Here is a 72,089-nt window from a genome sequence, read left to right as displayed (position 1 = left end):
TCCTTCCTTTTTTTCTTGAAATAATATAAACAGATAAAAATATTTCCATTTCTAAAGAACAGAAATGATATGAGAGTTGTATATGGATGGGCTCAATAATTTCGGGCATTGGTTTTTCAATATTTGCCTCTAAGATTGCAATAAAGCAGGAGAGTTTTAAATTCATTAAAAGTTAATGAGTTAGCAGAAGTTAATAATTTGACTAGTATTCTTTTCTCCCAGTAAAGCTAGTAATAAAGGAACTCAAGCAGAGTTATTTTTTAATAATTTTTTTGAAAACCTAGCAGGATTAGCAATTTTTCATTAATTAAAGGTGGTTTATTTTTAAAGGAATTTAGAAGATTGATGAGAGCTTCCAGTTAAAAGTCTATTACCCCCACATTTTTTTTTTTATTAACTCCGCACTTAAAAAGAATTCTCTCAAGCGTACATATACTAATAAACTCAACCAGCTCAGTTCCTGATACTTTAGTACTCAAGTTCGAGTCTAAGATAATATTTAGGATATATTTGAAAACTTAAATCTATGAGAAGTCCTAGAAGGCTGAAATCTCACTGAAATAAAAATCAATAAATCAATAAAATGAACTGAAGCACTTAAGTGTATAAAACAAAATATAACAGATATCTAAAAATGTTAATGCCACAAGAGTAACTCCTAACAAAAAGAGATGTTAAGTTGTTGATTTAAAATATCGAGTGACCAAAATGAAAAAGTTATTTTTAGACTTAAGTGTATAGAAAAGCATATCAATTTTTAAAAACATGGTATGTACACATTAAATATTAACTATGGTTATCATTCAAAGATCCTCATTCAACTTCTATTTTTAAGTGATGGGCATTGAGTCTCACAGCGACAAACCAGAAAGGAGATGACTAGCAAGTTATTTAAACTCCTTAGCATTCTGTTTCCTCATGTTTATTTTAAATGAATTTGACTGGAGTATCTCCATCATTTGTTTTAATCTGAGAGTCTAGGATTCTTTTTAAAAAAAGTCTAAAAGGTGTTTCTCTGCATGGTATGATTGTTTTATTCTATAGATGGGTTTTTCCTTAATGCCAACATTTTAATATAGTCTGCATCCTAGGAAAAAAAATGCTTCCTTGTTTAACCAAAACAACTGACAATGTTGAAGAGGTTTGGGCAAAGTTACAAAGGGATCTTTCTTACATAAAAGACAGCAGGTCATTCTAACATTAACTCTTCCTTGTTTGACAGAGTAAATACTGCACTCTCTCAAATCCCTGGGGTCTTTCCTACTTCTCTTTGCCTCAAGTCTCCTCCAAGACACCAAAATCCTTCAAGCCTCAGCACAAGTTTTATTGACCCTGGAAAGTCTTTGCTGACTTACACAGGACGACTCCTAAGTCTCTTTCAGGTTTCCATTGTTCCTTGGAATGGAACAATGTATGTCTTTGTGGCCAAAAGTCACTGTCTGCATCTGTAATTCCTGTGTCTTTCTACTGGATGTTTCCCCAGCACGAGTTCTAGGGACACAGGAAAGAGACCAGGTCTCTATCCTGCCTTCATGGTACCTAGCTGACCTTGCATTTAATTGGTGTTAGGAAGGGTTTTCTTGTGGTTGTTGTTGTTTTATAAGAACTGAGTGAATAACACATGTGTCTTTAAAGACATGGGTTTGAGACTCCACTTGGAAACACTTTTTTCACAATCTAAACATGGCTTTAATAAGATATGTGTTACTCACCAGGAGAAGTAGTTAGAAAAGTGTGGCTAGCTCTAATCAGTTACTGCTTGTGTAGAAATCCATCAGAACTTGACATATTCATGCTAAAACATAACTATATAATAACATCACATATAACATCAGTACACACTTTAATATGATAAATGAGATGTTCAGGAACATATAAAAATACAATTTTTAAGTCCCATCAAGGGATGGCAGGTAATCTCACAGCTCATTAGAAACTTTCTTCAGAAATCTTATCACAGGTGCAGTCGCTAGGGCAATTGCTTAATAAAAGCAGTCAAATGATATGAAGACATGGAAACAGCAATGGTCACTTAGTGTGGAGTTATTCTGTGCCAGGTGCTGGGCTAGGTGCTTTATATCTCTCCCATTTAATCCTTCCTCTGTGGTAAATATTACTGTTACCCCAATTTTACAGGTAAGGAAGTTAAAAATTAGAGAGATTAAGTTGCTATTGTTCCCAGGGCCACTGAGCTAGTTAGTGGCAGGGCTGGAACTTAATCCCATGACTATCCGACCCCATTCTAAGCTTACAGTTGCTTTACTAAATGCTGAAATCCGCTTTCCAGGAATAATATACTACTGGAACAATTATTTCATGATCAGATTTGTAAGGAACATAGGGAATTTTCTCATCTGGTTCTATTTGTTAGACATTTGTTTCCTCATTGTTCCAAAAAAGTATTCAATTTCTATGTAGCATCCAATGAGGTATATAACTGGTGGACATAACACTCACTGAAAACAATGATCTCACTGGCAACATTGAAACATACATTCACTGTATCTCTTTTTGTAGAAGTTGATAGCTAAAGACTAAAAGAGCTCACTTTTTTGGTCTTTAAATAACTAAACGTGAAATTTTATAGCATCCTTTCTATACGTACAATACCACCAAGACCTGTGGTCTTGTCCTATTGTAATCAAAATATACAGTATCCTTAACAGGAAAGAAAGATATTTGTTTCCCTTATCTTTAGCCTAATCACTTGAGCATTGTTTCTTTGGAGTGGGAGGCTTACTTGGGAAGACAGTGTAGCAGAATGATTGCAGGAGTGTCTTCAGTGAACATCCTCTACTAAATCTAATCAAAGTCTAATTAGTCATTATACTATGCCAGAATATGTGTGTGTGCATGTGTGTGTGCTGGGGGGGAGGTGCTCACAGGGCATCGGTAGGTTGAAAACATTTCTTAGATGATCTCCACATCATCCTCCATCAAACTGTCTTCCAGAATCACTGTTTCAGAAATCCAAGTGTCAAAAAAAATTTTTTTAAAGGGGAGAGGAGGGATTTTTTTCCAAACTGGACCTAATACATTGGATAGCTACTAAAAAAGAATGGTCAACTTGGCTATAGTGGTTATAATTACACATTATATATTAGTACTATCGGTCATTACTCCAAAATTTTGACAGCATTATTGAATGCGTCCCTGTTTGTGTTCTCTTTCTGACCCATGCTCTCCCCGTTCCCATACCAACACCACTCATCATGTGTTTGCAACGACCTTCAGAGGAAAGCACTCAGGAAAATAGGGCACTGGCAATTAAACCAACCAGTGGGCAAAGAAAGCTGCTACCATGTCTGAATGGGATTGTTCTCCTGTTTCTAAATAAGAAAAAAGAAGCTTTCAATGGGCATCCTGTAAACAGCTCCAATACAGATAAATTACGATAACTGGTTTTGTCAGCAATGGGCCAGGTGGGCCAATGCCCACCAACTCTAAAACATCTTCATTTGTGGAATGTGTTTCTGGGTGCATATCAAAATATACTGCCACCTCTTATCACATTTGTATCCATAAATGTAATGTTTCAAAAAATTTCACTATTTTAAATAGTGAGGTTTTCATCACTCCCCTCACTGCTGCCTTGAAGAGAGCACTAAGGTGTACTTTTATTGGATAAGACCAATTCCGGAAAGCAAATATTTTAGAAAGAATCTTAAAAGTTCAGTTTTTGCAAATCTCATCCTTGCTGATCTTCACTTCCTGGCGACCTTGATTTCTGTGACTTTTCACAAGCATGTCACAGTTATTCAATGCCCTATAGAGAAACCAGGAATTTTATAAGGGAGCAACAGTCCCAGGCCACTTCAAAATAATTAGCCTACTTCTCAGAGCCTGGGACCTAATGAAGATTAGCAAAGTTGCATCTTAGAGTACTGAGATAAACAGTACTAAGCCACTGCTCCTGATTCCTCCCATTAAGCTGGGAAAATAGTCACTGGGTAAAAGGCACAAGTTATTTTTTAAACACTGACCTGCTTTGTCCTGGGAATCATCAAATTCCACATTGAAAGAGTGACCGTTGTTGAGGATCCTCCGAGAAACCGCTTGCTCGTAGGAAGGACACAAAGACTTCAGGGCAGGGTCATGAAGGGCTGCTTTGGTGTCAATGTCAACAGGGGACTGGCGCTCTCCCTTGGCAATGGGGAAGTCCTTATGCCAGTTCTCCGGTCCTAGCGTTCAGAAGAGACCTGTGAATCCCCCAGTGTTGGGAAGGGCACACCCAGCACCTAGAAAGGGGCAGTGATTCTGGAGCCAATCTGCTCCGTTCCAATTTTGGTGGCACCACTTAGCTGAATACCTCTGGCAAAGCCCTTAATTCGTGCCTCAGTTTCGTCATTTGTATTATGGGGTAATAACATCTGTATCGTAGAAGTTGTGAGAATTGGAATCAATACATGAAAGGTCATTGAACAAAGACTGAGTGCCGTATAAATATTACCTTTGTTTACCCTCATTTTATTGAATTCAGCGACTGAAATTGCGCACACACTGCCGTCAGGGCTTGTGGGTAGCATTTAGGATATTCAAGCTCATTTAAGATTAGAGCAGGTTGGGATTTCTCCCTAGTGTCCTACTGAATGTAAAGGCCGAGTCACTGCTCAGGCCCAGGCACCTCTCTTGTAATCATCAGGATCCTCACTACCTGGGAAGCCCCACGCCACCCCCAGACACGCAAGGTGCTCCAGACGCATCTTTCTCTTGCGTCGGTTGGCTCTGGAGAACCCAGATCGGTAGCCATGATAAAGCCGGGTTTCTGGTGACCCCCTAACATTAGGAGATAAGAGATGATGGGGAAACTCAGAAATCACCGCAATGGATTCAAACCAGCCCACGAAAATGCCCCGGGACAGTTCGTGTTGAGCGCCTTAGCCACAGGTGGTGCTGAGAATGAAGTGTGTAGGGGGGAGGGGGCCCACTAATTTTTCTGCAAGCAACAACTAAAATTTTCCCGTTACAAGCCTTCCTCGCTTCCTCCTAGGTCGGGTCAGGATAGTCTCCGGCTCGGGGCCCGGGGGCAACTGTCCTCCAGCCCCGACGCTGAGGCTGCGCTCCTCCTCCCTCGGGCCCTGCGCGCCACCGCTGGAGGCGGGGATTCCTCGACAGTGACCTCGGGGGCTGGGGCAACGGGGGCATCCCAGGGCCGGGGAGCGGCGGGCGGCGCAGGCTCGGGCGCCCACCTTGTCTCGGGTGCTTCGACTAGCCGCGGTCAACAGCAGGTGCGGGCGTTGCGGGGCCGGGGCCGAGATCGGGGCCCCGGGCGCCGCCGCCGCGCCGCCCTGCGCCTGCACTCACCGTTGTGCTTGCCGTATCCCCAGTGATGGGCCATGGTCGCGCCGCTGGTCGAGGCAGGGCAGGAGTTGGCGCCGTTCTAGCGGCGGCGGCTCGGGCGCCTGCACCGTGTGTCCGCGGGTCGCGCCGTCACCGGCTTTTATAGGCTCCCGCCAACTTCGTGTTCGGGGGCGGCCCGGGGGAGGGAGCCCCGGGTGGACCTGGATGAGGGGAGGAGGAGGTGACGGGCGGAGGTGATCTCCCAGTGCTTGGGGAGGGTCAGGCGGGCGAGGCACCGGGGGCGGGGAGAACGCCCTCTCGGGCGGGCGCTCCGCTGGGCTCAGGACCTCCTCTCCTGCCCCCCGGCTCCCCTCGGCCCCGCGGTCCGGGCCGCAAGTCCCTGGGCTGGCAACGAGGCTACAACCGCTCGGCGCGCGTGGTGGCGGCGGCGGCGGCTCCCGGGCTCCTGGGTGGGACTGGGGCCGGCAAGCGTCCAGGAGCACCCCATCCCCCTCCTGGGCGCGGAGTCTGGCGGCCGCGCTGACTGCTCGGGACCCGGGCCCCTGGTGCCTTTCATCCGTCGTCCGCATTGTCATCGCATCCCTGGCCTCAGAGCCCTCCCGCCCCACCCTATTGGCCCCACCCGCGCCGGGGTCTCCAGCCCCGCGGGCTTACTCCCTGGTGTCCCCGGCCCGGGACTGGCAAGCTAGGTTAGGAGCTATGACCTTGGGGCAAATAGGGATACGGTCCCTGAGGCTCTGGGGAGCTAGCAGCTTCGGCTACTGAGAGCCACGCGCCCCCTGCTGGACGGCCGTGGAATAAAGCGCGCAAGACGAGCGAGAGTCTGTTCTACCCTTAGTCCACACTGAGGCGAGCATGGGAGATTGCATTTCCTTGCATGCTGTCAGGGTATCATATGAAGTGCTCATCTCCTCCTACCTTCCTCCTTCTCTTTAAAAAATTAACTTTGGGGAGAGACTTCCTCGCTGAATACATATTAATTTAAAACTTGTTCCCCAAAACTTCTAAAACAAATTACTTTTCTCAGAGAAATTAGGTAAAAGAAAGTATTTCTTGCAAAGGGTGAGAACTTTCCCTGGCTGAGAAAGGAAACTTGGCATCTGGGATACGTAAGAAATAATACCAAAAAAAAAAAAAAACAATTGAGAGGACTTTGTGGGGCAAAATGGGCCCCCTTCTTCATATACATACACACATATATTTATGGTTGTATTGATATGAAGATTAATATTTTAACATTATATATTTCAACATTTTCTTTGACTTTTTTTTTTTTTACCTTCTGACTTGAAAAGAAAACATTTCTATTGACATCCTAAAGTGCTTTGGGCTTGAAGCACTGTCCTTACTGTACCCAATAGATAAGTCAGGACTGTTTTTAGGTGGGGACAGAAGTCATTTGCTTCAAGGGACTTTGCCACAAAAATGGGAGGAGGATTTTCTGTCTTGTGGATCTCTGTGATCTTTGAGAGCTTGTATTAAAGTTAAAATTGAAGAAGCAGAAACAGTTTTATACAATTCTATCAGCCTTGACTTCATATTACTTTTATAGATAAAGGAATAAATTATAACATTAGTATAAATTTCTGTAATGTTGATCTCAAAATCTTTATTTACTATATATTTCAGTCACAAATATGATTCATGTTTAGATTTATTTGTTTTTGTCCTAAGATTCTAGAAAAGTGTGTACCTCTGGTTTTGGGAGGAAGGGAGGTCTTTTCATTATGTCACAGTGAATTCTTAGGCAAAAGGAACAATGAACTATTTTTGGTTTCTAGGACCATCACAAAATGTAGTTTGTAGTTAAGAAAAACTTTTTATTTGTGCCTCTCTAACTACATAGTCTTTTATGGGGCTCAGTGAAATAATTTTGATTCTTTGCACAATTTCAGGATATCTATTTAACTCAAAAGGAGAGGGCTTGGCAGTTGCTATGAGACTCTTCTCTAGATGTACAATTGACAAGTACCAGGAGTTGAGAGTTGAGTAAAGTGAGTTCTAAAGATTCTGTGAAGGTATCCAGGCTATTAGATAGGCTGGCATCCTTGCCTCTCAGTTTCTGCAAAGCTGGATTGTGGCTTTACTAACAGAGAGGTAATAGGAGCATATTTTGATTATTAATACCTCCAAAACTTCAAACACCACCAAATTGCAGTTAACCAAATAGAGTCTTAGTATTCAAGTTTCCCCTTTCTCTTTCACTTCTAGAGAATGAACTAATTTTCAATGGAGCAGGCCCTCCCCACAGAGCTGCTACTGGGGAGAATGTCACGCTCACTGCAGGGCAAAAAGTGGCTCACCTTTGTATACTCAGCAGAGATCTAAAAAATGTTTTTTAATATTTTTTGTGTTACAGTGATTGTGTTAGCATTTATTTCTATCAGTTTTTTACTATCTTTCTTTATTTGTATTTATTTTATGATGATGATGGCTTTATGCCTTCGTGTAGATCATTCAGAATCTAACTTTATTTTACTGAGAGCATTCTTAGAAGACAGTTGTGATTTAGTAACATGTAAAAAGACTACTCTAATACTGGATTTTTAAAACAAAATTAATAATTATCTTATACACCCACATTTCTACTAGAGGGAAGGACTGGTTCATTTAAGAATAATTCTAAGTAAACCGTATAGTACTTGAATAAAGGTGCTTTTTTTCCACCCCAGGAGGAAAAAAAAAAAATGGCAGGCTGTATATCAGGAAAATATAATACAAAAATCTTTAAGTCTGCATTCCAATTATTATAATAAAAAAGCTTCTAATATATTAATCTTGGTAAACATATAAAATAAAATGGAAAAGTGCTTTTCCCTCCAAAAGTAAAGATATTGTTAATATATTCTAACAAAGTGAGATATGCATGGTTTATTAATGTTTAACCATAAAACCAATAAGATAATAAAGAGCCAGATAGTCTCATGTTTGTTACAATTATAGTATCAAAGTGAATATGGAGGCTAAGAGCCACTCCCTTCTTGGGGCTCTTATAGGTCTTTACACACACATCCCTCTATCTTAGTATTTGTGACACAGCATTCTAATTGGACACTGTATCGTAATCACCAAGTTGTAATCCACCACCCCAATGAGCTGTTGGCTGCTCATTTGTAAAGCAGAAATGATGACACCCACCCAGCTCAGAGTTGTTGGGAGCATTCAGTTAGTGACTACTATAAATTACCTGCTACATGAAGGCATTCAGTAACTAACTGGTGGCTATGCAGTTCCTCCCAGACAGTGCTAAACTGTTAGAATATAATGTAATGAATGTAGAATTAAATACCTGGGCAAGGTTCAAGGGAATAACTAAGGAGAATGATCTTCCAGAGATACAAGTGTTTTTGTTGGGGGGTTGGAAGAGTGCTTGGGTCATGGAGACGTCCACACTAGCACACTTGCATTTTTTTTTTTTTTAAATTAAACTGAGCACCCTGAGGTTGGGAACTGTATCCCATTATTCACTTCTGGATCCTAGGTACCTACCATGTTTTTGTAACCTGAGCCCCAGGACACAAGTAGTAACTACCCAAGAATTCTCTTTGAAATTATGTAGTCATTAATCCAAATGGAGGTAATTTCAGTTTCTCTTTGCAGAAATCGGTCACTTAACAAATAATGTTGTGCTGAAATTATACTTGCTTTTGAATCTGGGCTAATTCACTAGTCCTCTGACCTCGGGCCAATTGCTTGGTCTTGCAGAGATTCCATTTCCTCATGTGTAAAGCTAGGATATTAATAATGTCTACCTCATAAAGGTGTGGTGAAGACTATAGGAGATAATTCATATAAAGGATTTAGCACAGTGCCAATAATTAGAGATTGATAAACGTTGGTTATCATTATTACTATTAAACATTTCTGAGCTCCAATTACGTGCTTAACATTTTTAGGTACTACATAAGCTGTAAAAGCTTTAGTCATCTATCCATTCATTCATTCAACAAATCTATGAAGTACTATAATGTGCCAGGCATCAGCCCAGGGGGTATAGCCATGAACCAGATCAATAGGATCCTTGCCCTCGTGGAGCTTACATAGGGATGGATGGGGGTAGTATACAATAAATAAATAAGCAACAAAAAAGTTAATTTCCAACAGTGGTAATTACTACAAAGAAAATAAAGCAGGATGGGTAGAAAATTATGAAAGGGAGATGTTACTGTAGACACAGTCAGTGGTTATGGAAACTCTGGTGAAGGAAGTGCCATTTCAGGAAAGATCTAAGGAAAGACATTTCCGGCAGAGGAAACAGTAAGTGTAAAGGCCCTGACTGAAGACATTTCTAGAACAGAAAAGCTTGTGCCTGGAGCGTTGTGAATGAAGAAGAGACAAGTAGGTGTAGGCGGAAGCAAGCAGGGGCTACAGGCTGCAAAGCCTTGCAGACCGAGATACCAGGAATGATTTTATACCAATTACATAGCAGAGCCACCAGGAGGCTGTAAGAAAAGGAATGATACAAACTGCAACAATATAGCATTTCAGAAGGAAAAGCAGTTGAGAGATTTATGTGGTCCAAGACTTTATTCTATGGATGAGGAAATTAGCAGAAGTTCCCAGAATGCCTTTGATCATCTGACAATGACCTTTCACAAAAAGATCCAAACTCCTCTTCCTGACATATAAAGCCACTTTAATCCAACCTCTGGCTTTCCTCTCAGCCTCTGAGTTTCTTGACATTCGTCTGCCATGGAATGGGAGGCAATATCACACAGTCACCAAGAGCTAAGGTTTTGTGAGTTTGGATTCAGCTTCTAAGACTTATCTTTTATATAACCTTGGATGACTTACTTCAGAAGCTCCCCAAGCCTCAGTTTCCACATCTGAAATGTAAAAAGGGTACCCTGGACTGTTGAAATGTTAAATGGACTAATTCGTGGGATTTCGTCATGTAAATTAGCCTGATGTCTGGTATACTACTAGGTGCTCTTTTAGGATTCTTGTTCTTGCAGCAGAGACATAGAATTGTGTGATGGGAATCAACTTTGCAAGAAGACAGACCTGAGTTCAGATTCTACTTCAGCACTCACTTGCATCACCTTAGGCAAGCTAAGTAGTCTCTCTGAACTTCACTTCCTTATTTGTAGATTAGGGGGCAAATTCAAGCTCTGGATCATTATGATGAGAACTAATGTCTGGAAGATACCACTTACGGTTCTGGCACTTTTTAAAAATTGAATAAATAATATAATTATCATTATAGTACTTTCCACTGTAAAATAATAGATTGGCTTTTCTGTTTCTCTAACTCACATAAAAAAAAAATCACATTTACTTTGTGAACATTTTTGGAGTTCCTACTCTTACAAAAATAGCACTTACTGAAAACTGATTATGCTTCAGGCATGGTTCTAAATGCTTCACATAGGCCTACTTTATAGCCAGGGATGCTGAGGCATAGATGAAAGTCAGTTTACCCCAGTATCCACTAGGAAGTGATGGAGCCAGGTGTGAAACCAAGTAGTCCTACTTCAGAGTTTGAGCTCCTAGCACTGAGCCTCACTGAGGGCTGGCTACGTGTCTCTAAGGAGTGTATAAAGGCTCCTTCTCCTGCCATTGTAGTAAAAATGCCTTAGGATTATGTCTGCAATTCTACTCTGTAAAACAGAAAAGTTATATCAACATACTGCTCATCTTCAAGGTTTCCTACCAAACCCCCTCTAACCATAAAGTGGCAGGAAAGAGCATTAACTCCACATCTAATGAACAGATGAGTTCACTTCCCTGAGTAAACTGCTTTTCAGACTTAAAAAATTTAGTTCCTCAATGTGTCTTTGTTTTTTCATGACAACTAGTAGCATTTAAACTTTTCTATAAGTAATTAAATTCATTTAGGTTTTAAGAGTCGTTGGGGAATTCAAACATTGCTACCAAGTTTCAGTTTCAACCAGAACTAGAATGGAAATAATAAGTGGGACAATTACATGAAAGAAAGGTAAATTCTGCTTTTTAAATATTTTGTGTTCCGTGATAGCTACCACACGCAGTACCAAGAAATATTCAGTTTAATAAGAATAAAAGTCTATCTCATCTTAGAGCATTGGTTCTCGGCGAGGGGGCAATTTTGCCCCCCAGAGGATATGGACGATGTCTGGAGACATTTTGATTGTCACAGCAGGGGTGTGTGTACTAGCAGCAGGAAAGCTGCTAACCATCTTACAGTGCACAGGACAGCCCCTTATAAAACAAAGAATTATTCCACCTAAAATGTTAATAGTACCAAGATCACAAAGCCCTGCCTTAAGAGTATCTATAAGGTTATGCTTTTGTGGAAGGTCTGAAAAAAGAGCTATATATGTAGCCAGCCACACAGGAGCCCTGGGACAGTGCCTTGCCCATAATACGTCCTCGCTGATTTTTTTGTTGGTTAGACTAGGCAGAAAAGAATAAAATCCCACCTCTGTACCTTAAGATCATTGTTTATTCACTTTGCTTCAGCATATTTCCAAAGATGGCTTTCCTACCAAAATCGTGATAGCTTCATTTTGTTAATAGTAGCTTCATCACAAGATTGAACTTCTCGTTTGCTTATACATCGCCATGTTGTATGTGGAATTTTTTACTTCCTTCTAGAAACAAGAACAATTGAACATTTTCCATGCAAGGGGAATTTACAAGTAAGTTTTTCCTCCTGATCAAGGGCAAGCATCAGGATTCACCAGTGTCATAAACTAGAAGCAAAACATACTTTGCCTCCCCAAATTATCCTCTTCTACTTCCACCCTCAGCTAATCCCCACTCGGTGAGACCGTGGGTAAAACAGTGGCCCAGCTCAGCGTGGAACCATAGAACAGAAGAGAGTTGCCAGCTGGTCAGAGACTGTATAACTTGATCTTGTCAGCAGAAGGTTCCAAACCAGCTATCTCCACGGCGTAACGCATCTACCCCCGGGGTGCACACCTGAGGCCACTCCACGGCAGGAGGACAGTGTGAGCACTACAATTCATAGTTATTTTTTCACCCTCTAAGAATGTCTACTTTGCTTAGATTTTATAATATATATAATAGTGCAATACTGTGTGTATATAATATATTTTTAGAAATCCTATGTTGGGGGTTCATGCCCTAAAACTATGCCCTCGTGGCCTACATCATCCAAAAGAAGTATGGAGGGGCGCCTGGGTGGCTCAGTCAGTTAAGTGTCTGCCTTCGGCTCAGGTCATGATCCCAGGGTCCTGGGATCGAGCCCCGCATCAGGCTCCCTGCTCAGCGGGGAGTCTGCTTCTCCCTCTGGCTCTGCCCCTCCCCCTGCCCATGCTTACTCTCTTGTCTCTCTCAAATACATAAATAAAATCTTTAAAAACAAACAAACAAAAGGCGTGTGGAGTCCATTGTTGGCCTAGAGGCCCAGGTGCCCCAGAGCCTTGTTTTGTGGGTGACCCATACCCTTGGCTCCTTCTTTCAAATGGCACTGATATCGCCATTGAACATATATTTCGTGCCCAGTGTGCTGGGTACCGTGGTCATGCCTGATAAGCCCTTCCCTTCCATGGTCACAGCCATGTTTAGTACAATTTCTTTTCAGTAATGTTTAGACATTGCCCATTTCTATTTTTTTCTTCTCCTTGATGCTTCTCGGTAGTTCCTTGACTTACTTTTCTTTAGTTCTAACTGGACACACTTCTGAAAAGCATGAAATCCTTTCAAAAAGAGGGTTTCTTTAGTCATTTGCATATACTTGTAAAATGATATATCAGATACAGAATGTTTTTGCCCGGCTAAAAGCACTACCCTCTTAGCAAGTTGCAAACTTTGTTCTTTACTCCTTGTGGTTATTTCATAATTCCTCTGAAACTCCTCTACCCCTCTGAGGGCCTAATCAATGCTTCATACCAATTAAGCTGCTGAGGACAAGAGGCTTTTTAGTACACCTCGCAATCTTGACAACAGGACCTTAATTTTTAGAGAAACGAAATCAGAAGGAAGAAATGAGACCTTCTCTGATGAAATACCATGAAAATAACTTTAAATAAAAAAAATTTATAATAGACAGCCAGAAATTTACATGTCAAATTATGAGTTGAGCCATAATATACCACCCATCCCCAACCACAACCAACAACCAAAATAGACCCTGAGTCTGATCTGGTAAATTCACTGTCTGAGTAAATGTTTTTCTCAAAGAATTCTCAACTATACTATGAAGTAAGCTCTGGGAAGTAATTACAAGTACATGAGTACATATGTGGTGTATAGATCTGTGTTGTTTGTATAGGGCAGGAAATTTACCTGAGTTGACCATCTACTGATTAAGGTGGAGCAGAATGTGTCAGTTGAAAATGTTTATTGAATTTTTAGAAGTATCACACTTTGCTTATCTCTGGCCAGGCCACAAAGATTTGAGTCAGAGAGAGTTATCTTTATTACGTATGTACAATTACTATGAGCATCTTCACACCAAGCCGAATGAAATGGAGAACTGAAGTCACTAGTGAGAAAATGAAGGCAAGCTCATAAAAGTTCAAGCACTAGTGTGAATCGTGCCAATCAGTATCACCAGAGGCCAGTACCACAGGCTCATTGCCAACCTACCTCTTCGATTTGCACATTAGAAGCACGAGTGCTAAAAGAGATAAATAAGCGGGTAGAGGATCTCCTTTTATATCTCTTAAAACATGTCTCCTCTACATTAAATTCATTTTTAAAATTTAAATTTTCAAATGATAAGTTCTGAATATATGTGATGTGAAACTGCTTCTCTTCTCCCATTGTTACTCTCTCTCTCGCTTTTAAGGTTTTATTTATTTATTTCACAGAGAGAGGGAAAGCGAGAAAGCACAAGCAGGGGGAGCTGCAGGCAGAGGGAGAGGGAGAGGCAGAGTCTCCACTGAGCAGGGAGCCTGATGCGGGGCTTGATCCCAGGAGCCCAGGATCATGACCTGAGCCGAAGGCAGGTGCTTAACGACTGAGCCACCCAGGCACCTCCATTGTGACTCTCTTCATAGACAAGCCTGGGTTACAACAGAGGAACTTCTGCATTCCTCCAAGAAGTCTTTGAGATGCCAGTCTCTGACATTCCCAGGATGAGAGCATAGGTCCCATCAACTCAAGGTCTTAAACTGACATTCAGTATTTTAAAATTCTTATTGCCCCATCCATCCATCTGTCCATCCCTCCCCCTATCAACAAATACTTTTTGAGCACTGACTAGGCTCCAGATACTGTGTTAGTGCGGGGGCCTCAATTGTATAACAAGACGGATAAAGTTCTTACCTTTTAAAACCTCCCCACCCCCATTGCTCATCTCTCACACACACTCACGTACACATACGCGTACACACACACGAGGCCTACATTACAGGCAGAATGTAAAAATATTCTTGTTACTCCTAAGATTGGCTCCTGGTGCAAGAACCAGACCCCTCGATGTTCACTGAGCAGCAGGCTCCTTGTTGCTAACTTTCTGCTTGCTCCTTTTCCCACTTAGTTCTCAGTTCTTCCCCTTGGCTGGGCCCTGACTTATGCCTGCTCTTCTTGGCTTGTTTCATTTTCCTACCCTTGCCAGGCCCACTCTTTGGGGTCTCCAGCGAATGCCTTAGGCCCTCCATTAAACCAATCACACAGAGGAGCAGAGTGTGAATTTTACAAGCCAAAGTTGCATAATATTTTCAAACACTTCCATTTGTAATATACTTTCATGGGAGTCAAGTGTCCTTGGGGGGATGACTTCCCTTGAACAAATGTGTTTGGAACCATCCAAATTTCAAATGAGTTGAGTGAGTATGATAGAAATTTATGGACATGTTTGAAACAGAGAATATGTGCATTTAATGGTCTAAATGTTTTCCCTGAGTTTCCAGCCTTCTCTACCTGGAAATGACTTAACTACAAGGGAGAATCTGATTCTCTGTTTACTGCACAGAGTTGATTCTCACCGCGCTAAAATTAGCTTTCAAATCACTGGGTTTCATGCCTCTGCAGCACACTTGGTCCCCTGTGACTGCACAGTTAGATTCGCTCTTACTCCTGCTGATTACCTGTGATTATCTACCTGGTCAAGTTGTCAGGTGGCTGCCATTAAACACCTTTGAATCTAAAGTAGTTCATCAGCTCTCTAGTCATTCATTCCCTTGATCCTAGATTTTATGCCTACCCTGTTTTATTTCCTTTTGTATAATTGGAGTTGAGTCACCCCCAAATGGATAAACTCTTCTCCCAGGTTAACTTAAGCACCTCATTCAGGATCCTGACTTTATGACATGCCCAGACAAGACCCAAATTAATTTCATGGCAGGAGACTTTCTGTATTTACAATTAGGATAGATTTTCCACTTCATGCAGCACTCCAAGGGACTCTATCCTGCCCACATTTGAAAGTCAGTTAAGCAGAATGAATGCGATGGTTTTCCCACCTCTCCTCTTTGGTTTATATTCTGGATGTTTTCCTAACCAATACACTTCCTCAGGGAAGGTACAGAGCTCCTGGAACAGAATCTTCTTCAGGAAAAATTCTCTGGTCCTCCTCCAAATCACCCCTTCTAGCATCATGCTAGTTTCTAACATGGCCACATCTTGATTTTCTGCTGCCTAGTATGGGGCAAGAGTTATTGTCATTGTCAATGCCAAGCACAGACAGAAATCCATTAGGGGAACCCTTTACAGTAACTCCTTTACCATCATCTGAATTAAGATGTGAATTCATGATGTTACTAATAGATACGTAAAGAAAAAACATGATTTTAGGTATCGAATAAGCCATTAGAGTTTTTCCTGGTTAAAGTAAAATTAGTTTTCAGGAGAGAATTAACTCCTATTGAGAGTTTCATTACATGCTACAATAACTATTCTAAGAAGTTATATGTACTAACTCATCTAATTCTTTAAAAAAAAAAAAAACCAAAAAACCCCTCTGAGCAAGTATCATTATCATTCCTATTCACAGATGAGGAGATTGAGGCCGGAGAAATTAACTTGCCCGAGAGGACATATGCAGCAAGAGCTGTGTAACTTGCACCCAGGCCTCCAGAAGACTGAACAGGGCTATAAAATGCTTGCCTCTCATTTATTTAAGTTTTGGTTCAACAACTACTAAACTCTAATCTCTAAGGCCTCACTTTTGGCTATTAAAATGCTCAAAAGTAAGAATCCCTCGCCATCTTTTCTTTTGTAGATAGGTATTAGTGGTTAATATTAAACATTTGAGAAAAGGAAAAGGAGTGTTCTGGATTTTAAAAAACAAGCAAACAAACAAAAACCCTCATTGCTCTGCAACTAACAGCCTGGCTTTTCATTTCATCGTCATTTTTGTAATTGTTTTGCTGCCATCTAGTGACCCAAATGAAAATTAAATACGAACATAATTTTGCCTTCTCATTTTCATTTTAAATCTGTAAGCGCTAGCTTAGGGATAGTTTTTAAAAATCATTAAATTTTCATACATTAAATCTGAAAAATTTTACAGTTCTCGTTTTTTTACAGTTTTCATTATTTGTAAGATTTATTTCTTTATTCGAGAGTGAGTGGGAGGAGGGGCAGAGGGAAGAGGGAGAGAGAATCCCAAGTGTGAGCCAGATTATCCCACCACCCTGAGATCAGGACCTAAGCCGAAACCAAGAGTCCGACGTTTAACCAACTGCGTCCTAGATGCCCCAGTTTTCATTCTTACCTCTTCTCACTTGTTCTTCCTCTACTAAGATAATATTTTTACTCATATCCAGAATTCCTCTTTAATATCAAACAAGAAGTCGTTAGAAGAGAAACTAAAATCTAATTTATTTATGTGCGGTCTCTGATGTGGTTTTGGACTATAGGTATTTGTTTTAGAACAACTTTATTTGTGGCAACTTTTTACATGTATCCAAGCCAGTTAATAGCTGATCAATTTCACCCATATTTATTTGATTACATAAATGAGTACAGTTAGATGCTGAAACCTACATGTCCTACGTAGAACACTTCCCGTTCACCTATATAAATATTCACTAATTGCACATAAAGAGTTTTGGATCAGTGGCCATGAATATTTACCTTTTCATAAGTATATTGTCTCCCCGTTAAAGGGGTAGGATTATAATATATTTGCACTCTCAAATCTAACAGTACCTTATATTCAGTAAATTCTTACTGATTATGTGCCATTCATTGACTTTTAAGGATATAGTTACCTGAATATTCCGACACACTTAATTCGAATTAGTTTCTGTTCTGTGTTGAAGTTTAAAAATATCTACGATGATTACATCCTAAAGAACAAATGTTGGCAGATGCCGAAACATGTTCCACACAGCCCCTAGCCACGTCTCCCGTGTAGGCTGCGTATGTCGGAAGTGCAATTGTTTGGAATCATGCGTGATCATAAAAATGATCCCTCCACTGAATAAGGACATATGTGTGGTTTCAATATTCTAATGAGCATATATAATAACTCAGCATTTTGAGTGCAGGGAGAAATTGGAAGTCTTAAGTTGGGTGATAATTGTGAGCTTCGACAATGACTCTGGTTGGAGGGGAAAATATGTTCCAACAGGGAAGCTGTCATCTGAAGCTAAAGAGAACATTTCCCAAGGAGGTCTAAACTAAATAAGGTGAGCAAAAAAGCCAGTATTAGTCTTAATTATGTGGAGTAATTGGTTGTTCAAGAAGATGAGCATTCGTCCTGGGGTCATCTGTGTTCATCACATCATTTATTCACCAGATATTTATTGAGTGCTTATTAAGTGCCACACACACCTACTAAGGCAATAAGGGGAGTTTCAGTTTATAAGATTCACATCTGTGCATGGAACTCACGGTCGAGGGAGATAGCCTTTCTTGATTGGACCTTTTTCCCTTAAAACGGTTCCAGCCTTGCGTAGCCTGTGTTCTTGAATAAGGACCACTGTAGCTGGTGTTAAGTTATAAGTTCCTCTCCTACGTAGAGTGTATGTTGGATGCATTTTAACAGTGCTTTAAGCATTACTAAGTAAGTACCCTGAGAGAATCAGCTTGTGTATTACCACTAATTGATGAAAGCGCCACACCTCCTAATTTCAAGGGATTTAATTAACACATCCACTTCGCACTGACCAACCTGGTTTTACTTCACCGAAGTGGTAATCTATTAAATAGCTTGAGTCTCCTAGGGCTTTGTCACCTGACTTGACTTCCAGCATCACAGGACTCTCCTGACCCAATACCATTTTCATTCCTTGGGGTGATGAAATTATTGCTGTCATTTTCTAAGGTAAGTTAGTATATTAGCCAGTGATGTGACGAAAGACATATCAAAGCCACTAACTGCAAAATTAGACTTTATGTCTAAACATATTAAATGTTTTGAAGGTCTCAATGTATGGGCTTTTGTAGTATTAGACTAGGGTCATCCCAATGCACATTTAAAAATATAAAGATGTAAAAGCTACAGTTTGACTTGATTCCATGCCCCTAAGTAGCAATCATGGTACTGGTATGGACCTCAGAATCCTAAACCAACTTCGAGGCTTCTGGAAACTAGTCCACACTCTCAAATATATGGCCACACATTCCTCTTCTTGTCTGCGATTTTCTCTGAGGGCCCTCACTGATTCTTTAGCCGTTCCATGAGGAATGTAACATCCAATTAAAATCAGAACCTGAGTTTGTCATCATCACCCTTCAGTTATGAAAACAAATTTTGCTATTCTTAGTTTTACTCCATGTCTGTCATTTATGACCGTTTTCTTCACTAAAAAACACAACACAATTTTTCTCATTCATGTCTTTATTAGTTTTGACGATCAATACAACTGCTTTTACCTCAAGTGCAGTCATTAACTCCTTCATGTTCTAGGAATTATATTATTCTACCCTCAAATTAGAAAGATATCAGAGGCAATTTTTATTTTAATAAGCATGCAAAGAGAAAAGTAGTAAAATTAAAAATAAATGGCCCTCCTTCAGGTAAAGAAAAATGTTAGGATAAAGTTAGCTATCTTTATGAAGAAGAAATTCAAATACAGGATCAAATTTTTTAAGCTCCTGGTTGGATGTGTTTTCCTTTCATTGATAATCAAAACCAGGTAATCTCTACAGTAGCTAGAATTGTGATAAATAATGGACCTCTTACTGGTTTTATTTAAGGGTTAAAACGCATCATTTCATTGCTTGGTGTGCATAGTCATTTTAATTTCTGGCTTATGTTTAATTGCTCTACGATCTTCATACACATCTCCTCCTACATATAGAATTACTCATTATTTCTTTAAGATGGACAACTCAAAATATGAAAATAGTAAAACTGAAGTTCTGTGAAATTTAAGAAGACAGAAAAATGGTACCCAATACCCATTTTTCTATATCTTTACTCTCCCACTTGTTTCTTCTTTGAAACCTTACTAACAATGCTACTTTTATAGGAAAGATGATTATTACAAAGGCCAAAAGCTTTCATATTACATCTTGTCAAAAGTAACTTTGGTTTCTCGGTTATTGCACCCTTGCATTCGTTGCTCGGTGTGGAAAGCTGAAATATACTTGGAGTAAGGAGCACCAAAAGGAACCAAGCTCTCCAATGGCAGGTTTCCTTTCCTGAAGAGGGCAAGCTCCAGTGGCCTCATTTGAAAGAGGCTCTCACCACCCTGCCCTTGATCGGCTGCGGAGGACGCCAGTTCCTCACCAGGGGCACTGGGGGCTCGTTCTCAGCGCTGGAGAAGAGGCTCCGCAGCTTTGCCATCTGCAAGGGGCAAGGGAAGACTGTCAGCGTGACATTCAGACCAAGTGCACATATTTGTACGTGACAGAAATTTCTGGCTTTTAAAACAAGACAAACCACAAAACCTGTTGGTCCGGAGTTATTTGGCTACCAGCTCCTGCATAATAGAAGCCTTTTCTGTATTTGTAAAAACACTTTTCTTTTCTTCATTTTATATAGGATCACCATGCCCTCTGGTCCAAGTGTTACCTCCTGAATTCTGAAGCAATTATTTTAATTTGACCGGTCAGTATGAAGCATATACTTTATGTAGGAGGGGATGACAATATCAGCGCAAATAATAAGCGTAATTGGCTCTTCGTTGTATACGTTTATGGAGTCTCTTCTTTTTTAAAGAACACAAAGAAATTAGTCATGCTATATTTAAAATTTCAAGAACATTTTTAAAGATTTTTTTTTCTTAAGGGAGAAGAATTTAGGAAACTATCATCAGTACTGTATTTCTACATGAAAATGTTTTTAGCTTTCTCCTTAAGAAAATTTCATTCCTCTTTCAGAATATGTATATGAGTGAAACTGACCATTAAATCTGATCTTTTGACAAAAGAGATCGTATATACTTGAGTCTGTAACTGGCAGAAATATGAAAACTCTTGTCTTAAGTAAGGGAAATGTACTGGTAAACTACTATTAAAGTAGACATTCATGATCTATTGTGTGAGTTTCTGTGTTGTCTACTTGCTTTAATTTATTCTTCTCCATATCACTGCCTACATATTTTTTCCCAGTCTTTCCTTGAAAGTCTCTTTGATAAATGTTGCAAGGACATTCTTTAGATGAACACTAAGAACAAAGGCCTGAGCAAAGGAGTGAAGAGGTATTGGAAGCAGACAGACATTGAAATCTCAGCTCCTGCATTTGGCTGGGTGATCATGGACAAACTAGTTAACCTTTTAACCATATCTGTAGAACTGGAAAAATTGCATACAGCTCACAAGGATGTTAAATCGCTTCCATTAGTATCCTTCTCCCCAGGCCTGTATTTACAATCTCCTAACCAGTACTTAGTAGAGGGAGCTCCAAATTAACAAAGGTGAACTCATATTAATAATCTAAACCCTTAAGTGTTTTTAGAGCATAAACTCAGTCATTGTTCAGTATCACAACCACCGTTAAATGATCTGTGTTCATCCTGGTACTTTTGGGAGCCAAGTTTTAGAAAGTTGAACAAACTGACTGTAATTAACCTGAGCAAACTCAGAAATGCCTAGTCAGAGAGCTGGTCTGTAAGCATCCTTGTAGCAGCTGTACATTTTCCATTTAGCATCTATATCTTATACAGCCACTCAGCGATGTAAGTTCGCATGTTCTCAAGGCTCTGCCTGGAGCTGCCATTTACCTGGTTGGAGCTCACGGTGATGGGCTCCTTCAGCAGGAGCCACACGATGCACTCCTCACAGGGCGGCGTGGTGAAGGAGCCGTGGTAGGTCCAGTAGTCCCGGCAGGTGGGGAACAGAGAGGAAGGGTCAAAATGTGTGAAGGGCGCCTCCTTGCCCTGGGAGAGAGCAGGGCACAGGCCCGATCAACAGGTGCACTCACACCACCCACCCCAAGGGTCTCAACATTTTCTAAGAATGGATTTCAAATGCACTAAAGAAAACAGAATTATTGTTATTATTATTATTATTTAGTAGCCTCCACGCCCAGTGTGGAGCCCAACTCGGGGCTTGAACTCAAGACCCTGAGATCAAGACCTGAGCTGCCATCAAGAGTGGGATGCTTCACTGACTGAGCCACCCAGGCACCCCAAGAAAATGGAACTTTTATTTTTTTAATTTATTTATTTTTGGAACTTTTATTTTTTAAAAGATTTTATTTATTTATTTGACAGAGAGAGACACAGCAAGAGAGGGAACACAAGCAGGGGGAGTGGGAGAGGGAGAAGCAGGCTTCCTGCGGAGCAGGAAGCCCGATGCGGGGCTCGATCCCAGGACCCTGGGACTATGACCTGAGCTGAAGGCAGACGCTTAACAACTGAGCCACCCAGGTGCCCCGAAAATGGAACTTTTAAACAAAGTTCATGCCTTTCAGAAATAAAGGTCAAAGAGGGGAAGCCGGTTTATATTATGACTTTGGCACAGTTGTTGTAACATTTTATTCCCTATTATCTGTCAGTAGAACTATAATTCCTCACTTCTCAAGAAAAAGAAGAAAACTCACACTTAACTGTAACAAAAATATTTCATATTAAGTTAATGCTTACGTTCTCAATGATAAAAAATAAAACCAGGCTTGCTTGAATATTATATTTGGAATACTTTCTCTGGTGGTAAAACTTAATAGCATTTGATTAGAACAGTTGCAAAGGCAATGAAAATGAGTCTGTTAATTCGAAGATTCTACTGTTAAGATTTAAAATATGTAGGTGTCACCCAGGAGAGAAAGGGCAACACCAGGACCCAAATATTTAGTACTTCTGCAAGTGTGTGCATGTATGCGTGTGTGTGTGTGTGTGTTGGGGGGCAAGGGGTGACCATTCAACTTCTCTTACATCCACTTCAGTAAGGAAGTCATTATCTGACAGACTGAGAATTTAATAAGGTGATGTATGTAAAATTGAACTAAAAATTATAAGCCATACAAATATAATAGCATTTGTTTGTATACATATGCTTAGCATATTCATCAGACTTAGTAACAGACTTTGGGTGGAACAAATGCACTTGAAAATGTAATAATAGGGGCGCCTGGGTGGCTCAGTCATTAAGCGTCTGCCTTCAGCTCAGGTCATGATCCCAGGGTCCTGGGATCGAGCCCCGCATCGATCCCCTCATTGGGCTCCCTGCTCAGCGGGGAGTCTGCTTCTCCCTCTCCCACTCCCCCTGCTTGTGTTCCCTCTCTCGCTGTCTCTCTCTCTCTGTCAAATAAATAAATAAAATCTTAAAAAAAATAACAGACAATTATTCCCTCAGAATTGCCTAGCTTGGGGCACCTGGCAGGCTCAGTCGGTTAAGCATCTGCCTTCTGCTCAGGTCCTGATCCCAGAGTCCTGGGATCGAGCCCCGCGTCGGGCTCCCTGCTCGGCGGGGAGCCTGCTTCTCCCTCTGCCCCTCCCCCTGCTTGTTCCCCCCTCTCTCTGACAAATAAATAAATAAAGTCTTTTTAAAAAAAAAAAGAAAGAAAGAAAACGTAATAATAAAAAACTGCCATATCCTGCTTTATGTTCTAGGAGGGAACATGATTTATTTTTACCTTTGTCTTAATTTTGTCCAGTGCGTCCAGAAACAGCTGGAACTCGCCTTTCTCACGTCCTATCTGTCAGAAAATCGAAAACCAATGGTTACAGTTTTCCCTTCTCCATAATCTACAATTATCTTGAAAACTCACTTTGATGCATCCACCCGCAACTAGTGTTTATAAATCTGCCAGACTATCTGGTACTAAGCAAAAACATAAGTTTATTTCTTCTTCAAGATTTTAGGGTATATATTTTCTGAACTAAATTTAGACCCCAGGCCTCTGAAGTACAAAACCACAAAATTATACTTCGATTTATTTCTATGTCCTCCACCTTCTAGGCAGTCAGTCTACTTTTTTTCTTTTTTTCTTTTTTATAGAACTCAAGCTAGGATGGATTCAATGTATGCAAAGCTAAATCTACTCTCTCGCAGCACAGACCCACTCCACTTCCTGTTGCGTTGCATTCAATCACTAAAAATGACCCAATGAGCTCATGACATAAAACAAATTAGGTCATTCAAAAAGAAAGAAGCTAGATTTTCACCTCTGGCTTAAAATCTAGATTGTGTTACCACTAAATTCATGTGTTAATGACATTAAGTCCACTTTAAACCAAAGCTGGCCCAACAACACACACATTCCATGTGCTATCTTAGCCTGGGATCATGTGAGTGGCAGCCACCCTGAGCTGAAGGGATGTCCAGCCAGGGACTTGGCATCCCAGCGATTTCCAACATTGGCTTTTCTGGTTTCCAGTGCAACTGAGGTAGAGTGACAGGAAAGGATAATGAAACAAGGCTGCTTTTGCCCCCCCCCCACCACCACAATAAGCTCCTTCCAAGGCTTTGTCTCCATTGCCCCTCCACAGGCCCACACGCTCATTCTTGAGAGAATTTAGAAGTGTCAGGGGGACTGAAATATGGCAAAAGGTACACTTTTAAGGGAGAGCTAAATATTTTGAGCTGATCTTACCAGAAATGTCTTGCTCAGTTGAATGAATAATGAAATTCATTCCTCTCTCCCCTTTAAATAAAAGGAAGGAGGGAGACACATGCTATCCTAACCATTGACAAGGAACTAAATTTTGAAAGAAGATAGCCAATTTTTACCTCACCTTCAGAAAAATGCCAACCACAGCTATCCCGTCGGGTTGCTTGAGAGCTTCTCCAAAAGTGTTATACTTTGGATTCCAGTGAACCAAATGAAGCTGAAAGCATAGAATACAGGTTATGAGGTAAATTTCTAGAGTAAGAAAATAAGTATAAAATTATTCACAATAAATCCAATAATTTTACTAATCTAAAGTTGCTGAACACTCTCATAGAAAGTCGATAGAATTCTAAATATCTACATGCAATATTTTGGTAAAATTTTTAGTGGTTTAAATAAAAAGTGTATAAAATTATTATAAATAGATTCAGAAATTTATAATAAGCAATGAGTGAAAGTTGAACTTTGGTTAAACTAATTCAAAATATTTATTTTAGTTTTGTGCAACATCACTCCCTTTTCTAATAAATCAAAGAGTGAAACACAGAGCTATAAGCAAGAAGCTGATAACATTCTAAAGTTATAATTAATTAGGAAGTGGGGAAAACAAACAATAGGGAAGTTCTTGGGCATTTTCATATTTTCATATCTACCTCCTTTTTAGCAGGCAGTGTTCAACAACCTGGTGGGAACCTTATCTTAATTTAGAACATAGGCACCAGTTAAATTAGTCAAATTTCCCATATCGAGTTACACAGAATGGTACGGGAATACAAGAGTTCAGAGCAGTTAAAAATACTGTATTCAAGACCAAAAGTGTTGAGATCATCCCATGTGTAAAGGCCAAATGGCAAGCCGTGCCCACAGTTGTAAGAAATACACTAAACTTTCCCCATTTTCAGGGGGAAGGTATCTAGAAGACATTCTCAATAATTTATTTATCCTGTCACTGACTTTCTAGATGGGCTGTGGAGAAATGGAATGATCATAGTGAAGTACTTTGGGTCTCCCAGAGTTTAGTTTAACCGACAATTAAGCTGCCTAAGGATTCTGCCCAAGAGAGTGTCCACAGTGCCTCCAAGGTTCCGTCCTAGCTCCTGCGTTGGCCAGAGCCTACCCGTGGAAGACTGTGCCCGTAAAAATGGAATGATCCTCACCTCTAGGGCATTTGTCACCCCTCATAGCCTTAGCTTTACAAAAACAATATGTGGAAGGCTTGTCTTATTTCCTTGTAATTTGCTGCCTTGATCGGAGCTACAAATCATGCTTTTCTTTAATGGGTTAACTGACACAGTAGTATTTGCTCATATTAAATTGTAGATGTATCTGTATTTACCTATTCATCTATGTGTGTGTGTGTAAATATGTACATATATATATATAATCTTGTACACATACATATGCACACCCTTCATTAAGACACTAGAACACAAGCATTAGCCAGAATTACTAAAGGCTATTTTTAGAGCCCTACATTCTTATAAAAGAGGCAGCCGAGGGCATTGGACAAGATGATAGATTCTGGGGGCGCCTGGGTGGATCAGTCAGTTAGGCAGCCAGCTTTCGGTTTTGGCTCAGGTCATGATCTCAGGGTCCTGGGATGGAGCCCTTTGTCCCTTGTTGGGCTCCCCGCTCAGTGGGGAGTCTGCTTCAGGATTCTCTCCCTCTACCCATCCCCTCCACACTCTCTCAAATAAATAAATAAACCCTTTAAAAAGAGATGGTAGATTCTAAAGCCCATCTACATAAGGTAGAGCACCAGGCTTAGCACTCTTCAGCTCTGTAACTTTGTCATGTAACTTTCCTGTGCCTCAGTTTCCTCATCTGTAACCTATCTCATAAAGTTGCTGAAAGGATCAAATGAGTTAATATTTGTAAGCACTTCATGAATGCTAGCTATCCTTATCTTTTCTGTTCCATTCAGGAACTTGGCCCTTTTTTTTTTTAATTATTAAACCGCTCTCCAATTTCTTAATATAACCTTGAAAATTTTCATGCATGACACCAATTCATCTACACTCTCTTAACCATCCAGCCTAGACTGTTTGGCAGCTTCAGCTTATGCTAAAACTACTCCAGGTCTTTTTACAACCTCAGGCTTGAAGGAAGGGCAGTGGATGCTATTTTGTTGTTATTTTTCGCTTTTCAGTTTTCACTTTGGGAGACAGTTGCTCCTACCTCTGCTGCATACTTGACTCCATCCACGGTGTGCTCAGAGCCATGATCATCAGCGGCACCCCAGTGAAGATGAAACTGGCGAAGTCGATAGGGTCCAGTGAGAGGACCACCCCTCAGCACTGCGATTCAGAGAAGCTGGGTCAACAGTGAACTCATGCTTCGCTTACAGAGTCCTACCTTAAACAAGTGCTCTTACAGCCAAAGTTCGATGGGCAAAGGTTGTCAGTCTGCTCGGTAGATGATACTGCTCTCAAGCACACTGGTCTCTTTCCTACAAAGTCTTGGGATATATCAAAATAAATGAATTCTCTTTTCTGTCTTGTTTCGTTTGCTTGTTTTATTATGTGTAAAATGTCAATTTAACATTTATGACAATAAAGTTAAAACAAAAGATGGACAATAAGGATGTAGACAGTCAACAAATGAGTCGGTTGTGTGGTGCGGTGGGAAGAACAGGACAGTCGAGAGCCAGACTGAGGTAGGTTCAAATCCTAGCTAATTGTGTGATCTCAGGCAAGTTGCTAAACTTCTCTGAACCTGTTTTTGCATCTCAGTGAAGGTGATAATAATATCAACCTTTCCGAGCTGCCGTGAGGATTAAATGAGATTAAGGACTTTAAAGTGTTCATCACACTGCCCAGCACACCAATCACTGAGCAAATGTGAATTCCGTCTCCATGTCTTGCTTCCAGCCCCACTTTTCTTTAAGACTACTCTCATTCACATCTAACATAAACTGTGTCTATTCAAATAAGATAAAAAGGAAAATTCAGAAATCTCCTAGGGAATCAATCAATGTGGACAGCCAAACTAGGTAATTCTCAGTGGCATTAATTTTTGAGTTTTTTTGCCCAAATACCTCACCACAACACATTACTTTGATCTCACTTCATTCACCTGAGGAATGATTTAGAGGTTCAAATATTTTCTGCAGGACACTGGAAATTATGCCAAAAAAAAAAAAAAAACCCAAATCAAGATCTAGCAATATAAGAAAGATCAAAATAGAATTCAGAGTAGCTATTTTAGAAAGGACTGACCAATTATTGGAGCTGAAATGGCACACTGGAAGCCACATAATGTAAATCTAAAACAATAGAGCTAGACTCGGATGAGCTTAGTCATGTAGATATAAGTGGTTTGATTCATAGCATTTTTCCTGTCCAAGCACTAGAACAGTTGCTCTCTGGACATAGGAGTCCAATTGATTAGGATAACTCATATGGAATTGTCAATATTTCACCACTTTGCTTACAAAAATGTGGTTTTGCTTACAAAAATTTTCATGTGGTTCCACATAATAGGTACTGTTTAATTTTGTTTATCCTTCAGAACGGAACTTGATTTAAATGGAGAAGGGGAAAAAAGTAATAGCAGTATGAAATAATGGCTTAAGAAAATATAAACTTCTATGATACCCGTTATTTGGAGCCTCCTAGTAGGTAGGAATTATGACACTATTGCTCTTTCCTATAACATCATTGAGGATATTTATTTATGTACATCAATAAGGATAATTTTAACTCATTTTACAAATGTGGTTATAAGAAAAGGTATTATTGTACATCAAGCACCAAAATATTAAAGGTAGATTCTTTCTTACTTCATTTACTTTGAAATAAAGTATTTCTAAGTAGCCTGTTTTTATTTCACTGATTTGCTTAATAGTGTAGTAAAATAGAGTTTTTGGAACATGTGATTTTTCATTTTCATGGCACACAAATCACTACTCACAAAATTGTCAGGAACTTCAAAAACACGAATCCAAAAAGGATTAATCAGATGAACCCCACTGAAGCACTGAAGGCAATGTTCCTGACTCATATAATGACCTTATTCTCTCCCCTGGATTGGGCCCCACCCACACACCACAGGGAGAAAGTGCCTACTTTGTTTCTTTGCCATGCCTTGCTTTGTAGAATGGAATCTCTGCCACACGTGGGAATGGGAGCCTTGCCCTTCAGACTGTGGTCAGTGACCTCAGGTGTAGGCCATCCAAAAGGACACTCATTTGGACTCATTGCCATCACCTCCCTATCAAGCTGCATTTCAAGAACGCATTGCCTGGGCGCCTGGGTGGCTCGGTCGGTTGGGCGGCTGCCTTTGGTTCGGGTCGTGGTCTCCGGGTCCCGGGATTGAGCCCCACATGGAGCTCCCTGTTGGGCGGGGACCCTGCTTCTCCTTCTCCCCACTTGTGCTCTCTCTCGCTGTCTCTCTCTCAAATAAAGAGAAAAAAAAAGAACGCATTGCCAACTATTGGCTTGGGCATGGGCCCATTTTGCAGCAGCAAAGTTGACTAAGGTTTGAGAGTGAGGCATTCTTATTCCGTGCATAAATATAATTCTTCATGACAAGAGCAAAATGGAATGTCATCTCCATTTTCAGAGATGAAGTGACCCGTCTTCCCACTAATTCTCTTACTGTGTCATCAACCTCATTTTTGCCAATATGGGCATTGAAAATGTCCATGTGCCTCTACCTAAGTGTCATACTTACTTGACCTATCATAGGTATCATCAAACACAACCCTGCAGGTCTTCCCATTGTTCAGGATGGTCTTGCAAGAGGCAGGATCATAAGATGCTGACCATGGCAGCAGAGAAGGGTCGTGCCTGATGTCTTTAGTATGCAGTTCGATGGGCGACTGGTTGTCTCCCTTGGCAATGGGATAAAGTTCATGCCAGCGGTCAGGACCTAGGAAATCAAGTTGAGGGGATTTATTTATTTGGTGGCACATTCCAAGCCCTCTTTCTAATCGACTATATCAGCAAAATACACGGAGGCTAGTCAGTGATTATGAAAAGGCCTTGGATTTCAGTTTGGGCAACACAAGGCTTAGCATTTAAGACCTTCTCATAGTTTCATTAATAGTGTACCTAGAAATTACATTTAACTCAGAGTATTCCCCCTGCTTGCTCAAGAATATAGCCTCAAAAGCTAATTTTTGAAATGCACTTCATCACACGTTTTACCAATGCTATCTTCCACCATATCACTGGAATAAATAACACTGACCACATGAGGTTTTCAAAGCACACCCCTATTTTTTGTTTGTTTGTTTGTTTGTTTACTATGGGTTAGGCAGAAGCCAGCAGGCAGAGCAAGGATTCTTAAACCAACACCAGGCTCAGAGAGGTTAAGCGCTTGCCCAGGATCTTGGAGTAAGGGACAATCAGTACTGGACCTCGGGTGGTCTGACTTCTCAGTCAGAGGCAGTGTGATCTTGGGCAAGTTACCCAGCCTCTCTCTGCACTTCAGTTTCCTCCAGCGCAAGTAATAACGGCTCCATATCAGGGACAACTAAATGAGATAAAGGTAAAAGGGTCAGCAGCTTTTGGCACTTGGTAAGTGCTCAGTAAATGTTAGTTTCCATCGACTCCTCCGCCCATATTTCCCCACGCACTCCCTAGAGTTGCCCACTTTCTGTGCAATGCCAGGGGATCCTCTGGCCCCATCCCGGACCAGTGTGGGGGGGGGGCGGCTGCTCAGACTCACCGTTGTGGCTGGCGTAGCCCCACTCCTTGGCCATGGTAGTCTTTGTAGGCACTGGACCGCAGCTGACTTCTCTCCCCGTTGTCGTGCAGCGTCCCTGCAAGCCCCTGCCTTTTATATAGGTCCCCCACACACTGCATGGCCTTATTAGGTCAGCGAGGGTGGGGCAGGGGGGCTAAACTGGATTGGGGTGGTATTTGGGAGGCGGGGTGGGGAAAGCCAATGAATTCCAAGGGCTAGACAGCTGTCTGGCGTGGGGGGTGGGGGTGGCGGGGGAGATGGGCGGAAGGAGGCCCCTACCCCCTCCCTACCCTCTCCCTGAAACCTCGGCTCCTGGCTCTCCTACCTCTCCCTCCCGCCTAGCAAAGCTGCCTGTCTTTCTAAGGAGCGGCGCCGACGTGCAAAAATGCGGGCGACTTTTGCCTCATCCTCCCTCCCTCTTCCAGGCTTTTCGCTGTTGTTTTTGCGGGAGATGGGGGATCGTAACGGTGCTTAGCCACCAACTAAAATCTGCAGCCCGGCGGCACTTGCAGCCTCAATTCGAAGTTGCTTTGAGCGCAGGCTGGTTGTCTGGCTGCGGTCTCTGGACGCTTCTGCGAGTTTATTTCGCTCCAGCGATCCGATTACGGTAGCTGGAAAGAACTCGTCTCTTTGCCTGACCCATGTTTGACTCCCTGGCAGGCAACTTGTAAAATCTTAGGAGCAGAGGATGGGAAGAAAGAAGCCGGGAGGGCAAGTTCTGTAACTCCGCTACCCTTAAAGAGATTGACAATACCCTGGTCTTGGAACCGCACCAGGCAGCATTTCCCAACCTAGTGGGTTCCTTTGGTCTGCAGGACGCTGAGGGCTAGATCTCTCGGAGAGCTCCGGGAATCCGGGACAGGTCTGCATCCCAGGTTAACCGAGAGCAGGAGCCTGGGACTGACTTACCCGTGTTGTGTGAGCTGTACGTGGGCTCACGAAAAGTCGAGAATATTCTGGAGTCTTGGAAGGCCACAAACATAAAATGCGTCATATTGTTTAAAACGTAGGGCCTCATTCCTCAAGGCATAATGAGAGATTAGAAGAAAAGGAAAAGGAAAGTCTTCCAGAATACTTTGTATTTTTTCTCCCCCTCCCAAATTGTTTTATAATATGATGACCCATGCAAAAGGAGAATAGAACGGGCATATCCAATGCGCACATGTCAGAGATATATTTTTAAAGGTCTGGTTATTGTTTAAACTGAAGAAGCCCGTGTAGAAGATATTTATAACTCTAAGAGTATGTTGTAAATTTCTTCTTTATTCTAGGTCAGTAATAATTTTATTTATAAAAAAGACAGCAAAGAGACATAAGCCTAATTTCAGTGTTATCTTGAACAAGGTTGCAATATATATTTCCTTAATTACTTTGACTTTTATTGATGCAAGTAGTTTGTATTTGGGGATTACTAAACTTGAAAAGGAAATCTCTCATCATGGTAAAGATAGCTCATCCCCAAGGCATGTGGAATGACTGACTACACTCATAACCTGGACGCCAGGGGAGTCACTCCCCAGCGTATTTTTGTGAGCAGGGATCATTTGATCCACACAGTAGCAATGTGGAATCAAGAACTGAGATAGGTCGGAAAATCCAAGCAAACAGCAAAGCAAACGCCCTTAGACTCTGAGCTCAAATATGTCAGTGTTGGATCAGAAAGCCTGCAGATTTGGGACGTCTGGAGTCAATTTTCTGCTTTACTATGGTGTGGTGCTATAGTTCGTGGTTAATGGAGGTGTTTTCTATTTCTTATTGAATGCATAATTATTTATATCAGTAAACTATGATCTTTGTTTCAATACATCAAATCATTATAATCTCTTTTTCTGGTATGTTTGGTTAAAGGTTGGTAGCTACATTTCATGTTATTGGTATAGTAGTAATACAGGTAAAGTGACTTTTTATTGGAGTAGAGTTGGCATACAATATAATATTAGTTTTGGGTGTACAACATAGCGATTGGACATTTAGAGACATTATGAAATGACCACCCTGTAAGTCTAGCTACCATCTGTCCCCATACAAAGCTATTACAATATTAGTGACTATATCCCCTATGCTGTACTGTTCATGCCAATGATTTATTTTTTTTTAAAAGATTTTATTTATTTATTTGACAGAGAGAGACACAGCGAGAGAGGGAACACAAGCAGGGGGAGTGGGAGAGGGAGAAGCAGGCTTCCCGCTGAGCAGGGAGCCCGATGCGGGGCTCGATCCCAGGACCCTGGGATCATGACCTGAGCCAAAGGCAGACACTTAACGACTGAGCCACCCAGGCGCCCCTCATTTTTAAATTTTATAACTGGAAGTGCATACCTCTTAATCCCCTTAGCCTATTTCAGCCATCCATTCCCTTATCCCTCGACACCAGTAAACACTGGTTCGTTCTCTGTATTTATGAGTTGTTTCTGTTTGTTTTTGTTTGTTCATTTGTTTTGTTTTTAAAATTCCACAATAAATAAAATCATACAGTATTTGTCTTTCTTTGTCTGACTTAATTCACTTAGTATATACCCTCTAGGTCTACCATGCTGTCACAAATGGCAAGATTTCATTCTTTTTTATGGCTGCATAATATTTCACTACATATATCTCCCATATTTTCTTTATCCATTCATCTATTGATGGACACTTAGAATGTTTTTGTGTCTTGGCTATTGTAAATAATGTTGCAGTAAACATAGGAATATATATATCTTTTCGAACTAATGCTTTTTCTTTCTTCAGGTAAATACCCAAAGTGGAATTGCTGGATCATAAATTTTTTGAGGAATCTTCATACTGTTTTCCATAGTGGATGCACCAATTCACATTCCCAACAACAGTACACAAGAGCTTCTTTTTCTCCACATCCTCAACAGCACTTGTTACTTCTTGTCTTTTTAATACTAGCCATTCTAAATGATGCAAAGTTGTATCTCACTTTTGCTTTGCATTTCCCTGAGGATTAGTGATATTGAGCATCTTTTCATGCATCTGTTGGCCATTTGTACAGCTTCTTTGGAAAAATGTCTATTCTGGTCCGGATAAAGTGTTTAATAAAATCTCTATACCGAGCAAGGCCAACAATCTGGGGATTCATCATATTGTTATTGTTTATGTGTAGAAGAAATTTTATTTTATTTTTTTTAAAAGACTTTATTTACTTATTTGAGAAAGAGTGAGAGAGCATGAGCAGGAGGAGGGGCAGAGGGAGAGGGAGAAGCAGACTCCTTGCTGAGCAGGGAGCCTGAAGCAGGCTTGATCCCAGGAACCTGAGATCACAACCTGAACCAGCAGACACTTGACTGAGTCACCCAGGCTAAGGGAATTTTATTTTATTTTATTTTATTTTTTATCATTTTATTTTATTTTTTTAATTTAAATTCAATCAATTAACATATAGTGTATTATTAGTTTCAGAGGTAGAGGTCAGTGATTCATCAGTTGTATATAACACCCAGTGCGCATTACATCATGTGCTCTTCTTAATGCCCATTACCCAGTTACCACATCCCCCCACTCACCTCCCCTCCAGCAACCTTCAGTTTGTTCCCTATGATTTAGAGTCTCTTATGGTGTGTCTCCCTTTCTGATTTTGTCTTATTTTATTTTTCCCTCCCTTCCCCTATGATCCTCTGTTTTGTTTCTTAAATTCCACATATGAGTGAGATCATATGATAATTGTCTTTCTCTGATTGACTTATTTTGCTTAGCATAATACCCTCTAGTCCCATCTACATCCTTGCAAATGGTAAGATATCATTTTTTCTGATGGCTGAATAGTATTCCATTGTATGTATACATATATATACCACATCTTCTTTATCCATTCATCTGTTGATGGACATCTGGGCTCTTTCCATAGTTTGGCTATTGTGGACATTGCTGCTATAAACACTGGGGTGCAGGTGCCCCTTCAGATCACTATGTTTATATCTTTGGGTTAATACCCAGTAGTGCAATTGCTGTGTCGTATGGTAGCTCTATTTTCAACTTTCTGAGGAACCTCCGTACTGTTTTCCAGAGTGGCTACACCAGCTTGCATTCCCACCAACAGTGTAGGAGGGTTCCCCTTTCTCCGTATCCTCACCAACATCTGCTGTTTCCTGACTTGTTAATTTTAGCCATTCTGACCAGTGTGAGGTGGTATCTCATTGTGGTTTTGATTTGTATCTTATTTTTTGATAAACACATTTTTAAAAATGAAATTCAAACTCCTCTATATGATATTCAGGGATCTTCAGAAGTCCACCCTCCCCACTTTTTAGCTCTATCTTAGGCTTTCCTTCCAGATTTATGCACCCTCCAATTCAAGACCACACCACTGTTAGAGTTGTGTTGTTTTGTTTTTTTGTATTATTTTAATTTATTCAGGGGGAGGTTCAGGATATTGTTTCCAGTGGGATGTAAATTATATTTTGCTGGGAAAAATCAAACATCAGCCTCACCTCTATAGGAGCTAGAGAAACCCAGTCCCACTTATGGCTCTTCCTGTAAAGCTTTGCTCCCCTAGGCTGGTCAGGTAACGTCTCAGAATAATAATAACTGCCCTGTACACTTTACTGGGTTATTAGCAGCAAACAAAGTAATAGATGTGCAAGCACTTGAAACTAACATTTCACATTTATCATTATTCTCACTTTAAAAATTTAATTGAAAGTGTCCAGTAAAGTGGAGCTTTGGGGTGTCTGGATGGCTCAGTCAGTTAAGTGACTGACTCTTGGTTTCAGCTCAGGCCAGGATCTCAGGGTGGTGAGATTGAGCCCCTGCCTCAGCTGCCCAACCCACCCCCCCACCACCACAACCCCCACCCCATCAGTGGGGAGTCTGCTTGGGATTCTCTCCCTTTCCCTCTCCCTCCCCTCTGCCCTTCCCCCATTCACTCTTTTGTAAGCTCTCTCTTTCTCTCTCAAGTAAACAAATAAATAAAATCTTTAAAAATAAAAGAGCTGTGGAGTTTTCATGCAAGAAGAAATTCAAAGCATCATTTAAAGAAATGTAAGGCACAAACTTGATAAACCTAAATCATGACATCTTAAAGACATTAGAGATAGATTGTTTTTCATCAAATTTCTGAATAACAGAACCAAAAAATACCTACGTCAATTGTTTGAATGTTTAATGTCATTATTTATTTTTCCAAAATTAATCAAGACTAATAGGAATCTTTGCATGAGCAGTATATACCAGATAGCTCTTTTATTTATTCCAAATAAGTGATGAAATTTAAATAATCTACTCTTAAAATATTTTATGTTGACATAATTGCACAATTTTCAGTATTTTTCAGCTATAATTGACAAGTAAAATTGTAAGTTATTTAAAGTGTACATCATGATGATTTGATATACATATACATTATGACCCAGGATTCCTCCCACCTAGTTAATTAACGTTATCTATCACGCCATCTATTTATCTTCTGTGTGTGTAAGAGAACACTTAAGTCTACTCCCTTAGCAAATTTCAGTTATTCAATATAGTATTATCAGCTATAGTACCATGTTATACATTAGACTTTGGACTTTATTCATTTTATAGTTAAAAGCTTGTATCCTTTTACCAACTTCTCTGTATTTCCAATTTCCAGTATTTTAAAAGTAAATTTCCTTCTGTAGAAAAGGCTACTTAAGCCTTTCTTCAGGCTACAGGCTATCTTCATTTCCTCCAATGTAGATACTATTGGCCCTAAGGTGAACTATTATTTTATGTTCCACTAAAAAAAAAAAAATGCTGTCAATTAAACCATCACACACTACTTTTTTAAAATCCTATTAATAGTGTCTTAGCATGCCTCATACCCTAGACTAAGATGTGATTAATTCTTATCTGTTGTCTTTAGAAAAAGGTATTTCAACACTTCTCATTTTGCCTCTAAATAATAAGGACTATCTTGTCATTGTAAAAGAGATGTAATTTCTGTTTAGATATGGCTTTAGGGCGCCTGGGTGGCTCAGTTGGTTAAGCGACTGCCTTCGGCTCAGGTCATGATCCTGGATTCCCGGGATCGAGTCCCACATCGGGCTCCCTGCTCGGCAGGGAGTCTGCTTCTCCCTCTGACCCTCCCAACCCTCCTCCCTCTCATGTGCTCTCTCTCTCAGTCTCTGTCTCTCAAATAAATAAATAAAATCTTAAAAAAAAAAAAGATATGGCTTTATAATGTTGTTACTTTGTTTTACACAATCCAATAGGTCCTCTTGATTTGTGATGTTTTGGGGAAAATAATTATTTACTGATACAATACTAATTTAGCTTATCAGTTATAGTCAACTGAAATTCCTGTATATAGTTTGGTCTTTGGCATTTAAATAAATTAAAACTAGTATGAAATTTTGACATAAATTTTCTCAAAACAGAAACTTTCTTAGTTGACAATTATCACTGTAGAGAAAAATGCACGTGTGAAACACAATAAGGTAAACCACACATTCTTCAAGGTGATTATAACACACACTCATTGGTATGAAGCAGAAAATTAGGAAGAGGGAAATTCCACCTGGAGAACAAGAAGCTGCACTGAGCTATTGTTTTTGTGTGCTCTGGTACATCAGCTATCTATCTTGTTTTAGTAGAGCTACATTTACAACAAAATTTTTAATATGTCTTCTTTGAAATGTAAGCTCAACATCTCCCCAAGAGAAAGGTACGTGGCCTTGAAAGCATAATGGAATATGAATAGCTGATCATATGAAATCCCATAAACCAAAAAGTGTTGAAAAGAATCAATATAAATATTGATGTCTAAAACAAATGCATTTTGTTCCATGCTAGAATAAATATTTCTCTTTATTCTAAACCAATTGAGTGTGTAACTAGAATTGAAAATTTTGGAATTCTAGTTTCCTGTCAGAATTAGCTGTGGTAAAATGTGTTTTTCTTCATACATCAGAAGTATCATGTGAAGTAAAAAGACTTTAAGGAATTTATATTCTTTATTTATATCCCTAAAGTAAATTCTTCTGTAGGATCCAATATATTTTAACCTTGAAATAAAATATTACTTAACAGAAATCAGAACTAGTCTTCATAATTTTAATTTTTCAGACTATCCTATTGAAAATGGAATATAACTGAATGAAAAGTATTTGTATGACTTGTAAAAGTGAATTGCAGTGTATGGAAGGGCCAGAGCTTCTTTCTTAGGGCAATGAAGGCATATGTCTCACTCTTTAGAAAGAGAACCTAATTATTGCCGGTTAATATTTATGAATGTCAAGAACATGGAAAAATTGGAAAACATATCCAGACTTCAGGGCCAAGAAAGTTTCAATCTAAACTTGACACATAAGAAGGACAGACAAAAACCAGTGGGAAAACAATGGGTTGGATGGGGAATAATATGATCAGAGATGAGGAGTGTCCTGTTCCTGCTTGGGGAAGATCCCTCCTGCCACCTCTGCAGTTAATCCCTCATTAAACTCCAATGTTCTACTGACATTAACTCTTAGGACAGTTTATCCTTCTGTACTATCAGAGCTTCAATCCTCAAGGGTGACCATTCTGACCAGATTTTTGGTTTTCTGTTTCACAGTTAGTAATCATTTATTATTGACCTTAAAGACCTTCTTCTTTTCAGAAAATACCAAGAAAGGGGTAGAGAAGACAAACAATTCACGCAGAGAAATCTCCATTCAAGGGAGATGGATGAATCTTGCTGTCCCTCTTGGGCAGAAACACACACATGAATACCTTGCTCACAGCCAGATTGATGCACATGGCTCTTCCTAAATAAACAGAACTAGAGTCTTTGTTTGGCAATCATTGTATTCAGACTCACAATTATTTTTCTAAGGTATTCTTTTTTCACACAGGGATCAGAACTGGGCCTGAGAGGAACAGCTGGTCAGATCTTTTCATCTTTGGCCTAAGTCACAAACTTCCCACATTGATATTTGATTGAGAGGATGAGTAATGGGCATTGTTGCCTGGGGCTCGGTACTCAGATTGCAACGAGCAACACTGCCTCGTCTGGTACAGGGTGATGAGAGAAACAAATGGCAGCCTAGCATGTCTGGTATTATACAAGTTCTCCCCTTGCCATAATTAAATATGGCATGAGTTCAAAACTGAACTTAAAAAAATGAATTCCTCAGTTCTGAATCAGGAAAAATCATTTCTTCACACTTTCACATTTTTGCAATGTTGTGTTACTAAAATCTATGTTGCCTTTTTAAAGGTATATTATTTAAGGAAATAAAGAAGGATCTTTCTTTGGCAGTGGTAAACTAGAAAGAGTTGTTCATTATTACTTGCCCTGTAAAGAATTTTATTTTTCTTTTAACAAGGATAGAGTAATAAAAGTTGCTAAATAGAAATGTAGAATTGCATGGAAAATATAAATTATAATAATATATTTCATAAATTTAATATACTTTGACTTGAGCATATATCCTCAATTTATATTTTACTACAGGTATAGATAAGTGACATGTCACAAATCTTAGCATAACTCCTGTCTCTCAGAAATGGTTTCTTTGCCAACCACCAAACAGAAACTCTGAAGTTACTACATCCCACACCATAATTTCTGAGTCATTGCATTGCAGAAGTATATTTATTTCGTTCAATGACTGGTCCAACTCTTTCTCCAGCCTGTGATACAGGTGACTAATCATATTACTTCTGAAGTTCCTATTAGTACATCTGACATACCAAATCAAAGAAATTCCAAATGGAATAAAATTTTATCAAAATCCAATAAGTTTTTTAAATATATCAAAAGAATATAACTGAAAAAATATCACTTATTCACGTATTCAACACAGATATTTAATGCCTTCTATGTGGTCTAGGCACTGGAGATATATTAAAGAAGCAGAGAGAGAGAGAGTGCCCTCATTGAATTTACAATCTTGTTGGTGGTCCTGGCAAAAAGCAAGGAGACACTAACCACGTGACTTCTAAGGAATAATCTACCGGAGAGACTGGACAAGAGGCATCTTCTGTAGATATGATAATTATAGAAGAGTTTCCTGAGGAGGTGAAATGAAAGAACTAAAGCCTGAAAGGGCATTAACCATTGGAAGAATTCAAGAAAGAGCACGTCAGGTGGAGGGAACTCTAAGAACACGATAGCTGGAGAGTAGTAATCCCAGGAGAGGATGTTGCAAAGTGGGGTAGCAAAAGCTGGTAGAGGCCAGGCCACAGAAGACACAGTGAAGAGTGGATCTTTTCCTTTGGTGCAATGGCAAGTTATTGGAGAGTGTAATGCTGATGAGGGATATAACCAGATTTGCCTTTGCATGTCACTGACTTGAAGTGGAAGTGGATGCAGAAAGCAAGCGGGGATACTAATTTGCATTGTTATGATTCTAGTAAAACATTTTCTTCAAGTAATGAATCTACGAATCTCAAATCGAGTTCATAATACCATCAGTGAAATGTGTATGGCTGCACATGGAGGAAGAAACAAGACGCAAAACTCCGTTCTGTAATTCAACAGGATCACCATGAAAATACAGAACAGTGAGGGCTTTCCTCAACATTAAGAGATAAGCAGTGGTCATCAGTTAGAGATTCAGGGTACCTAATAGATCAGTAGTCTTGGCCTTGGTGACCTCCATTTTATGACTTCTCTTAAAAAATACCTAAAATGCGAGTAGCCCAGAGGAGCCTGAGGAAGGGAGCTAGAAGTTCTCCAGTCTGCTCTCACCTAAAGGAAGACCACAAGCGTAGCTGTAGCAGGAAACAGCTAATGCAAGTTTTTGTTTGTTTGTTCATTGGATTGCTTTTATTTACATATTTGGTTCATTAGCTTTGAAGTAGAATGAAAGATACCACAAAGCATTGCAATTAAGAGCTGGAGCTGAGAGTTCCACGGACCTGGGCGCCCACTCCAGCTCTGCCACATACTTAGAGCCAGTAGCTTCCCTGAGCATCATCTTCCTCATTAGCAGAACTAGTAGAATGGGAATGTGTTTGTTTTACAGATTAATTAAGATTACACATGCAGAGTACTTAGAAATACTGGCTGGTGCTAATAAGCATTCAGTAACTAACTTAAAAAACATAGAAACCTAAAGTAGATAAAATTTTGTCCTAGGTTAATTCACTTCCAATTAACTGAAACTTCATGAAGGCAGAAACCAGGACTGTTTTACATATATATTGGGCTTATAACAATAGGCCCAATACCAAGCTCAGTGCTTAACAGCAAGTAGCCATGTAATAAATATCATTGAAAGAAGGCAGGCAGGCAGGCAAGAAGGAAGGAATTCAGGGAGGGAAGAAGGGAAGGAGGAAGGAGAGAGAGAGGGAGTTTCTAATAGAAAGTGAATTGTCTGTCTTTCCCATTAAGAAAAAGGAATTGCTTTTATTCAAAACTATTTGATTCAAGACTGAAACATATTGAAGATTTCTTGAGATTATATAGAACTAGAGCTGTGTGTGTGTGTGTGTAATACATGTGTGTATGTGTGTGTGTGATATGTGTCTGTGTGTAATGCACCAAGGATATTTCATATACGTATAGAGTGCATTCTAGTGTTTGATTTCAACTTCCAAAATATGCCTCCACTTTATCCACTTGTCTCCATTTCCACCATAGACATCTCTCATCTGAACTACTGCTCTCTTCTGTGTTTGCCTGGAATATGCTAAACCCCTTGCAGCCATAGAGCCTTTCAGCTTCTGTGTCTTGTAGAGAGAGTACTCTTCCCCTGGGCTCTTTCTCATCATTCAAGCTTCAGCAGAAAGGTCACCAATTCAGAGTGCCCTTTCTTGGGCCACCCCATCTAAGAAGATTCCCCTTAATTTTTATGAGAGCACCAGATGTATATTCTTTCTTCTACTTATCAAAATCTATAATAATTTCATTCATCTGTTTGTTTCCTAAATGAATGAAGAATAAATGAATGGGACACAGTTGGTTAAGTGGCTGCCTTGAGCTCAGGTCATGATCTCAGGGTCCTGGGATCGAGCCCAGCATCTGGCTCCCTGCTCAGTGGGGAGTCTGCTTCTCCCTCTCCCTCTGCCCCTCTCCCCACTTGTGCACCCTCTCTCTTTCAAATAAATAAATAAAATCTTTTTTTTAAAAGAATGAATGAATGAATTTATTTCTGATTTGACTGTCCCACAGTTACTCTGAACCAGGCAATAGTTTATTGAAGCAAACCACTACTGACCTTTCTCCCTTCTAAAGACTTAAACTTTGTGGGGGGACCTATAAGTTGAAGTTAAGCACATATTTTTCCAAACAGCATGTTAGAGAGCACCTGTTATGCAAGTTGCAGGAAAGTCATCTGCCTAACACAAGAGTAAATACGGTAATTTCCATCCCTTACTCCTTCCATTCTTTGGTAGGCATCTGTCAGCATGGCATGCATATTGGAGTCCCAATTCAGGAATGAAAATCTGAAACCAAGCTATCTGCTTTTGTGTACTCTGGCACTGCGTTATTTAAAATAATCCAAGAATGAAAATATGAGCTAAGCTGTTTGCTTTTTTAAACATTGAACGTGTCAATCCTGAAATTCCACTGGACAAGCATTTACTCTCCACAAAGGTAAGAGTTCCTATTGACCTTGAATTATTCAAATGTCTAACAATACAACACCCTTCAATATGTAGTCACTCTGGACTAATAGAATGTGAACCAAACTATCTCACAATCACAATCGATTATAATTCATTAAATAACATAGAGATTAAGAGTTTTTAGGAGAGCATTTAAGATCTGAGGCTCTGAAATCACCGCACACTTAGTTTGAGTGCAAGCTCTTGAACTTACAAGCCATTTATCTTTGGTGAAATGACTTTACCTGTCTAAGGCCCCAGTTTCCTTGGTGATAAAATGGGAATAATAAAATATTTCATTAAGATCTTATCAGGGCTAAATATGATAATGCATGTAGAATATTTACTATAGTAGCTTTCTTAATACATATTATTGGCTTTTTGAGTTCAAATGGATCTTATGGGTCCTTGAGTCCAAACTTCAGTGAAATTCCAAGAATCTCTAATTTACAAGTGGTCATCCAGACTCTTCTTGAATGAGTCCCATGAGCAACTGCTCGCTAAATTGCAAGGTAGATTATTTTATTTTCCTCAACTCCAATTATTTGCAAATAGTTAATGAAATTTTCTTGTCTCATTGAGTCCTAATTCTGTTAGAGTAAACAGCATTAGATTAAACCATCAGCCCGAAGATATCCCTTCAAATCTTTGAAAATAGCTATTTCACTTTTCTTCTCTCACCTCCACTGCGCTGTCCAAGTCTTCAGATTAAGCTAAACATCTCCAGTTCTTCTCATGAGCCAGTGTCACTCTCCTGATCTCTCTCCTCTGAACATACTCCACTTTGTCAATATTCTCCTTAACAACAGCTGAAGAAAATACTTCAGGATTTGTCTGACATGAGCAGTGACCAGAAGTACAATTCTAATCCTTTTCCTGGACACTACATTTCTTTTAATGCAGGATAAGAATGCCTTAGCTTTTTTGGCTCACCCCTTTGGATCATAGTGAGCTTGCTCTCAATTAAATATCCAAGTCTTTTTCATGTGAATTTCTGTTAAGCCAGTTCTCCCTGCATCCGGTATTGATATCAGCCCATAGTTCCAGTCTGATGAAACCTTTTTGAATCCTGATTCTTTCTTTGAGCATATCAACTATCACTTCCAGCTTTATGTCAAAGGCAATTGTGGTCAGCTTGCCTTTTGTGTCTCCATTATGTTGTTGATAAGGCTATCAAATGGAATTTGGCCGTGGAAAGAACCCTTTGACCACTCTGGGGATGTTCCTCCAGGTTGAGATCAGTCTATGGATTAATATTCTTTGCATACACTTAATTCAACCCTTTGTGAATCTCCCTAATTACAGTGTTAACTACTCTTACCTATAAGCATTCTGCTGTTGGAAGTGTAATGTAATAATATAACTGGATTCAAATCCTTGCTTTGTTACTTACTACCAGTGTGATATTGGGTCAGTTATTTAACCTCTCTGTGCTTCTCTTTCCTAATTTACAAAATGGTTTTTTTGTAATAGGCTCATTCCACAATGAGTTGTGTCATATGGATCAACAGGTCTGGAATAGCTAGCATAATTCAGGCACATTCTTAGTAAATTTGCAACAAAAAATAAATTACTGAATAAATAAATGAACAATGATGAAGTCAAATTACATATTTAAATCAAGGTACATTGTTTATGTCTATGTTATTTCTCTGATCTATTTGTCTAGTCCACCTATGAAAATGTGATAATAAATGAGATTAGTAAAGTACTATTTATTCTTAAATGACCCATTGCTAACTCCTAAATCACTATAGTCTTTATTGTTTATTGAGATATGATTTAAGTATAAAATTCACTCTTTTAAAGTGTACAATCTGGTGGCTTTTAGTATATTTACAGAGTTGTGCAAACCTCAGAATCTAATTTCAGAACATTTTCATCACCCAGAAAAGAAATCCTGTACCAATTAACATCACACCCCATTTCCTCTTAAACCTTCAATCCTAGGCAACCATTAATCTACTTTCTATTTCTACAGATTTGCCTATTCTGAACATTTTGTATAAACAGAATCATATAATAGTTTGTCTTCTGTGATTGTATTCTTTTACTTAGCATAATCTTTTTTTTTTTTAAAGATTTTATTTATTTATTTGAGAGAGAGAGAATGAGAGAGAGCACATGAGAGGGGGGAGGGTCAGAGGGAGAAGCAGACTCCCCGCCGAGCAGGGAGCCCGACGCGGGACTCGATCCAGGGACTCCAGGATCATGACCTGAGCCGAAAGCAGTCGCTTAACCAACTGAGCCACCCAGGCGCCCTTACTTAGCATAATCTTTTCAATGCTCATCCAGGTTGTAGCATGTATCATTATTTCATTCTTTTTTAGTGCCAAAAATATTGTATAGAGGTACCATGTATTATTTATCCACTCATCAGTTGACAGACATTTGGGTTGTTTCCACTTTTTGGCCATTATAAATAATGCTGCTATGAGCATTTGCATGCAAGTTTTTGTATGGACATATGTTTTCATTTTTCTTGGATGTATACATATGAGTAGAATTGATGGGTCACAGGGTTACTCTGTTTAATATTTTGAAGAGTTGTTTGCAAAGGCAGTTGCACCATTTTACATTCTTACCAGCAGTGGAAGAAGGTTCCAATTTCTCCACATTTTAGCCAACACTTGTTATTTTTCAACTTTTTTATTATAGCCCTTTTATTGGTGTGTAGTGATATCTCATTGTGGTTTTGATTTGCATTTCAGTAATGGCTAATGCTGTTGAGCATCTTTTCATGTGCTTATTAGCCATTTATATCTCTGAAGAATGACTATCCAAAGTATTTGCCCATTTTTCAATTGCATTATTGGTGTTTTTATTGTTGAGTCACAAGAGGTCTTTTATATTCTGGATACTAGTCCTTTATCACATGTATGATTTGCAAATATTTTCTCCTGTTCTGTGGATTGTCTTTTAACTTTTTTGATAGTTTCTTTTGAAACACAAAATTTTTACACTTGATGAATTTCTATTTATTTATTTCTTTATCTATTTATTTATTTTTGTTGTTCTTATGCTTTTGGTGTCATATGTAAGAAACTGTTGCCTAATCCAAGATTACAAAGGCTTATACCTATATTTTCTTCTAAGAGTTTTACAGTTTTGCCCTTAAATTTAAATCTTTTAGCCATTTGGAGTTAATTTTTGTGTATGGTGTGAGGTAGGGTTTCAACTTCATTCTTTTGCATATGGAGCTAATAGTACCAGTACGATTTGTTAAAAAGGCTATTCTTCTCTCCATTGGATATTCTTGGAACCCTTGTTGAAAATCAATTGACTGCAAATGTGAGGTTTATTCTTGCACTTTCAATTCTCTTCCTGTGCTCTATACTATCCTTATACCACTACTACATTGTTCTGAATATTATAGCTTTGTAGTAAGTTTTGAAATTTGGTAAGTGTAAGTCCTCCATCTTTGTTCTTTTTTAAGGTTGTTTAGGCTATCTGGGTCTCTTCCATTTCTATCTGAATTTTTGGATCAGCTTGTCCATTTCTGAAAAAAAAGGTAGCTGAAATTGCATTGACTATGAAGATCAATTTGGGGAGTATTGCCTTTTAAATTAACAATATCAAGTCTTTCAATACATGAACATAGGATGTCTTTCCATTTATTAAATCTTTAATTCTTTTGATAATGTTTTGTAGTTATCAGAGTACAAATCTTGAACTCATTTGGTTGATTTTCTTTGTAACAATTTTATTCTTTTTGATAATATTGTAAATGGAATTTTTAAAAATTTTATTTCAGATTGTTCATTGCTAGTGTATAGAAATATAACTAATTTTTGCATAATTATCTTTTATCCTGGAACCTTGTTGAACTTGTTTATTAGCTCTAATAGTTTTTTTCTTTTGTATTTTCCTAGGATTTTCCATATGTAAAATGATGTCCTCTACAAATACAGACAGTTTTACTCTGGCCTTCCATTTTGGATACCCTTTATTCCCTTTCTTGCTTAATTATGGTAGCTAAATCTCCAGTATAATGTTGAGTAGTATGTTGAATGCTGAAGTGGTGAGAGTAAACAGATTTGCTCTTTTCCTGATTTGGGGGAAAGTTTTCAGTTTTTTACCAGTAAGTATAATATTAGCTGTGGGTTTTTGTAGATGTCCTCTATCAAGTTGCAAAAGTATCCTTCTTTTTCTGATTTGTTGTTGAATGTTATTTTATAATGAAAGGGTATCAGATTCTGTCAAATGCTTTTCTGCATCTATTGAAATGATCATGTAGTTTTTGTCCTTTATTCTTTTAATATGGTATGTTACATTGATCGATTTTCATATGTTGAAACAACCTTGCATCCTAGGATAAATTCTGCTTAGTCATGGAATATAATCCTTTAAAAAAAAATGTGGTTGGATTTGGTTTGCTAGTAACTCAATGAACCAATACTTTCCAAGTGGCCAAAGGATGATATTACAAAATCATGCATGGGTAAACAATCTATTCAAAATACAAAGATAGGGGGTGCCTGGGTGGCACAGACGGTTAAGCTTCTGCCTTCAGCTTGGGTCATGATCCCAGCGTCCTGGGATCGAGCCCCGCTTCGGGCTCCCTGCTCAGCTGGAAGCCTGCTTCTCCCTCTCCTACTCCCCCTCCTTGTGTTCCCTCTCTCTATGTCAAATAAATTAAAAAAAAATCCAAAATACAAAGATAGGCCTTGAATTTTAATGTAACAGAGTGTGAAAAGCTTATTAATATAGTTTAAGATAATACACTGAGACTAATCTTTAAGAATTTGTTGAGTTTTAGGAAAATATTTTTAAAAACTTCATAATTATATGAAAAGGCTATTATAATGTAGTCAGTTCTACTTTAGTGCATGTTTTGAAAATCTAAATTTGTTCCAAGTGGAACGATTAGGTGAATGCAGAAAACCGCACCCAGCTGAATGGAGCTGTGTAGGAATATGTAAAATGTATCCAGGCACACACCTCATAAGTATATTGGGCCACCACATCCATCCATCCACATCTGGTGTTATAAGGTTCTTTTTATTTCAAATGATTCCCCTGTCACCAATACACAAAAACTCTCAAGCTATAAGCCTTCTGATGGACTCCTGCCCTAAACTTCCTTTAATATACCCATTTCTCTCAGCTTGTTTTGTATTTTTTCATCCTTTTTCTTTTCTCTCTTCATCTTTTTTGTCTCTTATTCTTTTGTTTACTTCCTCTAGTAGGTATATGGTAGTGGGTATGGAGCCAAAGCAGGCAAGCCTAGTGGGAGTGTAAGCACTCACTCCTACAAGCAAACTTCAGATATTTATCAAGGTAAAGTACCATATGTATTATGGTATTTATTCATTTCTTAATCATTTACCATGTGTAAAGCTGTAATACCAATTCTGTTGGATTATTTTCTGTTTTTTAAAATTATATCCCCACCTGTTTCTATGGGTCACTGAGAAGTTTATGAGTGTTGTATCCCTAATTCTATTTCCCTATCAGCCTTTTGGGATTTTTTATTGAGGTAAAGTTCACTTAACATAAAATTCACCATTGTAACCATTTCAAAGTGTACAATCTAGTGGCTTTTAGTACATTCACAACATGTGGCCCGTCACCACTATCTAATTCCAGAACGTTCTCATCATCCCCAAAAGAAACCCCATACCTATTAAGAAGTCACTTCCTGTTCTTCTTCCCTACCAACGTTGGTCATCACTAATCTGCTTTCTCTGGATATGCTTATTCTGAATATTTCATATAAGTGGAATTGTACAATTTTACAATTGTATGTGGCCTTTTGTGTCCAGCTTCTTTCACTTAACATAATGTTTTCAGGTTCATCCATGTTGTAGCATGTGTCAGTACTCCATTCCTTTTTATGACAGAATAATATTTCATTGTATGAATATATGACATTTCATTTAGCCATTATTGTCTATCAGTTGATTGACATTTGGGTTGTTTCCATTTTTGACTATTATGAACAATGCTTTAAAAAACATTGGTGTTGGGGTGCCTGGGTGGCTCAGTCAGTTAAGCATCTGCCTTCGGCTCAGGTCATGATCCCAGGGTCCTGGGATCGAGTCCCACATCGGGCTCCCTGCTCAGAGAGGAGTCTGCTTCTCCCTTTCCCTCTGCCCCTCTCCCTGCTCATGTTCTCTCTCTCTCTAATAAGTAAATAAAATCTTTTTTAAAAAACCACATTGGTGTAAAGAAATTTTAAATAAATAAATAAATAAATAAATAAATAAATAAATAAATAACTTTGGTGTACAACTATCTGTTTGAGTCTTTTCTCAGTTTTCTTAGGTGTACACCTAGAAGTAGGATTGCTGGGTCATATGGTAATTTTATCTTTAACTTTTTAAGGAACAGCCACACCACCTCCCCTCTTTTAAAATTATTATAGCCACCCTAGTGGGTGTGAAGCAGTATCTCATTTTGGTTTTGATGTGCATCTTTATTCACGAGGGATATTGGTCTGAAGTTTTCTTGTGATTTGTTTTTGTGGCTTTGGTATCATGGTAATACCAGTCTTATGGAATGAGTTTGGAAGTTCTTGGAAGAGTTTGAAAAGGATTTCACTTTTTGAAGAATTTGAAAAAGATTAGTGTTAATTATTCTTCAAATGGTAGAATTCACCAGTGAAGCCAACTGATCCTGAACTTTTCTTTGTTGGAATTTTACCAAGTACTGATTTAATCTACTTATTTGTTATGAATTTATTCAGATTTTATATTTCTTTTTTAGTTAGTTTTGGTAGTTTATTTCTTTCCAAGAATGTGTCCACTTCTTCTAGGTTATTTAATTGGTTGGCATTCTATTGTTCATTGTATTCCTTCATAATCCTTTTCTTTGTTCTACCCTTTATGTTTTGAAGATTACTCTCCTTGCTGGAAAACAGAAGCTGATCATTTTCCTTTTGTCCCCTTAAAACTTTAACATCTACTCTAAGAAATTGTCAAAGTCTTTGCAAAATACCTAGATTAGTAAAAATCATAAAGAAACACGGCTTATTATAATTGCATTTGATATGTCAGACAGAATAGCTAATATGTTGTTCTTTACATAGATGTACCTGCCCTCATTCTTTTTAGCAAGGGAGATAGATAATACACAAAATTACTCAAATTGTATAGCATTTTAAAATGCAATGAGTACTTTGGAGAAAAATGAAAAAGGTGCGAGGCTAACCATACAGAGGTGTGAGGGTATGATTTCACAACGGGTGCTCATTTTCTTCCCTGCAAGGGTGACGTGCACAAACAACTAGAAGATATTTTCATGATATAGTTTCCCTGTTCAAATTGGTGTCATCATATATGTCCTCCTTCAAAGCCTCCCTTTGACATGGAGCCCTACCTTTCTATCCCATGGAAAACACCCCACTGTTTTCGTGTGTCCTGCTCTTCCACCTCTAACACCTCCATGCATACTTGTCCCTTCTCCAGCCCTCATCAAATATCTTTCCAATGTGCTTACAATGGAGAGTGTGTCCTCCCAGCAGGAGAGAGATTTGTTCCTCTAAATGGCATTTTCAAAAAGCATTTGACTTTTATCATGAGTGTCTTATAATAGATATATGTCCTCTAAAGAATTTCCCCTTTTAGACATGTTCTCCAAGGTCACCCTTCTAAATCCTCCTCACATGCTGCCATGTATTTCTTCCAGAACAAGGTGCCAATTTCTCTTATTTGCATAGGACCATGATTCTTTATTACTAGAGCAACCTTTTTATGTGTTTTAGAAATTTTCACAAAAAAAATAATTTCAGTTAACTTTAGGAAGTTATGTTTAAGTTAATTTAAAAATGTTAAATTCAATACTTTATATGTACAAATAGAAAGTAGCCTACCAATTTTTTATTTCCTTAAGATAGACATCTTCAGGGGCGCCTGAGTGGCTCAGTCGGTTAAGCATCTGACCCTCGATTTCAGCTCAGGTCATAATCTCAGGTCCTGAGATCCAGCCTTGCATTGGGCTCTGTGCTCAACAGGGAGTCTGCTTCTTTCCCATTCTCTCTTCCTCTGCCCCTCCCCCTGCTCATACATTCTCTCTCTAAAATTAATAAATAAATCTTTAAAAAAAAGATAGACATCTTCATTTGCATTAGCAAAAGCATCCTCAAAATCTGAAACCTGAAGAAACATTGGTGTCATTTCTCCAAGGATATTCATTTTATCTAAGGATATTTATAGTCAAAAATTATTTTTATTTTTATTTATTTTTTTAAGAGAGAGAGAACACAGAGGGAGAGTGAAAGGGAGAATCAGACTCCCCACTGAGCAGAGAGCCAGATGTGGGGCTCGATCCCAGGACCCTGAGATCATGACCTGAGCCGAAGGCAGATGCTTCACCGACTGAACCACCCAGGTGCCCTAAGAATTTTTTTAATTATAGTTAAATATATATAAATATAGTAGTTTCATAGGGGTAAGAAAAAAATCAATAAAATTGTACAGTCAAAAGTTGGGAGAGGTATTTTCTTTAGTAGAGTGCAAAGAGAAAGAAATTAGCATTTGTTGAGCATCTACTAGATATAAAACCCTATTATGGTCCTCCCAACAACAAAGTAGCTAGACCCTAATATCCCTTACTCTGGGTCACACAGTTATAGATTGGCTAAGCTCTGACTTGAACTGGTCTAAAGGCCAGAGTCTGTCTTTCCAGTAGTTCATGTAATAGTAGAACTCAAGCAAGGCTCATACCAAATAGTAATTATTATAGAAATTCCAACCATAAAAGCTTACTAGACAAAGAAAAAAAAATGGTTGCGTCACATCCAATTTGTAAAATGCCCCAAAATAGTTCACTATTGAGCCATTAATTGCCATGAAAAAATAATTTGTGACAGAAAAAGAAAACAGAGGCCAAAATCCCTGCCCGTGCTCCCCCCCCCCACACACAGCAGAAAAGGTTTTGTCCTAGTGCCTTTTAAAATTCTCTTTAGAAATCTTTATTTTCAGCATATTTTAGGATGCGTGACAAGTATTTAACAAATATGCAATGTATTAAAATAACATAGTGGTGAAATTTTAAGATTGGTGTGTGAATTTTCATGCAGGTGCAAAGTGTACTGAGGGAGTGTCTCATTTGTCAAGGTTACAATTACCAGGCAGTTGCTGGAGCCAGCTTTCCCCTTGCAGGGGAGTGATGGGTCCCCCATGGTCAAGATCTCCACACAGAGTAGCCACCTCTGCCCTGAGGAAAACCTGGTTGCACAAACAACACTCTTAAACTAGGCCAGACATCATGAAAGTTCACATCCCTGACCAAAAAAGGCATTGTGCAGGAGAGGTGGATAACTTGGAACCCACAAAAAAGAATCACTTCTGGAAAAAACCAGCTCGGTTGCTCAGGTTTAACTGAGGATCTGTTGTTAGAATTAATATGGTGACCCTATAATTTATCATCCAAACTAGTACTCTTTTGAGGGGGGCTGTGATTATAAGTCCTCTGGGATAGCAGGCATGAACTGGGGTTGCACGTCGTGGGGGACTTCCGTGATCGTAACTGTCAACATCATCTCTATGAATAAGAGGACAGACGTCTGAACTGTATATCTGCACCGTGTGGTGTTGCAAGCTCTTTGGGAACATTTTGGATGAAAGAAGTCTACATGTTAGTGCCAGTTAGAAGCATAGCTTCTAGGTAACAGAGGTTCATGAACCTCTGGACATGTTCGTGTATAGGAAGCACCAACACAGTTCTCCTTGGCCTCTTGTCCCAAGAACACAAACGGGAGACAAAACGGCAAGAATGCAGAGAAACAAGGCTTTTGCCCTCTTTTGTAAGGCCTCACAGGGTTTTTGGTACTAGCACGTAACAAGACCTGTGGCTCTTTGTCTTATTCCGTGTCTCTCCATGAGCAACTGAAGAACAAGGATCCTATCTAACTCATCTCTGTAGCCCCAGTATTTAGCACACAGCTGCACAGCGCGTCTTCAATTAACGTAAATCAGGTGAACGGAAAGAGTGGGATCTAGGTTCTTAATCCTGAAACAAAAGGATTTACTCATTGACAAACACTGAATTTAAATGCATTTTCCCTCTTGGCTACTAAAATCAATTCAGAAAGAACCTCCTATGCAAGTCCGTGCCCCTCATCCTCATGGCTACTTTATTTTACTTTCATATGCAAAATAGACTTTTTTCAAGTTCCAACATTAACAACAGGCTGAAAAGCAACTTTAACTTTGCCAGTTACTCGTTTGATCTCTGCAGTCTTTTTGGTTCTTTCAGCTTCGTCCTACAGGCAGGCTATCAGTTTTACCAGCCTATTTTTGTGTCTGCTAAGCAGAAATTATTGTGGCATTTCCTAAGATGACTGGAATGGTATCTATTCTTTTTGAACTCGCCCTGCCTGCCATACCTTTCTTTCTCATCAGCCATCATGGAATCAGAGTTCTAAATTGAGAGCTTACATGTGTTTTCAAGCAGCCAAATTCACCTCTGTTTATTTCACCTCCAGGAATATTCTTTGGCTAGAAGCTCTGAGGCTTCATTTGCTGGTAGCTTAGTTAATACAGACAGCGACACACTTCTAAGATAGCCTTTGGGCAGAATTCAACTAGAGCTGCTTCAAATTCTTTCTGGAAGTAGACAGGGCATAAATTCATATATTTTTGATGGCAACTATGGAAGAGTTGTGGCGTCCTATCTTCTTTGGAATGCGGTGGGATATAAATAAAGAGAGAACTATGCAGAGTTCCATCTCAGATATTTGTTTACAAGGAAAAGGTCTGATCTCTCCAATCCATCCTCTTTATTGCTGCCAGAGATATTTTCCTAAAGTGAGACAGTGATCCTATCGCTGCTCGGCCTCTAATCCTTCCAACTCGCGCTTGACCCTCCAGTTCACATTTCTTATCTCCATTTACAAGGCCTGGGGTATATAAGCTTCCCAGACTCACCTCCCACCACCCTTCCGTTCCTACACAATGACATAGATTGATAGCAAACATGACCCTCATTTCCTGCCTCTCCACACTCTGCTATGTGACTATGTAGTACCTAATGACATTCTCACTCTTTGAATTTGCACTGGCCTGGTGACTTGTGATGCCTTATAGAACGTGGACGGTGTGCTGGTTCCATGTGTAGTTCTCAAAAGGCTTTATGGCTTTTTACCCTAACACTGCTTCTGTCACAAAAACAAACCCAGGCCAGTTTGGTTGAGGATGAGATTCCACATAGTGCAGACATGTCATCCTGGCTGAGGCCCTCTTAGACCAGTTAGCTCCTAGCTACAAGACAGTCGATCACAGATATAAGGGGGAACCTTGCTTAGATGGGCAGAATGCAGCCAGATCCACCCAGCCTACCCATAGATTCATGAGAAATAATAAATGGTTGTTGTTTAAGCCACTGGATTGGGGATGATTTGTTACACAGCTTTAGTGTGACCAAAGATAACTGATACACATACCAAACTACTTCTAGTTCCTGAACAGCCAATGTTTTTTAATGTTTTTTAATGCCTTCACTATTTTAAAGACGCTATTCCCTGTTTAGAGTAAGTTTGAATTTAGTCCATAGTCAGTATAGGCCACCCCATTCCCCAGCATTCATCTCCCTGTCTTTGTCAGCTAGGGACAATCCTACTTACTTTTCAACATCTTGCAACTCAAAACACCCCTGTCAAATTCAGCAATAGTGTGGTAGATTACAATCTCCTTTATCTCTCCTCCTCTCTCTTACCTCAGTTACTCTCTCCTCCATGCTTCTTAGCATTTTGCCCCTATCTATCTTCTAGCAGTTGTCACATTATATTGAACATATTCTGCATTTTTGTTTCCTCCACTAGACTGTAAATCTCCTTGAGAGGGGAGAGTTTTCCATTCATTCTACAGTAGCCAAGACCGAAGACAGGTCCACAAATTTTAGTTGCATGACTGTATTTTTCTTTCTTTTCTTTTCTTTTTTTTTAATATTTATTTTCTACTGAGCGTTTGTTTCTTATCAAAATAAAGATATGGAAATGTTACACAATACAAGTGAGGACAATATTTAAGTTAATTTTCGATCATGTGTTAGCACTATGCTAGCATTAAGGAAACAAAGTTGGTCATAATTGAGCTTATAAAAGAGATGGGTTAAGGTCATCATAAAGATTTGTGGGAGAGGCAACCCCCAAATGATCTGATTTATCAAATTTTTATTTTGTTCAAAATCCAGAAGGTCTATTCTTATTGGAACAAATACATTTAAGAAGGAGGATATGAGGCAGAAAATATTTTATTAAATAGCAATTCTGTCTTGGCAAACAAATTTACTATGTAAAATCCTGCTCAAATAGCATATTTTCTAGCTAGGAAAGATGACTTGATAAATTTATGCAGTGGCTTAAATTTGCTATGTGTTCCTTCCTTTTTTTTAAAAAAAAAGATTGATTTATTTATTTTAGAGGATGCACGCACATGAGTGGGGAGAGAGGCAGAGGGAGAGAATCTTCAAGCAGACTGCCTGCTGGGCATGGAACCCACATGAGCTCAATCCCACAACCATGAGATCATAACTTGAGCTGAAAACAAGAGTCAGATGTTCAACTGACTGAGGCACTCAGGTGCCCCAGTGTTCTCTCCTTTTGTAAGACACCCATGTTAAGCAGGTTCTTTTGGATGTATAGAATAAAGACCATCCATACAGCTCAAGCGATGGAGGATAATTGTGTAAGGATACTAAGACTAAAGCCAACAGGATCCTTATTTGAAAAATTGTGAGGACAAGAACCACAGGACAGCTACAGAGAAGAGAACTGGAAGGGTGATAACGATATGATCTGTCCCATCCACAACAGAAGTCCATATGTTCTGCCATTAACCCCTTTTCAGTTACCCACCCTGGTGCTGTCTACTACTACTTACTTTATTCTTCTCTGCCTTGAGGTCTCTGCTTACATCGAAATTAAAATTTTCATGACTTTGGTCTGACTCCTTCATGGCATCTCTCAGAGTAGCCAGTCAACTTCTATTCCCCTCTGTCAGTGTACAGATATGCATCATTTTTCTGAATTCAAATTCACATTTGTCTAGAGCTTTCCACAGCAGGTCTCCTCCCAAGCTATGGGCCAGCCCTGATATTGGCTACCTCACTCTTTTGGAAAAGAATGTTGTGTCAGGGGCACCTCGGTGGCTCAGTTGGTTAAGCAGCTGCCTTCGGCTCAGGTCGTGATCCCAGGGTCCCGGGATCGAGCCCTCCATCGGGCTCCCTGCTCAGCGGAGAGCCTGCTTCTCCCTCTTCCTCTGCCTGCCACTCTGCCTGCTTGTGCTATCTCTCTGTCAAATAAAAGATATCTTTAAAAAAAAAAAAAAAAAAGAATGTTGTGTCAGCATAAGACTGAAGGATGAAATTTACATGTCCACTGGGGCTTTACATACTCATTAACTTAACCTTTGTTTCAAAGAGAACAGGAACTTTTAAGATACTGATTGGTTGACTTTTTTGTTGTTGTTGTTTCTGCTAGATAGACTTTTTTTTTTTAATGACTCAACTGTGCTCTAGTCACTATATAAAAATCCTTTTCTTGGGCGCCTGGGTGGCTCAGATGGCTAAGCGTCTGCCTTTGGCTCAGGTCATGATCTCAGGGTCCTGGGATCGAGTCCCGCATCGGGCTCCCTGCTCCTTGGGAGCCTGCTTCTCCCTCTGCCTCTCTCTCTCTGTCTCTAATGAATAAATAAATAAAATCTTTAAAAAAAAATCCTTTTCTTTTGCCTTTCTTTTCTTCTTTACAACATTGTTGCAATTGCCATACCTTGGTCATTACCCATCTCCATCCAAGATTGCAGTTTCAGAGATGAGGGTATCAGGCTTGAGCCTCTTCAACTACTTGCCACTTCCTAGCTGTGAAATTACCTGCCCTGTTTTTCCATCTTTATCGTCTTTCCCTTTGTCACACACACACACACACACACACTACATTTATATGAGCTCTGAACCGCAACTCTATCCACATATTTTTCTCAGTTTTCCTTTTAGGTCTTCAACATTTTCCTCTTCACCTATTTCTTCTCAGCAGATAAATAAGCTTGATTCACTCACATCTGACAACATACAAAACAAAGCTTCTGATTACCCTGCCCTAACTCTCTCTTGCCCTCACAGTTTCTCCCCTAGGAGCAGTTGGTCTACCCCCTTAACTCAACTTGCTCTCTCACCATTCAGTCTTCCACCCATTGAATTTTGCATGCCTACTCCTCTGAATCTGTGTTCTTTAAGGTCAGCAATTATCCACTGATTGGTGGATAATTGAATCACTGGATTCAAAATCCAGTGAATACTTTTCAGCCTTGTTCTGGCTCTATTCCAGTTGCTTCTAGTGCCGGGTTTTAACTTCTTTCCCAATTTTTATCCCCCACCCTTACCCTTTGGTCTCATCCAGTGACTTGGCTCTGCTGGCTCATAGAAGTCTCTGTTACAAACTCTTCTCTTGCTCTTTCTTCTCCTCAAGGCCTTGGGAAGGCTGCTTAGACCTAGCTCAAGTCCTATAGTATTGACCTGCATGGATGACACTCCAATCTAGCACACCCTGGTCCTACCGAGGAGTAGCAGGCTATTTCTACTCTCTATCATCTCACTAAGTTACTTCAACTCCCACTTATAAGCTAGAGACTCACAAATTTATATCTCCAATTCTCAGAAGCATCCACCAGGGTCTCCCACAAGCACCTCAAACTCGACATGTCCAAAACCGATCATCTGATTTTAACCTTCAAGTCTGTTCCTCCTCCAATATTCCCTTTCTTGATGAATGAATTTCTGATCATCCAAACCAGTTATGTTTTTGTTTCAATAGTTTTAGTACTTCTGCAATACTCTCTTACCATTCTCTTTAAAATCAATCCTCCCCAATGCATTCCATCATGCACTACCAGAGTTGTTATGCTAACAAACAAATCCCATTGCCACTTCTCCATTTAGAAATGTTTGCTAGCCCTCTGTTACCTATAGAATGAAGTACAAACTTCTTAGAGATCAAATAATTTCTCCATCACCTGACCCTTCCCTGAGTCTCCAGCTTCATCTCTTGCTGTGCCCACTCTCATAGTTTATGCTCTAGAAATACCAAAATACTTACACAGATGTGCTCCAAAGGACATTTGTTATTTTGGATGCTAGAGTGGTCAGGATCCAAAAACCAGGATCTTGAAAACAACAAGAAAACAAAGCAAGAACCATGATAGTTTTGTTAATAGAAAGAATTTAATGTGAGGAAATGGGGAATCAGTTGAACAGTTACCAGGCAACTGAAAAGGCAGAGGAGACAACTGGGCAACACAGACATGGTAGCTGCAGGAGACAGTTGCCAGCCCTGCACCTGGGGGAACAAAGAGAAGAGGTTGGGTTCATGGTAACTGGAAGCTTAGTGAAAGGGTCTTGAGAATTGAAATCCAGATATTTTAGCAGGAGATCCAGCCCCCCTGGTGCTTTGGTAGCTCAGAAGTGAGTCTCCACTAAGTGAAGTCCCAGATTTCTAAAGAGAAGACACTGGCTGATTGGAGCTGGCATCTCAGGGCAGGAGGCAGGCGGTCATGAGGCTGATTCCTAGAGCATGGGAGAAAACTCAAGAATGGAATCGACTGTCCCTATCAGTTTTAATAACCATTTCTGGGGTGACTTCAACATGAGTATGGAGCAAAAGAGGAGGGAAGAGCCCTTTCTCCCTCCCTTAGCCTTCTAATCTATCAGGAGTCCAGCTGGCAATGGAGAAATGTGGTTTGCAGAGTCCCAGCCCCAGCACCACTAAGCAAAGAATGGAAGGACAATAGCTGAATAATCAGCATCCAGACAATGTCCCTATTTGAGGAAATGCCAAGACTGATGAGGAACGGGGCCCTGCTTCTTATTCTGAAGGATGAAGGGGGCAGAGAGCTCATCTCTCTCAGAGCTCCCTGCAACTGGAGCACCTCTGCTCATCCAAATGAATGTTCCTCCAGCAAGTTTATCCCTGGAATGAGAGGCAGAAGAGGGGACAGTACAGAATTCATTTCAGCTGTGGCTCTGGCAGTCGTGTCAAGAGGCAGTGAGTGATCTTAGAGGAAGGAGTAATGGTGACCAACGACAGGTCCAGGAATGGCAGGACTGCTGGTGGGGGTGTCCAGGGCCCACCAGTGCCAGCTCCAACCACCCAGGCTCCCTTGGTTTTTCCTCTACTCTGAGCTTAGGACTTTAGACTTCTTGAGGATTCTGGAAGCTATGCAAGTATACTTTCAATTCATTACTTTTCTGCTTGAGCTAACTGACATCAGTTTCTTTTTTTTTCTTTTTTTTTTTTTTTAAAGATTTTATTTATTTATTTGACAGAGAGAGACATAGTGAGAGAGGGAACACAAGCAGGGGGAGGGGGAGAGGGAGAAGCAGGCTTCCCGCAGAGCAGGGAGCCCGATGCGGGGCTCGATCCCAGGACCCTGGGACCATGACCCGAGCCGAAGGCAGACGCTTAACGACTGAGCCACCCAGGTGCCCAACATCAGTTTCTATTGCTTGCAAAAAAGTAGCCTGCCTGGTATACCCAACATGCTCTCTCATATCTCATGCCTTTACCATTTTTGCCATTTATGAGAGTTCTCATTTTCATTTTCCTCTTACTTATCTTCCAGGTGCTACCTCCTGTGTTTCCAAACAGAGGTACTTCTGTTGCAAAGAGGGCATGTCTTTTCAACAGAACAGCTCATCGTGCACTCCTATCATATGTTAGCATGTTTTCTCCTCTAGTGGTAAACTTGAATTAATGAACAAATGGCTTTAAATTCATTGGCATTGCTCATGTTTAGTTGTCAATGTCTAGATATTTTCTTGTATAACATGAATCATAACAATCAGTAGTCAAAACTCATCCTTCGGGGCCAAGCTACCCCCAAATTTCAATATATAACATTTAGAAAGTTTGCAAGTGTTTCTTTCAGATCTTAATCTTGTTTATATCCTCTTTCAGTATACACATTAGGTTAATATATTCACATATTTCCATGGCAGCTATGTTTATTAATCAAAATATTGAGTTCAGAAAAACTATAAGAAATGCAGAAATGACTTCTTTTCACAACGTCCTGTGCATTACCATTTATCCATAATTATGATATTTACACACTGCATCCATGCTGATGGTTCTTTTAAAAACTAATAATACAGGGATCTGGCATGACTTTTTCCTTTTCTGTTAGCCTCAATAATCCCAGAGTAGAGGAAAGAGTCTGCTCCATGGGCCATTTATGGACATGTTCTGTGTAGTTAGATGATATTTCTCTGTCCCTCCTTACCCTTGCAATGCCCTATACAGCCATTGGCAGCCAACTATGGGTGGTTCTGAAACCTCTCCAGGGCTGGCACCTTCCTTTTCCCTTTTACAAATCTGATTTCTCCAACCCCTATGACACTCTGTGCAGGCAGCTTCCTAGAGTACAAAGCTGATCCTTGTGCCAATACATTTGGGCATGTTCTGCAAGCTACTTTAGAATAGAACTTAAACATACAAGCGTTGGCACTCCTAAACCAGAGAGTTAAGAGAACTGATAGCCTTTTTAAAAAATTATAATCTAGAGGGAGAGAGTTCTCAGGGGCATGTGCTTTAAGGGCATTCACTGACCAAAAGTTTATTAAACATTTACTATGTGCCCAGAACTTTGCCCCTGCTTTCAAGTTTGAGCCCAAGTATGCCTGAATGGATTCATTATCCTCTTCTTACTACCCTAGTGTACTATAGGAAAAGCAAATAGATCTATATTTTCTGGATAGAAGTGAGGTGGGGTTCACTCTCAGAGCCTTTTCCAACCATGGAACTATATTTAAATGAATGAACCTTTGAAAGACAGATTGGGACCTTGTCAGCCAGAGAAAGGCTCAAGAGGACTGAAACTAGAGAAATGAAAAAAATATATTAGTTTTGGCAGGACTTAGAGTACAAATTTTGTAATTTTATGAGCTCTATTCAGAAAGTCTTCCAATATTATACTTTGTTGATTTGATATGGAGCCACACATAGTCATAATCACAATGTAAATCATTTGCATCTGGCTTATTTTATTTATTGTGTCCCAACACATCTTGAATGATAGAGTTATAGAAAATAATGGGATTGACTATATTCTCATTTGTTCTTTTTGCTGTATCTGGAACATATGTCCATAATAAAATTTTCATGATTGAATTATATGAATTTGTTTGCATTCTTGTCCCTTCCATTGCTCTGCACCCTCACTGAGGCCCAGCTTGGAGCTTATTCATCTTTGTGTATTCAGCACCCAGCCTATTGCCTGACTTCTAGAAGCCACTCAATAAATGATTTGTGAACATTTAAATAAAAATTTCTGAAGAAATAAGAGAGGTAGATAAGAGAACTCTTGCCTTCAAGTCTGAGTAGAGAAGAATCATATACACTGCATAATTGGGAAGTTACTGTAAGGCAAGTAGTAATGCCCAAGACAGTATTCTGTCAATTTTGACTATGAGGATTAAGGAATTCCAGAGAAGGGAAAGAACCATTTTGGGGTTAAACTGGCCTGGGCAGGGTCTTGTGGTGTAGAGTATTGAAGTGGAACTTCAATAAGAGACAGGATTTGAATTAACAAAAAGAGTAAGAGCTTTCCAGGTAGTGACCAGAAACTAAACAAGGTTATGGAAATGGAAATTTATAGAGAATATTAATGATTGTATTATAAGTCCATTGTACAGAGTAGTGAGAAAAAGGAACTTTCTCTTGCTTGGAAATCTCTTCTATTTCCCCCCCTTTTTAACTTTTTTTTTAAAGTAGTTCTTTTTTTAAAAAAAAAAAGATTTTATTTATTTATTTGACAGAGAGAGACACGGTGAGAGAGGGAACACAAGCAGAGGGAGTGGGAGAGGGAGAAGCAGGCTTCCCGCTGAGCAGGGAGCCTGATGCGGGGCTCAATCCCAGGACCCTGGGATCATGACCTGAGCCGAAGGCAGATGCTTAACGACTGAGCCACCCAGGTGCCCCTATTTCCCCCCTTTTCATAATATATATTCCACCTGTCCTTCAAGGCTATGTTTATAACTCACTTCCCTTCCCCAACTGAGCCAGCCCTAATCTTGCTCCCTTTTAATAACTTTTTCCTTTACATTCTTTTCCTGTGCCATCTGGCACTTAAAGTATACTACATTTAAGTAGGTGAAAGTAGTGGAAAGAGGGTCCAAAAAATGAATATTTCATTAGTATTAGCTCTTCAACCTACTGGTTTGGTGACTTTGGCTAATCATTATTCCTCTCTGTGCTCAGTTTCCTGAATAATTTCTAAGGCCTTTTCCAGATATAAGAATCTAAAGTTTTTCCTTTGAGCCTTTTAGTAGCACAAGTGAAAAATACCAGAAAAAGCTTCCAAATCCTATCAGTTTCCAAAACACATAAACACTTTATAATCCAATCCATGTCCTATCCAGGTTGGGCAAATCTTTTGTAGACTTCTCTAGTTACACAAAGTATTCATTTAGTCTCTCATGTCAGATTGCCTTGCTTTGAATTCAATTTTCTGACTGTTTGGCCATGGCAAGTTGTTTAACCTTGCTTTCACCATACACTATATAGGGCTGTAAGAGTATCTCTTCCATAAGCTTGTTGTGAGGATTAAAAGAGATAATTCATGAAGAATTTAGCACATGGATTCCCAGAAGATGGCAGAAAGAAGTGATTTTCTGCCTCTCTTCCAGTTTGCTGAAACAGTGCTCCAAGAATTATGACTATCTCCAAAAGCCACTTAAGCCATTAACTTTGCCATACTGACTTCCCCCACATTCTTGGTCTTTCAATTTCCAACCTGCTCTCTACATACTTTTCAATAAGAAATGTTGTTTAACTTGCTTCACAGGTACTGGTGGTCAGGAGAAATGAACATAATATGTATATTCAACTTCAGTTTCTAGTTCTTTCACTACTAAAATGTAGAAGTATGTCCCACAAGTACTAAAGTTGTGTTACCCTATATTTAAGGTCCTTCAAATTAATCAACCCAGAATTAATGAGACTGAGGAATTAGGACTTAATTTAATAGGCAAATAAAAATCTATAAATTCTTAAGAGATGAATGGACAAGAAAGTGGTACTTTGGAAAAATTCAGCAGGCACTGGGGAATGAGATACACTAAATTGGAGGGGGGAAAAGGACTTCTGTTTCACAAATGTGTATATTCTGATGATATTAGGATGTGTTATTTTTGGAAACACTTGGAACATATGATCTTATCCAAGTATCAAAGTCTAATTAGTAGAGCTCTACTCTGGGAAACAAATTTAAAAAGGAAGGGAGAGACAGAAGGACAGAAGGATGAAGGAAAATGGGAAGGAAGTAAGGAGGGAAGGAAAGGAGGAAGAGAGGAAGGGAAAGGAAAAAGAGGGACCAGGAGGTGCCTTTCTGTGAAAAATCTATATTGCTGTAATCCCCTGAATAGAAGTTATAAACTGAAGTGTTAGTTTCTGACCTAAACACATTTCAAATAACAAGGTTTTCATATATGCCTAGGTTCTAGAATTCACATTACTATTTTGAAGAGTATGAGGTAAGCCTGGAAATCATTGTTTCAATAGCATTTCACTTTCAGAGGAGCAAACAGACTGAAACCTTTGAACTAATATGTCTTATCTTCAGTAACCTGCCACTGAAATACCTAGTGAGTGATGTATATTTTGAAAACTAAGGCCAAAGCATAACTGATTTGGGTAAGGCAAATAATTTAACCATTTTAGCAACTATCCATAATGAATACAATGAAGTTCCATTTCCTTATCCAAAAATGAAAAACATAAAAATGAACTGCTATGCAATCTAAAAACTTCTGGAAAATGATAAAGTCATTTTTCTCCACATATATTTTTAAAAATTGAATTCACCATTTGAAAAAACAATTTTAATTCCTGGGACTTACTTAATCATTTCTCAATTTGATTTTTATATAATTGATTAAGGAATACATTTTATTATTCATAATCCAAAAATAGGATATTATTACCTTATTACAGTTCTGTTTTCATAATTATAGTGAATTAAATGAGGAAATGTAGCACTTCCTCTTTTTTTTTCTGAATAAAGATTATATGAGAAGAAAGTATTAGAAAATGGGAACGAATGATGGATTTTCATAAAGAGAAGAAACCTGATGGGTTAGAAGGAAAGAACTAGTTGGATTGATACTTTCCATGTCTTATTGGAGAAGCATAGTGTTGGTTCCTAATTCAGCTTTAAGAGAGAACAAAGGTCAGATATAAATTCCTGTGGTCGTGTAAAATGAATGGACATACAAATACTGCAAACCTGTATCAGAGTAATCATCTTGAGCTGAGCCAAACATAGACAAAACTACAGAAGAGGTCAGATGTACAATAAGTAAAATAAGAATTTGTCTTCGCATTTTCCCTCCTAAATTGCTGTTTTTATTGATATCCATACGTCTACTGTCTCAACTCTGGGCCTAGATACTATTTTCCTTCAGTTTCCCAAATGCTTTTGATGACTGTGCATACATGAAAGGCTCTTGAGTATAATGCATTATCTACCACTCTGTGCCCACCTGGCATGTCTATAATCTCTCTGATGATGTACCCATCCTCATTCTTGATTCTTTATAAATCTACTGAGGTTTTCAGTTTTACCTTTTCACCTCATATGCTGGCGATGCCTCTGTTTAAGAGAGTTGATTCCTTTCAGTCCTCTTAAATGAACCCAATTTGCCTATGCAGAAATATGTATATAACTATGTCATACCTGGAAGGGACTTAGGGATCTCACCTGCAGCTTTATTAAAGATGAGCTATCATGGCCTAAGAAGGTAGAGTCACTTGTCCAAAGTCTGAGTAATTTACTGGCAGAGGCAATATTTCCAATCTATGTTCTTCTTATTGTAAGTTTTCTTTTAATTTACATGAAAAATTAATCAAATTGTATTATGGCTTCATGTCTTCAAGCTGGAGTACACAGCACTTAGGAGTACATGAAAACAATTCAAGGAGTAAGTACAAGGACATAAGAGTTTTAAGAAACTCAGTTTCTAGATCCTTACATTCAATATGTGCTTTTTCTAATATTCATTTGTCTAAGAATGTGGTTGAAGCCTCTGACATCCTTTTTCATTTCCACTTTCATAATTGACCATCTCTCACTTTATAAAAGAAAAATATCTTTCTCACCCTTCTCAATTTTATTATGCATTAGCCCAGGTAAAAAAAAGGACAACCCAAAATATTGGTATCATTCAAACCTCCATTATACCAACACCTCAGACTGCACAGTGGGGCTTTGTAGCTTTCCTTTCTGTAAATATATTTCTGTTGAGACAAAAATACAGTGTTAGGAAAAGAACATTTTTATCCATTGTTGCAATATTCTGAATATGAATATGTTATGAAGTGGAAGGAAGTGATACATATTGCTAATGATCTCTTGTGTTCTATCCTCCAACTATTGTCCATCTATTAATTTTTAATTATTACAAAAGCAGTTCTCCTGAGGGAGAGTCCTATGAAGCAAAGAAGAGTATCTGTGAGAAAAATTAAAGATAATGTCTTCATTTCTTTCCTCTCTCTCTCTTTCTTTCTTCCTTTCTTCCTTTCTCTCTCTCTCTCTTTCTTTCTCTTAAATTTTTGATCAATTTGATGTTTTTTCTTATGTGAAGAATGAGGTATTAATCTGACTATATCTTTTTTTCAAAAGGTTTTCCTCTTTCCCCAGAAATTTATTTAAAAGTAGATCTTTTCTCTGGGTGATTTAAGATGTCATCTTAATTATATACTAAATTTGTATTTGGGTCTATTTCTGGATTTTCTATTTGATTTCACTAAACTGCCTATTCATGTGCCAGTACCACACTGTGCTAATTATATCCAATGAAGCTGTTTTTAAAAGAAGAAGGAAGAGAAAGAGGAGGAGGAAGTCAGTAGGACTTCTCCCAAATGTCCTAAAAGCCTTGAAAATTTCCTGGAAGCCCTAAAAGTCCATATTATATTATTGAATTGATAATAACTATAAAATTCTTCATACTTTGAAAATTGCTCACATTAAACTATATGGAAATGAATTTAAGAAAATAGACTTAGGAAATCTAGATTAAGGAATAGTGGGATGGGCATATGGAAGCCAGGGCCAGAAAGAAAATCATGATCTGTTGCATAGTTCCAAATTTTCAGAAAGGAGAAAGTTTACCAGTTCGGTGGGGGACATAAAGTTGTGTTTGTTTTTTTTTTCTGTCACTAACGTCTTAAAAGTTTAAAAGAAATCTTATAGAAAAAGTTATAAAAGAATTTAACATGAATATTGCATAATACACATATTTTAGGATTATAACTAAAATTCAATTCTTATAAATTACTTATACTGGAAATATATAATATCCTGTTTACATGTAGCGTATTAGATTTCAGAAGATTTGGTGAAGGTAAAGAAAAAATTGAGTGAGAATCACTACATTTATAGATGAACAAATCAAAATGTAGGAGGTCTTTAATCTTTAAACGGACTCCAGCCTCAGAGTTGTGATTATTCATGAAAAAGAGCTATTATTAATCAAACATTTTAGATAGAAAATCTAATTTAGCTCAAAAGTTATGCATACAAATATACAAAATTTTCATATTTTTTGAAGTAATAGTAGCTACAGCTTATTGAGAACTTGCTAGATTCTAGGCACTGCCTTGGTACTTTAAGACATTATCTTATTTAGCTTTATAAGCCTCCTATGCAGTTGGTATTTATAACTACTATTTTACAGATAAGGAAACTAATCTATGAGACATTGGGAATTTTGTCAAGGGCCCACAGTCATGACTAGTTCATGGTGGAACCCATCCCTCTGACAGGTAACTAGTCTTCACACAGCAGGGCTTCTAATAATTAATACTTGCCAACATGGTATTAGTGCATGACACGAATAAAGTAACAATGTAAAGTTATATATACAAAAGGGGGACAATTTACCACAATATTTATTTTAGATTGTTTATGTAATCATTTATCTCCTAAGATATTTGGTTGATCTTTTTTCACCTGTCTCTCTTTTGACAGAAGCAAACTCAGTATTATATAAATACATAATTACATTTCCAAAAGGCAAGGTAGTCAGAGAAAGGCAGCAATGATATGATACTGCACATTAAACATAGCCTTAAGCCAGACTTGAATCTCAGGTGGAGTCACTTGTCTGCTGACACCAATAAGGATTTTCAGACTCTAGCTTCAGAGTCTTGGATCCTGAGTCACAGTTCCAAATGGCCAATTAAACTCTGAGATCAGAAAGAATTCTAGAATTCTGAATTCTAGAGTCATGGCACTGAACCTAAGAGCCAGATTGACTGATTATACATTTGCAGACTTGGCTGTTTTCACAATGATGACAGGATAATCAATTTTCATCTCTCCTTCCTTTGAAATTTATAGAAAATACTTTTATTTTTGAGGAGTTTTCTTACTTATAGAGAAATGATGTTCAGCTTTAGTGTCACTCTAACTTCAGGACTGATTCAGAAGCTTTTCTGAACACTGAAGTGTTTAATATTTTTCCATAGTAATGCATACTTAAGATATTATAAAAAATGTAGAATAAATCACCTCTAAACCGTTCATAACCAATTCTAAACTAAAGTAAAAGCTGAACACAGAATTTACAAATTATTTAGATTCTGTGTCTCTCCTATAAACCTGTTGGCCAGTTATTAAAAGCTCCATGAGGAATGAGGTAATGGGGGAAAAAATCTGCATATGATTTTTAAAAAGAAAAGATCTTGAAATTAACATGATCGCACTCTAGTTATTTATAATAAAGTTTTCGTGTTTGTTACCTATGCCTGTTATCCTCTGATAAAAAAGTTTAGAGAGGTTTCTTCTTTATGCATATATTTAAATTTGTGTTCTAAAATTTAAATAAAGTCATATAAAGATGGGTTTTAGTGAGCACACATTTCCCCTTCAAAAAATAAAAATGAAAATGACTAAAGAAAAAATATGGGTAAAATCAATGGGAGAATGTCCTCTTTTTCATTTTTGGTGATAAGCTGATCAGTAATCTAGTTTGTCACACACACAAAAAAATGTCAATCTGTAGATCTGTTAAAGTAAATTTGGAGTTCATCCTCTGCTGACTCCTAGTGTCTTGACCTTGGATCTTTTTTCTTTGAGTGTCTGCCTCAATTCCAGGCCAATGCATTCCCATTATAGTAGTGCAGGTTCTCTATGGCTCTCAAATATTGCCCAGGTCAGATTCTCTCAGCCCAGCTATGTGTCCTCTCAAGTGACCTTCAGCTAGTCTGGTCCTGGCATTTACATAAGAACAGAATATTAAAACATTCTCTGTGCATGTTTAAAGTTGATACTCACTGCTCAGTTATTTCAGAAATTTTTAGAACAACTGTTCCATCTTTAAAGTGTTTGCAGACAGGTGTCATGGATGGAGCATCCAAGAGGGTCAGAAGGCATTAAAGCATTGTGTAGAGTCAAAGCATGTCAGTGATGTTATTCACAGGACACAATCCCAAAGCTTGTAGGTCATCAAGTCCAACTCTGTCTAATTCAAGAATTCCTTCTCAACCATTTGTGGAAAGAGGTAAGAGGGAAAGAGCATGGTATTTGTGAAATCAAAGGTCTTGGCCTGAATCCTGACTCCAACTCATTCAACTCTTACGTCATCTTTGATCTTAGGCAAACACAAACCATCTGAACCTTAATTGCACATGTAAGCACTCAGGTACATAGTAAGTGCTTAATAAAATAATTGAGTGAATAAACGTGACAATAACATCAGTCTTTCAGAGTACTTACAGATTTCCAAATAATTTCCCCAGCCCCTGGTCACCACTCTTCTACTTCTACGCACCTCTGTGAATTTAACGTTTCTAAGGTGCCTCGTATAAGTGGAATCATATTTGTATTAGCTTTTTGAGTCTGGCTTTTTTCACTTACCAGAGTCTTCAAGGTTCACCCATGTTGTAGCATGTATCATTCCGTTTGAAGGCTAAATAATAATTCATTGTATGTACATGCCACATTTTGTTTATCCATTAATCTGTCAAAGGACATGTGCATTGTTTCCACCTTTTGGCTATTGTGAATAATGCTACTAGGAACATGGGTGTACAAATATCTTTTCAAGTCCCTACTTTCAATTATTTAAGGTATATGCCCAGAAGTGGAATTGCTGGATCATATGGTAGTTCTATGTGTAATTTTTAGGAATCACCATACCATTTTCCACAGTGGCTGCACCATTTTATATTCCCACAAACAATGTACAAGGGGGTTCTAATATTCCCACATCATTGTCGACACTTGTTATTTTCTGTTTTGGGGCGGTGTGTATTTTGTTTTGTTTTGCTTTGCTTTGCTTTTAATAATACCCATCTAGGGATGCTTGGGCGGCTCAGTCAATTAAGAATCTTACTTTTGGTTTTGGTTCAGGTAATGATCTCAGAGTCTTGAGATCAAGCCCCAAGTCAGGCCACCCACTCAGTGGGGAGTCTGCTGCTCTTCCTCTTCCTCAGCCCCTCTCCCTGCTCATGCTCTCTCTCTCTCAAATAAATAAATCTTTAAAAAAAATAATACCCATCTAATGGGTGGTAAAGTGTATTCTTTTTTTTCAAATAAGAACCCCCAAAACCAGGGTCTTCCCTGGACTCAGGTCTGAACTTCAGCTCCACCATCTTATATGATCAATTTACTCAATTTCTCTATGCTTTTTGTTTCCTCATTTATAAAATAGAGTAATAATAACCTTGTCTCTAGAATTATTTTGAAAATTTGGTGAAATAATATATGTGAAAGCCTTAAACATGGTGTCTACACCTAGAAAGTAGAAGTAACTTTATTATTATTTATTTACATATATTTCTTCCATACTATATTTTGAGCTCCTCACTCACATTTTTATCAACAAAACCTAGCTTGGGGCCTGGCACACAGTCAGTGTTTAATAGATATTTGATGGTTGAGCTTAAAATAATCTGTAGACCACAGGATACAGTTCTTTCAGCCACTGTGAATATAGGCATTCAAAATTCCTTAGTCTAGAAGAATTGAATGCACATATCAGAACTTTGTTGCTCTGTTACTCACTGAGTGCAATTAAGTTCTTATCAATATAGTACAGTCTTTATTGTTCTCCTTTAATGCTCACTCATGCTCAGTAAATGATTTTATTTTTCTCATAAAGTTGTAAATCAAGGACTCTTTTTGGGTATTGCTCTAGACAAATATTTGTACTGGGTGGACTCTACCTGACTATTGCTGACAAGATTTTGGTGTTCAAAGTGCAAGATGGAATTAATGGTATGTGTTTTAAGATCCTGCCTCAGCTGGGCTGATCTCTGCTTGGGTATACTACATGTGACCTTAAAGCCTGCAGTATTCAAATGCCCCGTTCCTAGGTGGGCCTTAGGTTAATAAAAAGCCTAAAATGGTATCTGAAATTGGTGTGTGTCTGTGTGTCTGTCTGTGTCTGTGTCTGTGTATCTGCAAATACACGTATTTTCAGGGGGCAAAGATCCAACTTCTACTACAATCTTAAAGGAGTGTATGACCGAAAAAGGATTAAGAATGACAGATCTAGACGCCCTGGAGCACTGGACCCATTATCAAGCCAGAGCCTTAAGTTTAGGGAGAGAAAGCAAGATCTTTATACAAATTGTGACATAGGTTCAGGTCTTAGGCAAGATAGAACCCCAATTACCAGGACTAAACCATAGAATTAGCTAAGTGTCATTTAAACTGACTGGATAATTTAAAACTCCTTTCAACTCCCTCTACCTACACACAAGTTTGATCCATAGCCTGTAGATCAATCTTTAAGATGGTAGTTAGGTCATAATAGCTGGGAGCCATACAAAGAGGCATGCAGGAATCACACTCACCTGAGATCTTATATGTTAGATGCAGAAAACCAAACATGATAGAATTATGGCCTCAAATTAAAAATTCCAAAAAGTATCCAAAATAGTAGGAAAACATAAATTTAACACCTCTAAGATCCGTTTAAATAAAAAAGGCTTTTATTTGTATATATCATTCAAGCCTTAACCTATTTTTGTGTTTTGATCTGATAAGATAAAATTTGAAATCGTTCATCTTTATTTTTTTCTTTTCCATTTTTTATTTAAATTCTAGTTAGTTAACATACAGTGCAATATTGGTTTCAAAGGTAGAATTCAGTGATTCATCACTTACATACAACACCCAGTGTTCATCATAGCAAGTGCCCTCCTTAATACCCAACACCCATCTAGCCCATCCCCCACTCACCTCCCTCCATCAACCTTCAGCTTGTTCTCTATCATTAAGAGTCTCTTATGGTAGGTTTCCCCCTTTGTTTTTTCCCCCTTCGCATATGTTCATCTATTTTGTTTCTCAAATTCCACATATGAGTGAAATAATATGGTATTTGTCTTTCCCCCACTGACTTACTTCACTTAGCAAAATACACTCTAGCTCCAGCCACATCATTGCAAATGGCAAGATTTCATTCTTTTTGATGGCTGAGTAGTATTCCAGTGTGTGTGTGTACTATATTTATATATACATATATATATATCTCATACATTCTTTATTCACTCTTCAGTCAATGGACATTTGGGCTCTTTCCATATTTTGACTATCATTAATAATGTTATAAACATCAAGGTGCATGTACCCCTTTGAATCAGTAGTTTTGTATCCTTTGGGTAAATACCTAGTAGTGTAATTGCTGTACTATAGGGTAGTTCTATTTGAAACTTTTTGAGGAAGGTCCATACTGTTTTCCAGAGTGACTGTACCAGTTTGCATTCCCACCAACAGTGCAAGAGGGTTCCCCTTTTTCTGCATCCTCACCAACACCTGTTGTTTCTTGTGTTGTTAATTTTAGCTATTCTGACTGGTGTGAGGTGATATTGTAGTTCTGATTCATATTTCTCTGATGATGAATGATGTTGGGCATCTTTTCATGTGTCTGTTAGCCATCTGGATGTCTTCTTTGGAAAAAATGTCTATTCATGCCTTGTGCCCATTTCTTAACTGGATCATTTGTTTTTCGGGTATTGAGTTTGATAAGTTCTTTATAGATTTTGGATAGTAATCCTTCATCATCAGATATGTCATTTGCAAATATCTTCTCCCATTCCTTAGGCTGCCTTTTAGTTTTGCTGATTGTCACCTTTGCTGTGCAGAAGCATTTTATCTTGATGAAGTCCCAATGGTTCATTCTTGCTTTTGTTCCCCTCGCCTCCGGTGACATGTCTAGTAAGGAGTTGCTATAGTTGAGGTCGAAGAGGTTACTGCCTGTGTTCTCCTCTAGGAGTTTGATGGTTTCCTGTCTCACATTTAGGTCTTTCATCTTTGAACTTATTCAAAGTAAGAAAGTGGTCCAGTTTCATTCTTCTACAAGTGGCTGTCCAATTTTCCCAACATCATTTGTTGAAGAGACTTTCTTTTTTCCATTGGATATTCTTTCCTGCTTTGTTGAAAATTAGTTGATCATGGAGTTGTGGGTCCATTTCCAGGTTTTCTATTCTGTTCCATTGATCTTTGAAATTGTGCATCTTTAATACAGGACTGATAAAATAATTCATGGAAAAAGGCAAAAAATAAATATTGACTAAAAAAGGAAGAAAAACTAAGACTTAAATAAAAAACAGTGTATCTGCACATACTATAGAGACAGTACTTAACATTTTTAGAGAGTTGAAGTTACTTTCTATTTAGTCTGTATAAGTAATAAGCATCTCTACTTTTATAAACAAGCCAAACCAAATAAACAGACTGAGAGATGGTTTCTGAGTTCCATGCTTATAGAAATAAGCTAGGATGTTTCACTCTCTAACTACAGTAAAATCAGCCAAAGTGACCACAAGGATCCCATCAGCCTTATTTTAAAAATTAAAATAAAACAGAAAAAAAAAAACTTCAATTTTTTTTTTTTTTTTTTTTTTTAGATTTTAAAGAACTTCTGAGGTTTTTGTCCTGGAAGGGGAATTTCTAAGCCTGGAGGACTTTGACTTGGTTCCTCTGATTTTCACTCTTCCTATGGTAGCACTCTCACTGTGATTCTTTTCCCCAGAAATCTGAATGAAGTCTGAACAAAGCTTACTTCCAACTTATTCCCCTGCAGAACTGAGATAGGCAAGGATTTTCAAAGTGAAGGGGGAAAAATATAAATGAACATGAAACACAAGAAACACAAGTCCTGATGGGCTTATAAGTGACAGGTTTTACATACAACCATCCCTCATTCTGTAGAATAGTCTTCACCCCTTCTACATACCATCTAGCCCTAAGGAAGGTGCATCAGAGGCACCTGGTTCAACTCCCTTGCCTTTCAGTTCTCAGCCTAATTCCAAAAGGGTCAGTGCATGTGATTTCTCACCACACAGGAAATGCATACCTCAACCTCTATGCAGCCAAAGCCCAGAGATCTTAACTTAGTTCGTCATATAAAGCTACTTATAGAATTGTTATCTTGACCTCTACATACAGGTCTAAGACTATAACAGTTTCTTAATCATAAGCAAACATAATTTGCAATCAGTAAGGAATATACTAACATGAGTTACAGGAGTTGGGGATGAATGGAAGACATCAAGATCAATCCGTCACATGAGGTGCCTGGGTGGCTCAGTCAGTTAAGCATCTGCCTTCAGCTCAAGTCATGATCTTGGGGCCCTGGGACGGAGCCCTGTGTCGGGTTCCCTGCCCAGCAGGGATTCCTTCTCCCTCTCCCTCTACCCCTCCGCACTGCTCATGCTCTCTATAAATAAAATCTATTTTTTAAAAAAGTTCAATCTATTGTAGTTCAGGGTGCCCATTCATCTCCCCTTCAGGTAGAGACTAAGAGTATACTTTTT

At 38.9% G+C, this 72,089-nt stretch overlaps 2 protein-coding genes across 2 annotated transcripts in view; both read right to left on the bottom strand.

Annotated features, from left to right (window-relative positions):
• CA2 (carbonic anhydrase 2) overlaps positions 1 to 5,727 on the bottom strand; it is a 16,685-nt gene extending 10,958 nt beyond the window's left edge. Inside the window, exons 1-2 of the mRNA XM_006727121.3 lie at positions 5,305 to 5,727; positions 3,984 to 4,181 (exon numbers count right to left, since the gene is read on the bottom strand). Coding sequence (XP_006727184.1) covers positions 3,984 to 4,181; positions 5,305 to 5,338 — 232 coding nt within the window. The 5' untranslated portion in view covers positions 5,339 to 5,727. The remainder of the gene's footprint in view (positions 1 to 3,983; positions 4,182 to 5,304) is intronic.
• A 13,237-nt stretch (positions 5,728 to 18,964) lies between these two features.
• Positions 18,965 to 29,970, bottom strand: CA3 (carbonic anhydrase 3). The gene is made up of 7 exons (XM_006727122.3): positions 29,816 to 29,970; positions 28,817 to 29,014; positions 26,321 to 26,439; positions 24,267 to 24,359; positions 23,165 to 23,227; positions 21,312 to 21,467; positions 18,965 to 19,933 (listed from the first exon to the last, which is right to left on the bottom strand). The coding sequence occupies exons 1-7, from the start codon at positions 29,847 to 29,849 to the stop codon at positions 19,814 to 19,816; spliced, it is 783 nt and encodes a 260-aa protein (XP_006727185.1). The 5' UTR covers positions 29,850 to 29,970; the 3' UTR covers positions 18,965 to 19,813.
• Positions 29,971 to 72,089: the final 42,119 nt, after the last annotated feature.

Source organism: Leptonychotes weddellii, chromosome 4 (genome assembly GCF_054177405.1).
Source record: "Leptonychotes weddellii isolate Sample4059 chromosome 4, ASM5417740v2, whole genome shotgun sequence".
Lineage (NCBI taxonomy): Eukaryota > Metazoa > Chordata > Mammalia > Carnivora > Phocidae > Leptonychotes > Leptonychotes weddellii.
This window is presented reverse-complemented; position numbering and strand designations above follow the sequence as displayed.

Coding starts and splice junctions, on each gene's coding strand:
- CA3 (XM_006727122.3), bottom strand. CDS start 29,849: ATGGCCAAGGAGTGGGGCTACGCCAGCCACAACG. Junction 29,015..29,815: donor GGGCTACGCCAGCCACAACG/GTGAGTCTGAGC, acceptor TTGATTTCCTAG/GTCCTGACCGCTGGCATGAA. Junction 26,440..28,816: donor TGATACCTATGATAGGTCAA/GTAAGTATGACA, acceptor TCTGAATCGCAG/TGCTGAGGGGTGGTCCTCTC.